Source organism: Sapajus apella, unplaced genomic scaffold (genome assembly GCF_009761245.1).
Source record: "Sapajus apella isolate SASKATOON/1434 unplaced genomic scaffold, GSC_monkey_1.0 scaffold260, whole genome shotgun sequence".
In the NCBI taxonomy this organism is placed as follows: domain Eukaryota; kingdom Metazoa; phylum Chordata; class Mammalia; order Primates; family Cebidae; genus Sapajus; species Sapajus apella.
The window spans coordinates 92652-164740 of NW_022437200.1; the positions used below are offsets into that span (position 1 = coordinate 92652).

Here is a 72089-nt window from a genome sequence, read left to right on the forward strand (position 1 = left end):
CAGCCTGGGTAACAGAGCAAGACTCTGTCTCAAAAACAAACACAAAAACAAAAACAAAAAACTAAAAACACATCACACACAGGAGCAAAGGCTCCAAGGAAGGGCGCTTAGTGACCCAGCAGAGTCAGAGAGAGGCAGCAACCCCAGGATGGGGCAGGTTCAGATATGTGATTCCTTGGAGCCTGGAGCCAGATACACCTGACCCTCTGTGAACAAAGATTATGCTTTGGGTTTTAAAGTTAGTATGTTAGAGTAATTTTGTTGTACTTGCAGATACATTTTACATGAAAATGTGCATTTTACTATATTTCTAATATTAAGGAACTCAGCACTTATACAGCTTGAGTTGGCTGTATCTTGCTGGATTAGTGAGGGAAATAGTGGGTTAATTATCAAGGTAAATAAACAACTTTGCATGAACACTTTCCTACTACAAATATTTTAACAAATGTGTTTTTTTTCTAATAAACATTTTTAATCCCAATGTTACAAGTCAACACTTTTTGAAACTATTATGACAAAAATTTTAATATTACAGGAAAATGAATATTCTTAGCAAACAGATGTACATAGAAACTCAACTTTCTGAAGGCAAGTCATAAAATAAGTATAGATTGAACTCAAATTTTATGGCAATTGGTATGCAAATATTCCCCAGTATTCTCCTAATCCATCTAACAAGATGTAGTGGCTAGCTTATTGCTTGTCTTTCAAAGCATCTGTGTCAACAGACTCCCATTTTTTTCCAGGTTCTTCATTAGCTGTTAGGCAAAGCCCATGGCTTCTACTTCAGTAATACTTCCTAGCCAAGGCTGAACATGGACTTATTTATTTCTGCTTCTACAACTGGGATCCGAATATTTTTGCCCACTAGTTGTGGGAGACACCAGAACCTACGGGAGCTCTCCGTGGTGCTGGCCATGACAATAGCTGTGGGCCAAGCTGCCCTTCCTCTAAGCCTTGATCTCATCTTGGATACCCTTCATGACTCTAAGGCCAGCACTGATAGTGACTCAGATTCTGGCTTAATCATCACGGCCTTGACCCCCATCCTGGCCTTTGCCCTGTCCTGAATGTTTCCTGTCCTTCCTTACTCTGAAGAGCACTGATTGCCACTGTGCTCCTCCTGGACCCGTTTAGCCAGTACCTCCCTTTCTGCTCACTCTTGTAGCTCCTCCCTGAAGGTTCACCAGAAGTTTCAGGGCTCCTCTATGGCAAGTTTCTTCCAAGGGCCATTTTCTTTCCTTCTTTTTCAGACCTTTCCATCTTTTCATATCGCATCAGCAAGTCGCTCCATTCTTCCATGTCCTAGGCCAGAGCCAAAGGCTGAGCTAATATTGTCCTGTGTCAGTTCTGAGTCCCATATCCGAGTCTCACCTCTCCAAATAAACTGGGTTTTTGGGAGAGGGCACCTCTCCTCCCTGCATCCTCTTGCTGTGGCTGGCACAGAGCTGGACACACTGGGGGCTCTGGCTGCACAGACTGATTGGATCATTGATAACTAATTGCTAATGGCTAATTCTAACCTGGTATGAGGGGCTGAGCAGAGGCTGCAGTCTTCTCCACCTCCTTCCACCTGCAGGAGTCTCTGTCTGTCTTGGGCATGGATATTGTGCTGTCCAAGTGTGTAAATTAAGCAATAATAGAGCTGCAGAAGCATAAGCCCTCAATGATGGGGAATGTGTTTGTCTGCTAAGAAGCAATTTCAGTGAAAATTAACTCCATTTCAACGGAAAGAGTGAGGCTTGGCATAAGCTGGCCAATCCCAGAGGACAATAAAATTACTTTGTCAAAGCTCTGCTTGCTTAAATTAACCAAGCGAGCACTCCAGGATCCTGGCTAGATACAGCAAGTAACTAGGTTTTAATGAACAAAAATAGCTTCTTGGATAAATGAGAAAAATAAACCACAGCCTACCTCTAGCACAAGCACACATGGTGGCTGTCTCAAGGACACTCCCCCAAGGTTATGTGTGGCCATAGCATAGCATCCTGTACAGTGTAGTACCATCTACACTGTTGGCATTGGCTGTGCATCCTTGGGACTTGTTCCTGATCAGTGATGTCCTATCTGTTCTATCTATGCTGGCTTTGCCCTTGAGGACTATGTTCTTGGCCATAGTGTCCTGGGCAGAGAATCCTCTTTGGTTTTAGCCTCATGACTATGGACTGGCCACCCACTAAGTCCACTAGTAAGATATGTGTGTGTGTGTGTGTGTGTGTGTGTGTGTGAGAGAGAGAGAGAGAGAGAGAGAGAGAGAGAGACAGATTGATTTATTAGTACTAGGATATATTATTTATATGTATATTATTAAAGGATCATTAACACTAGGAAATTTATTGTGAGGAATTGGCTTATGTGGCTGTGAGGACTGCTGGCAAATCTGGAATCCACAGGGCAGGCCCTCAGGAAGGGCCAGCTGGAAACTGCAGCAGGCACTGAAGCTGCTATCCACAGGTAGAATTTCCTCTTCCTCAGAGAAACTTTGGCTTTGTTCTCAAAGCTTTCCACTGATTCGATGAGGCCTATGCAGCTCATTCGGGATTATCTCCTGTACATAAAGTCAACAGATTGCAGACGTTAACCACATCTACAAAAGTCCTCCCAGCAGCACCGGGGCCTGTGTGTGACTGAATCACTGGGCATTTCATGTGAGAAAGGCTGCCACCACTGGTCCCCTTGTTACGAAGGTGGGTCTCGTTATTGTTCATCTGGATAAGGTAGAGTCTTCTGATGCTTGGTAAGGAGAATTTTGTCAGCCATGGATGGAGGAGGGACCTGGGGTTTTGATCAGCCCCTCTCCCTCCCTGACACACTCACTAAGCGTGGTCCATCTGTACATGACTTTAGGGATGTTTGGTGTCACTGTTGGCGAGCACCCTGGTCTCCAAGTTAAATTTTCTGTTAGTCTGAACTTTCCTTCCAGGTATATAATGTGGCTATGTCTTGCCCACACTTCTGGGGACAATTTAGAAAGAACGTGGACTATGTTCTTAGCACACCTCTGACACAGAGAGCCAAGCTTGCCTTCACAGCATGGCGACATTTGTATTTGTGGCTCTGATGCAGTGAATACTACAGCCACAGAGGAATCTGAGTCTGTCCACTGCCTGCAGTTCCCTCATCTCCTTCGTTCATTCATTTATTTGTTTATTCACTCATACAGTGAACACTGTCATGTGGTCAACACAAGCCAGGCCCTGCTCTAAGCCCCGGAGACCCAGCAGTGAACAGAGTACAGAAATGCCTGCTCTCAGGCTTCCATTCTCCTGGGGAGAGGGAGTTCATGAATGAATGAAATTTGCCTGGAGGTGAGAAATGCTGTGGAAAATCGTAAAGCAGCATTTGAAGGACAGAAGATACCTGGAGAATGATCCCCCCATTAAGCGGGGTGGTTAGAGTATGTCTCTCAAGAAGGGAAGATTTCAACAAGAAGGGGAAGAAGACAAGAACCAAGCCATGCTGTTATGAGGTAGGCTGGGAACATTCCAGCCAGAGTCCAAGGCTGGAGAATGTTTGGCACAGTTTAGGGACAGCGAGGCTGGGCCAGTTTAGATTGCATGAAGGAGAAAGAGAGGGACAGCTGGGGAAGAGGCGGTCAGAAAGGCAGAGCAGACAGGGTTTGACAGCCACTGTAAGCCTGGTTCTGCTCTGAAGGAGACAGGAGCTATAAGAGCGTGCAGACACTGGGATGTGTCCCCTTCAGACAGAGCTGCTTAGTTCCTGGTCGGGATTGTTGTCTGCCCAGAACCCCAGCCAAGCTGTCCCCAGGCATCACACTCTGCTGAAAGGAGCTGCCTCTACCAAGGCTCCCTGTCCCCTGGAAAGTGCAGGGCTGAAAGGCCCAGCCCCTTCCCCTCAATATGGGACATGTTCTAAGCCCACTCCAGCCCCAGAGCTTGGTGAGTCTCTCAGAGGCCTTCAGTGAAACCACACTGCAGCCAGCCTCCTCTGCCCAGTTCTCTGTCCTCCTGGGGAGGCTCCCCTACTCCCTGTGCTGCCTTCCATACCAGGGGCGCAGCACCCTGTGCTCTTAGGAATGCATTGATTTGGTCTTTAGTGTTTCCTGCACACCACTCCACCTGCACTCTGTTCAGCACACATCTCTGAGTGACAGTGTGTGATTACTCCTTTTCTTAGGGTGAGGACCAACAGTCATCTCCCTGCTATGGTGTATTTCTGGGTGTTCATGCTGGATTTCTGCACTCACAGAAGCAGACTCTTACTGGAAGGGAATTGGGATAACTCGCCCACAGAGATTCCATTTACAGGTGGTATTGAGAGCAGGAAATGGCTGTCTGTACCACAAGGACTTCCCACCTCCCCCACCTTCACTATGACCACAGCTTGCATGCTACCCACTTCTTGGTGGAGAAAGTGCAGCTGGCAATTAAAAAAAAAAAAAAAAAACAGGCAGGTTCTGATTAGAGACATGCCTCCAGCCCCACATAGCCACTCCTGTGAACTGTCCTGGCAGGCCTCCAATATGCTGCTCCCACAGAGAAGTCTATCCTGGAGTGCTTACAATATACAAACAACAGATCACATTAATAAGAAAAGATAAGCCATCAAATAGGAAAATGGCCAAAGGATATGAATTTCCTGGAGAGGCAGTAGATAGGCCACCTGCCATAAGAAAAGATGCACAACCTTACGAGTAATCAAATTAAATGCAAAATTAAATCAACCACAAGATATTTCTTAAATTTATTTATTTTACTTTAGGTGCATACTATATCTGGCATTTCTCCCAATGTTATCCCTCCCACCCTCCCCTCCCTCCCCACCCTCCGCTGTCTCTTTATTCACCTATGTAATTGGCAAAAAATAGTTTGATAATCTCATGTACTGTCAAGGTGAAAGGAAATTGTTTGTTTTTGTGCCCTGTGAAAATGCATGTGTCTCAGGGCCCAGCAACTTTACTTCTGGTTTTGGTTCCCCAGAGAACCCCTGGTGCCTAAGGAGGCACATCCAAGGATGTTGCAAGTGGACGCTGGAAATAAGGGTATTTCCATCAACTGGGTAACAGCTAACTAAGATGTTCTTAACATCTTGTGCTCATGCAATAGACTATTGTACAATTTAAAAATCAAACTTAAATCTACATCTACCCGTATCAACATGGAAGAATGTTTTTGAGGTCTGGAAGGACACCATCAACTTCATAAGAGTAATTGCTTTGGGGAATGCATGAGGGTAAGCGTTGGTCAAAGGGAATTTAGGGTTTATCTGGAATCTTTCGACTGTCTTAAAAGAACATCTTGATGTATTTCTTGTGTAATAAGAAGGTAACATTTGGAGTCTGTCTTGGGCATACGTTTTCCTCCCCCACTGTCTTGTCTCTTGACCTCAAGCAGGGAGCTTCTCTGCATTCAGCACCAGTTAAGGTACAGTCTTCTCATACCCACCATCTCCTATTTTTATGAGACACTCAGGGCTCTTCAGATCATGCCCATTTTTGCTCTGCCAGCCACCCCACAGACCAGAATGGAGCACATCTAAAAATACTTCAGACCATGCCACTAGCCATTGCTGGGGAACAAGCTGCCCTAAAACTTCATGACTTGAAACAATCACCAATTATTTTTGCCACACACACTGGGGATTTGGCTGGGAAATGCTTGTGGTTTGGGCCAGGTCTGTCTGAACTTGGCTGGCTCACTCTGTGTCTGTAGTCAGTGAGTGGGGGACCAGGCAGCTGGCTGGCCTGCAGTGGCCTCACTCCTATCAGCTGGAGCAGCAGGAGTAGCAGGCCCTGGATGGCTCGCTCTCTGGTGGGCTGGCCCAGGGTTGCCCAGGTGACAGGCACAGGCATCCAAGAGCAAGTGGAGTGAGTATAGCCTCTAGAAACCTAGCTCAGAGGTGGCACTCTATAGTTCCCATCACATTATGTTGGCCAAGTCTTGGCTCACAGGGTAGGAAAATAGACTCACTTCTTAATGGGAGGTGCTGCAAAGTCACAGGCAAAAGGCAAGGCTTCAGGCAGGAGTGAAGAGTAGTAATCATTTGTTTCAACCAACACTAAGAGGGCTATGCTCCTTGACCATGTTGTTGGTCCGCATCCCTCATGACCCCCCAGTGAGCACACACTCCATGCATTTATTAATCTAGACTACACCCTGTGACAGCTGCTGTGGCTTCCACCCCTGCAGTGTCCTGGGCTGGTAGGCCTAAAGGTGTTAAAAAACCACTTAAGAAAGACCCACCAGGACATTCTCTAGGGGAGCAAGAAAAATGTAAGATTTTTTTGCAGACCTCACACCAGGTTGTTGCAGCAGATGTCAGGAGCCTCCACCCTGCTCACCCTACCTCCCCATACACAAACCTTCTCAGGGGAAGAGAGAGAGCTCTCCAGAGTGATGGAGGGACTCTCCTTTAATGCCATGGCATATGACCACTACACTCCTTCGACCATCCGTGTGCACCCTGTCTCCTACTCTTGCTGTGCCTGGCTGCCCTCTATCCAGGAGCCAAGTGGGGAAGCTGCATGTGCTTTCCTAGCAGGCCTGGCACATCACCTTGGCCAGTTGCTGCTCCAGAAGGACCTCGACTGAATTGCAGCTAGCTAGGGGAACCCCCAACCAGCCCTGAAATTCATCCTGGTTCTCAGGGCCAGTCAGCAGAGAAGCCCATAATGCAGATCCAGGGAAGGCAGCCTCCAAAGGAGTCCATGCCCAGTTCCAGTCTTATTGCCCTGGGCAGCCCCTCCTTCCATACATTTCAATTGACTGTTCTCTGCCATTTACAGATCAATTTCTCCCCACTTGGCCCACTCAGTGCTGCCATGGAATTGACTAGGAGGGCTGAAAGCATAGCTTAGTGAGAAACACCAAATGCTACCCCTCAGCCTTCTTTTTAGAGCAAGTTCCTTCAGTCGCTCCATGGTTAAGATTTGACATTTTGAGTCAGATTTGAAAGGAACCAGCAGGGCCCTCTGGACTGGCCAGGGAGGATGCCCGGATCTAGAAGCCCTGCCTGCCCTTATCTCTGCCACCCATTCCTCATGTGTCCTGAGTTGACGCTTGCACATGGGAGGCACTTTGGGCCTTGCATGGACCTTCCTCTCATGGCCCAGGAAGCAATCTTGGGTGTAAAAGACTGGAGTCCTGTGCCAAAAACCAGGACTTGGGTTCAAATCCCAGCTCTACTGCTTATTAGCTGTGTGACCTGTAGCAACTGTCTTTACCTCTCTGGGCCTAAAAAAAAATTGGTGTGAGTAGAAAGTGCCCAATAAATATTTGTGACCTCTAGATATAACTGTAAAGTCTCCATCTGCCATGAATTTTCTTTAAACCAAGGTTCCATGGCTTCCAAAAGTTTGGGAATCCCTGGTGTAAACCCACAGTTTCTTTTTATAAGTTTTTGGCCTGCTTGCTGTTCAAAACATGAATTGCAGAAAGGAAAGGTGAAAAGAGAAATAGCCCAGAGGGAAAAAAAATCTGCAGTATTAGGGCAAACTGCTGGGTGACAGCTTTGAAATGAAGCCACAGGGCTGTTAATTGCATTCACTTTGCCCCGGGGCCTGTGCTCTTCTCTATTCTCTGGTTTGGGATCAATGTGAGGGATGGCGAATGGGATTAAGGAAGGCAGACTTTGATTAGGCCATCAGACAGGTAAAAAGGTATTGAGCTGACTCCAAGTGACTTGTCACTAGATACAATTAACTAGTACAATTCTGTATGTGTGTGTGCATGTGTGTTTATGCGTGTGTTCTTTGCCTCTCTCTGTCTCTCTCCTCTCTCCCTCTTTCCTTTGGCTTCTACTTTATACCATTTGATAAAGCACATGCATTTGCACAAAAAACTTACTAGGGACTACCTCTCAGAATCCAATGTTGAACATGTAACCAAATTTCCATAGTGGTGGACTTTGGGGCCTCTGTTCATTTCACACACGTTTATTGAAAATCTACTCTGTGCTGAGCAAATCTTACAGATGATAGAGACAGAGCAGTGAACAAAACAGATGGTGCTGCTGTCCTTATGGTGCTTATGTACCCTGAGACCCAAACAGGCAATTGACAAAGAGTAAACATCTCACATCAAGTAGTCATGAGCAATATGAAGAAAGTAATTAGGGCAAGAGGATGGAGAGTGAAAGGGAAACTATTCCAGTTAAGGTGGTCGTGGTAGCTCACCTACATTTCCCAAGTACCTACAGCATGTCTATCTCTGGATGGGAGCTCTGGGGAATTCTAGAGAAGAGACACGAACCCTACTCTACAGCTTTGTTGGGGAAGCAAAGCTTGTATACCCAAGAGTGAGAGAAGTCTGAGACAGAACACCTGGTCAGACTGTGTGGGTTAAATGTAAGACTACACACAGGAGAGGAAAGCCAACAGTGCATTTTTTAAGTTTGGAAATTGGAGGAAAGAGGGTAACACTGATGAAACAGAGCATCTGGAAAAAGGGAGCCCTTTTTTTCTCCTGTACAGAAGGTAAAGGAGAACTCAGATTTAAACATATTGAGCCAGAAGTGAAGGAGGTTAGCAATTGCTGACATAGCCCTAGCTATGGGTGAGCAGCTGCAATTCTGGCACAGACTTAGAGATTTACAAGCATCTTATTATATTAGGTTTGCTCAAGTTTGTGAGAAAACTGGGATTAAATCAAGCAATAATTATTGGCAAACAATCTAAGTTAATGAATGATGCACATAAGTGTGCCTGAGGGTTTCATTTCTTTAAATCTTGTTCTAAATGGTGATTTTGATACAGGCCAAGCCCTGCACCAGGCACTTCACATGCATAATCTCTTTTAATCCCTGTTACAAAGGCTGAAGTAGTGCTATTATTATCCTTATTTTGTAGAGAAAGAATTTGAGGTTTGGAGAGACAACATAACTTGCCAGTGTTCTTTTCCTTAATTAAGTAAGAACCCATTGAATACTTACAGACACAGTTAGTAAAACACAGGACCTAGATTCAGACCTAGCTCTGTCTGATTCTAAAAACATGGCTCTGATCTGTTTTTCATAAATAAGCATCATTTTAAAAAATACAGTAAACACTTTTGCTGAGCTAAACTCACATAATTCTGCTTTGTTTTGTAACAAGCAAGAATTATAGAAGAATGTCCTATAACTCAGGGTGAATGTGGCATGGTGGTCTATTGCCCCCAGCAGCAGGCCTGGTGCTGGTAAAGAAACTGCAGCTTCTGGATTTTTTACTTTTAAGATGCAAAGCTGAAGAGTGATAGCAGATATACCTCTGCTTTGCTTGAGATAGGCACCTTTCTGATAGGGTTTGTGACAAAGTGGCTTGCTCAGGAAGGAGGGCTAGAGAGGCTGGCCAAGCAGATATTTGGGTAAATACAATAAAATGAAACAGGATCCCAGAATCTCCTACCCCAATACCTAGTGAAACAAATTAAAATAGTAAAATCAAAAGGGAAAAATCTATTTAAAAAGTAAAAATTGATTAGCAGAAAATACAGAAACCATGTCATGAAATCACTTTTACCTGCCCATGCCCTTGTAGGTAGACTCACCAAGCCCAGTGCCACTGCAGATCTTGAAACAATCTTATAACTTGGCTCCAGTTCCTCTCCACTGTTGTCTGAAAGCACTGTCTTGTCAGCCCAAGGGCCAGAGGGAGACCTGCTTGTCTGTACCACCAGAGACAAGCCTGCAGACCTTAATCTCAGCTGTGGACTCTTAAACATTTTTATAACTCAGTTCCAGCCCGTCTCAGCCATGACCTGAGGCCAGTACTGCCTGCCTAGGGACCCATCAATTGACTCAGTGGAAGGCTTCCAAGGAACTTGAAGGAAGACACACCTATCCACATACTTAGTAACAGACCCACTATCTGTGGACCCTGAATCAGACTCCCATCCCAGCACCAGCCCCTACTTACCAAGGTCCTAAAGGCAATCCAGTCCACCCAGGGACCAGACAGGATCTATAATCCTTAAAACCCCTGGTAACAGGCTGCTGATTTTTTTGCCAGGACAAGGGTCCACTGGTTGCAGACTCCACTGCAGACCCAACAGCATCCACGTGACTCAGGTGAAATCCCACTTGGCAACAACCCTAGAAGCAGTCCCATGAGGTCAGGGACCCAGTGGGAGGTCTTCATCTGCCAAAACTAGCCTATAAAGACTAAAGAGGTGTTTCCTCTTTCAAATTCCTAGACACCAACACAAGGCTACACAGATGACAAAGAATTAAGCAAGTATGACACCACCAAAGAAACTAATAAAGCTTTAGTAGTTGGCCCCAAAGAAATGAACGTCTATAAACTGCCTGAAAAATAATTCAAAATAAACATCTTACAGAAGCTCAGTGAGAGGCAAGACAATACAGACAACTAAATGAAATAAGAAAAACAATGCATAAACAAAATGAGAAGTTTAATAAAGAAACAGGAACCATTAAAAAAAAACAAACAGAAATACTGGTGCTAAAGAATATAATGAAATAACTTAAAAATACAAGAGAGTTTCAACACCAGACTCAATCATGCAGAATAAATAATTAGTGAACCCAAAGACAGGTCATTTGAAAATAGCCAACAAGAGAAACAGAAAGAAAAATGAATAAAAAAGAGTGAAGCATAAGAGTCTTATGGGACACTATCAAGGGGATAAATATACAAATTATGGGAGTTTCAGAAGGAGAAGGGAGAGAGAAAGGGACAGAAATCTTATTTAAATAAATACTGGCTTTAAACGAAAAAAATTTCCAAATCTTGAGAGAGACATCCAGATCCATGAAGCTCAAAGGATCCCAACAAAAATCAACCCAAAGAAGAATATCCCAAGGTACATTCTAATCAAATTGTCAAAAGACAAAGAGAATCCCAAAAGAAGCATAAGAAAACAGACTAATCAATTACAAGGAAACCTGCATAAGGCTATCAGTGGACTCCTCAGCAGAAAACTTGGAAGCTAGCTGGGAATTAGATAATATCTTTAAAGTACTGAAGAAAAAAACCTGCCAACCAAGAACACTACACTCAGCAAAGCTTTCATTTCTGAAGAATAGAGTCCCTCTATCCTTTCAATGTTCATATCTAAAGGATAAAGTCCCTCAGTTTTTATTTGTTTGAGACAATTTGGTTTGCCCCAGATGAATAAAAGCTGAGGGACTTTATCTCCATGAGATCTGCCTTATAAGAAATACTATAGAAAATTATTTAAGTTGAAAAAAAGTCATGCTAAGTAACAACATAAAAACATATGAAAGTATAATACTTACTGGGAAAAATAAATATATAGTCAAATTCAGAATATTCTAATGCTATAATTATGACATATAAGTCACTTTTAATTCTAGTGTAAAAGCTAAAAACAAGACTATTTTAAAACCCATGATTTAGTAATTGGCTAATGGATACACAATATGAAAAAATGTAAAGTATGACATCTGTAGCATAAAACAAGGGGAGCAGTGAAGAGGTAAAATGTAGTGTTTATATGCAATTAAAATTGTTATAAGATCAAAGTAGATATTATAACTATATGATATTTTAGGTAAGCTTCCTGGAAACCACAATGAGAAGACCTGTAGTAGATACACGAAAAATAAAGAGAAAAGAATCAAAGCATATGGATAAAAAAAAAATCAACAGATCACAATGGAAGACAGCAAGAGAGAAAGGAGCAAAAGAACTACAAAACAGTTCAAACACAATAAACAGAACGGCAATAGTAAGTCTTTCCATATCAATAATTACTTTAAATGTAAATGAGTTTAATTTTCTAATCAAAAGACACCGTATGGCTAAATGAATTTTAAAAACAACAATTAATATCCAACAACATGCTGACCACAAGAGGCTCATTTTAGCTTTGAGGACACATAGAGACTGAAAGTGAAGGGATGGAAAAGATATTCCATGCCAACGATAACCAAAAGAAAGCAGAAGTGCCTCTACTAATACAAGACAAAATAGACCTTCAGTCAAAACCTGTCACAAGTGACAAAAAAGGTCACTATATAATGATAAGGCTGTCAATTCATGAAGAAGAAACAATAATTGTAAATATTTGTGCACTCCACATTGGAGAATCTAAATATATAAAGCAAATATTAATAGAGTTGAAGGGAGAAATGGACAATATAGAAATACTAGGGGACTTCAATACTTTACTTTCAACAATAAACAGATCATCCAGACAGAAAATTAATAAGAAAACAGTGGCCTTGAATAACATGTAAACTGACTGGACCTAACAGACATTTATAGAGCATTCCACACAATAGCAGTGAAATATATTTCCTTCTCAAGAACACATGGAACATTCTCTGGGATAAATCATATGCTGGGCCACAAAATTAAACAACACACTACTGAACAACCAATAAATTGGAGAAGAAATAAAAAGGGAACTCAAAAAGTATCTTGAGACAAATAAAAATGGAAACACAACATACCAAAACTTATGGTATGCAGCAAAAACATTTTTATGAAGCCATCTAGAGTAGTAAATGCCTATTTTTTTTAAAAAAAATCTCAAGTAAACACCCTAACTTTACACCTCTAGAAACTAGAAAAAGAAGAAAAACTAAAACCCAAAGTCAACAGCAGGAAGGAAATAAAGATTAGAGATGAAATAGAGACTATAATGACAATAGAAAAGATCAAAAAGACTAAGAGATGCTTTCTGGGAAAAATAAAGTTGAAAACATAGCTAGACTAACCAAAGAGAGAGAGAGAGAGAGAGAAATGAGTCAAATAAACAAAGTTTTAAATGAGAAAGGAGATATTACAACTGATGCCACAAAAATGCAAGGATGCTAAGAGACACCTATGAACAATTATGTACCAAGAAATTTGATAAAAGAAATTAATAAATTTCTAGAGACATGCAATCTACCAAGACTGAATCATGAAGAAATAGAAAAGCTGAACAGACCAACAACATGCAAGGAAATTGAATCAGTAATGTAAAACCTCCCAACAAAGAAAATTCCAGGACCAGATGGCTTTATAGGCAAATTCTACTAAGCATTTAAAAAAGAATTAATGCCAACCTTTCTCAAACTCTTCCAAAAAATTGAAAATAAGGGAATACTTCCAAAGCCATTTTTTGAGGCCACCAGTACCATCATACCAAAGCCAGCTAAGAACACAACAATAAAATAAAATTACGGTCCAATATCCCTGATGAACATAGATGCAAAAATCCTTAACAAAATACTCACAAACAGAATTCAGCAACACATTAAAAAGATCATTCATCATGATTAAGTGGGATTTATCTGTGGGATACAAGTATGGTTCAACTTATACAAATCAATAAATGTGACACACCACATTAACAGAAATCATATGAACGTCTCAATGAATGCATAAAAAGTGTTCAACAATGCCAGGCATGGTGGCTCATACCTGTAACCCCAGCACTTTGGGAGGCTGAGGCAGGTGGATCATCTTAGGTCAGGAGTTCAAGACCATCCTGGCTGATATAGTGAAACCCTGTCTCTACTAATAATACAAAAATTAGCTGGACATCATTTCGCACACCTGTAATCCCAGCTACTCAGGAGGCTGAGGCAGAGAATCACTTGAACCCAAGAGGCAGAAGTTGCAGTAAGCCATGATTGCTCCATTGCACTCCAGCCTAGGTGACAAGAGTGTTCAAAAAAATTTAACATTCTTTCATAATTTAAAAAAAAAAAAAAAAACTCTCAAAAAATTAGGTTTAGAAAGAATGTATCTCAACTTAATAAAGGCCATATATGACAAGCCCAAACTAATATCACATTCAAGGGTGAAAAGCTGAAAACTTTTCCTCTAAGAACAGGAACAATACAAGGATGCCCACCCCCTTGCCACTTCTGGTTTTTTTTCCCCATTTATTTATTTTATTGTATTTTAGGTTTTGGGGTACATGTGAAGAACATGCAAGATTGTTGCATAGGTACACACGTGGCAGTGTGGTTTGCTGCCTTCCTCCCCATCACCCACATCTGGCATCTCTCCCCTTGCTATCTCTCCCCAGCTCCCCACCCCCCACTGTCCCTCCCCTATTTCCCCCCAACTGACCCCAGTGTGTAGTGCTCCCCTTCCTGTGTCCATGTGTTCTTACTGTTCAACACCTGCCTATGAGTGAGAACATGCGGTGTTTGATCCTCTGCCCCTTTGTCAGCTTGCTGAGAATGATGGTTTCCAGGTTCATCCATGTCCCTACAAAGGACACAAACTCATCGTTTTTGATGGCTGCATAATATTCCATGGTGTATATGTGCCACATTTTCCCTATCCAGTCTATCGTCGATAGGCATTTGGGTTGGTTCCAGGTCTTTGCTATTGTAAACAGTGCTGCAATGAACATTCGTGTGCACGTGTCCTTATAATAGAACGATTTGTAATCCTTTGGATATATACCCAGTAATGGGATTGCTGGGTCAAATGGAATTTCTATTTCTAGGTCCTTGAGGAATCGCCACACTATCTTCCACAATGGTTGAACTAATTTACACTCCCACCAACAGTGCAAAAGTGTTCCTATTTCTCCACATCCTCTCCAGCATCTGTTGTCTCCAGATTTTTTAATGATCGCCATTCTAACTGGCGTGAGATGGTATCTCAATGTAGTTTTGATTTGCATTTCTCTGATGACCAGTGATGATGAGCATTTTTTCATATGTTTGTTGGCCTCATGTATATCTTCTTTTGAACAGTGTCTGTTCATATCCTTTGCCCACTTTTGAATGGGCTTGTTAGTTTTTTTCTTGTAAATCTGTTATTCCACATGGTACTGAAAGTCCTAACCAAAGCAATAAGGCAAGAAAAAGTGATAAAAGGCATCCAAATTGGAATCAAAAAAGTTAAATTGTCTGTTCCAGTTGCCATGATTTCAGATGGCATGATCTTATATGTAGAAAACCTTAAGACTCCACCGCAAAACTGTTAGAATAAATAAATTTAGAAAACTTGTAGAACACAAAATCGAAATACAAAAATCAGTTGTATTTCTATATATCAACAATAAATTGTCTAAAATATAAATTAATAAAGCAATCTGATTTACAATGACATCACAAATAATAAAATACTTAGGAATGAATTTAATCAAAAAAATTGAAAAATCTCTACACAGAAAAGTGTAATACATTGAGGAAATAAATTGAAGAAGACATGAATAAATGGAAAGATAGTTGGTCCATGCTTTGGAAAAGTTAATATTGTTAAAATGTTCAAATTACCCAAGCAATCTACAGATTCAATTCAATCCCTGCAAGGATCTCAGTGTCATTTTTCACAGAAAGGGAAAGAAAAATCTTAAAATCTGTATGGAACTACAAAGACCCCAAAGAGCCAAAACAATCTTGAGGGAATAAAAACAAAGCTGGAAGCATCACAGCACCTGATTTCAAAATATACTAAAAAGCTATAGTAATCAAAACAGCATGTTAGTGGCATAAAAAGAGATACAGATGCCAATGGAAAGAATAGAGATATCAGACATAACTTCATGCATTTGTGGTCAATTGATCTTTGACAAAGTTGCCAAGAACATAAAATAGAGAATGAACAGTTTCTTCAGTAAATAGTGCTGTGAAATCCATATGCAAAAGAATAAAATTAGACCCTCATCTCAAGCCACATACAAAAATCAACTTAAAATTCATTAAAAACTTAAATGTAAGACCTGAAAGTGTAAAACTACTAGAAGAAAACAGGGGGAAAGCTCCAAGATCCTGGTCTGGAAAATGATTTTTTTGGATATGGCCCCAATGGCACAGGAAACAAAAGTAAAATGGATCAAAGAAATTGCATTGAACTTAAAAGCTTCTGCACAGCAAAGGAAACAATCAACAGAGTGAAGAGACAAGCTATGGAATAGGAGAAAATATTTGCAAACCATATATCTGATAATGGGTTAATATCCAAAATACATAAGGGATTCAAATAACTCAATAGCAAGAAAACTAATAGCTTGATTTAAAAATGGCTGAAGGACCTGAATAGACATTTCTCAAAAGGGACATGCAAATGGTCAAGAGGTGTATGAAAAGTACTCAACATCACTAATCATCAGGAAAATGCAAATGACAACTACCATGAGATATCATCTCACAGCTGTTAGAATGGCTATTATAAAAAAGACAAAAGATAATAGGTGCTAGCGATGATATGGAAAAAAGGGAACCCTTGTACACTGTTGATGGAATGTAAATTAGTACAGCCATTATTGAAAATAGTTTACAGTTTTCTCAAAAAACTAAGACTAGAACTACCATTTGATCCAACAATCTCATTTCTAGGTATATAACCAAAGGAAGTGAAATCAGTATGTTGAAGAGATATCTACCCTCATTCATTGTAGCACTGTTCACAATAGCCAAGATATGAAATCAACCTAAGTATCCATCAACAGATGAATGGATAAAGAAAACATGGAAAATAGACACATGGTGCAATGCAGCCCTAAAAAGGAAGAAAATCCTGCCATTTGTGACAACATAGATGAACCTGGAGGACCTTGTGCTAAGTCAAATAAGTCAGTAACATAAAAACAAATACTACATGGCCCACTTACATGTGGAATCTAAAAAGTTGACCTTATAGAAGCAGAGAGAAACATGGTGATTGCTAGGGACTAGGGGATGAGGAGGATAGGGAGATATTTGTCAAAGAGACAGGATAAATAAGTTCTGGAGATCTATTTTACAGAATGGTATATAAGGTGCATTATTAGTTAATAATGTATGTACACTTGAAAATTACTGAAAGTAGATCCTGAATGCACTCAGCCCCCCACCAAAAAATAAGTATGTGAAGTGATCAATAAGTTAATTGGCTCAATTTAATCATTTCATAATGCATACTTATATCAAAACATCACATTGTACACTACATAGTCCCATAAAAAATAAAATCAGGTCTCAGGCCATCCTGAGCTTGTCCCCTGCCATTCAAGTCCATGGAGTCCTGAGCCTCCTTGGCAGCCTCTGATTTAGACGTGATCAGATTGAGGGGCCTCAGTGGTGTCTGGAACAAATGAGCTTGTGGCAGGACCAGGCCCTGTGTAACTGCACTGGATGAAGGTGAGTAGAGTGTGGCGGGGCTAAGGGGCTTCCAAGCCTTGCTGCATGCAGGAGAAGCTGGAGCCCAGCAGTCACTGGGGGGCACACTCAGCTGAGGAGTGACCCCCATCTCACATTTCATGGACTCTCAGGAGAGGGAATAGACCAAAGAAGTTTCCCACAGCCACTTTCAGGCCCTTAGCCTGCAGAAAGTAGGATAGAAGAAAACACCAGGATTTTCAGAAAAGAAGTGAAAAGAGGTGAGTTGCAGGAAGACAAGGAGAGTTGAGACAGAGAGGCTGGGTATTGGGTCGTCACCCTCTGTCTGCATGTCAGTTGGGCTAAATTTTTGGCTGCAAGCAGCCAAAAACCCAATTTAACGTGGCTTAGCAAAGAGACTTTATCACCCTCCCCAGTAGGATGACAGGAGAAGCCACAGGTCCCAGAGCCTGCCACCTTTCTCCTTTGTCTTTCTCAGCACGTTTCCTTCAAGCTGACATTTCTCATGATCCCAAGATGGCTGCCAAAATTCCAAGCATTACAGAGGCAACCTCAGGTCTCCATGGCTGGAATCAGGGCATCTGCTTCTTCCGAAGCCCACCTATAGGGAAATGAAATTATTATCATTGGCTTAGGCTAGTTAAGACCCACACCTCCCCAAAGCTCCATGGAGGACAGTGGAACCCAGACAGGGCTGGGGCTCTGGCCATACAATGGAAGCAATGGAAAGGGGTGGATATGAGTGAGTAACCAACAAGGTTCCCACTACCCTGGTTAGATCAGCTGTCCCAGTACCTTTGTCTAAGCACCCCAAAGAGTCCTGCCAAGCCTGGGCATAAGGAAAGACAAGCACAGCAGGGGTAGTTGGGAAAGAGTCTCTGTTTAGGAATATGACAGACACTTCTCCATAACTGTCAAGATTCAGACTGAGGGGTGTGCTGGGAAAGAGCTGGCCTGTGTGCTGAGATCACAGCAAGCACCCTGAGGCTCAGAGAAGATGGAGAAGTTCCTGAGTTGGGCCTGGGCTCACCCAACCCCAGCCCATGGCAGATGGATGTCCTGTCAATCAACTTTCTCATGGGTGCAGCTCAGCCATCCCAGAAACCACAGTCATGTCTTGACCCTCCAGCAGAGGTGTGTCCACACTCAGGGATATGGTGGCAAAGGAAGGGCTGAGTTAAGAAGCCTTGACAAGAGGCCTCGGGAGGCCGTTGGCACCTCAGGTGTGGTCCAGGATGCCCACTTCCCTCCTACCTGTGCAAGGTGGCAGTGTGCTGACCCACTGTCACCCACACCCTCCTGATTCTGCACAGCTGCCAAACACCTCTTCAGCTACCCCCTTCCCTCCCTTTCCTTCCTTCAGACTTTCTCAAATTATGCTTTCTCAAATATTCATTATGTCTTCATTTATACCTCAATTTTCTTTGATTTTTTGCATTTTTAAAATCTACATTAGTGTGTACCTAACGGGACACTTTATATCTCTTCACAAATGGAACTGAGCCTCATTTTCCATAATGCAACTACAAGAAAGCACAATGAAGTCACAATAAAGTTATTAAGCCCTAATTTGATACTGCAGCCTGGCAGGACTCTAAGCCCCAGGCCTACTCTCTGTTTGTTAGAGCAAAGAGATTAGCAAGTATTATAAAGGTGTTAAACATGCTGGCACCAAATCCAGACGTTCCCCTGGAAGTCATTAGGAGACGGGAAGGATAATTTGTAGGGAAGCAACTTATTCCGCCGCGGAGTCTGATCGCGGTGGGCGCTGGGCTCTGGCCCTTCAGTGCACCTGCTGAGCCGCCTCCCGTGGGAGGTGTCAAGGAGGGCACGTGTCCACCAGGCGGGTGAGGGAAGGGAGGAGCTGCGGGGAGGCCCATGCCGAAGGGGAGGTGACCTCTGGAGAGGAGCAGCCTGGAGCCCGCTGGAGGGGCACGGGAGCCGCGCTTGGGACGCCTGTCCTCGGCCTCCTCGCAGTGTAGCGGATCTGACGCCCTTGCGCGGAGTTCGCGAGGCTGAGGCACAGCGGGCGCGCGTGGCCGATACCTGAGACTGGAGGGGCATGGGAGGCACGGACACGCAGGTTCCGGAGGAGGCACAGAGGTGAGCTCCGATTTGGGAGCGACTCCCCGCCCTGGTCAGGGAAGGGGCGCGACTCAGGCCCAGGGCGGAGGCAGGAACTCAGGTGAGGGTCCAGGGAGGGAGGGGACGCCGTGAGCAGGCGCGGAGCAGCCAGCGCCTTCTTTCGGCCTCAGGACTATGCCCCACAGCGCCACAGAGCAGGCAGGCGGGGAGAGCGCCTCAGTCTTGGAGCACCGGCTACTCGGGCAAGGCGCATGGGAAACCCAGGCACAAAGAAGACTCCGCGTTCTCCATCCTCTGTCCACAGGCTTCCAGGCACGTGGGGGACTCTCTTCCCAGCGATTTCCGGTGAACCAGGGTACACCTCCCTCTGATGTTTTCACAAATAGTGTGAACACACACACACATATATATGCATATGCAGGCATACACATATGTATACACACTACAGACACATATGCACATGCACACACTACACAGACACGCATACATGCTAAACACATATATACACATAGTACACACACATGCCACACACCACACATAGGCACACATACAAATGCTACACACATACATACACTACATATGTATACACACATGTGCACACACTACACACATAGGTGCACACATGCTACATATATATGCATACAGCCTACACATGTATACACACATGTACACATACACTGTACACATACATACACACAGGCACACACATGCTAGACACAGACATATACATGCTACGTACACATCTATACACACACATACAGTATGCACATACACACGACACATAGACACACACTATACACACACGTATATGCACACATGCACACACAGGCACACATACATGTGCTACACACACATAGACACACACGTGCTACACACATCTATACACAGATACACTACACACATACACACTACACATAAACACCACACACACTATACACACATACACATTTATGCACACAGACTACACACACATAGGCAGATATACACACACTACACACACGCACACCTACACATGCTACACACATGCACATATATACACACATGCACATATATACACATGCGCACATAGGCACACATACATCCTCAGTCTCAATGTAAAGTTCTTATTTCTGTGGGTCACAAATAGGTGGAAAAACATTGCTCCAAGCCATGCTCACTAGAATCACGTGAAATGTTGAAAAGAGCATTGATTTTGGAGTCAAACAGACCTCGATTCTAGACTGGCCCTAACACCTACCAGCTCTAGGATCTAAAAGAGCAGGGGACCTCTCTCTCACCTCATCAGTGATATAGGGTAGAAATCCACCCTTCCTCAACCCTAGTTAATGTAAAGTGACAATGAAATGGCAGATCAGCCAAAGTGATTTCTAAATGGTTAAGTCCTGTGCAAACGCATGATATTAAGATTGTTAATATTAGGCCCCAGCCAAGAACCCGTCTTAAGCCATGGTCCAGAAAATCAAATCTTGTTCTTCAATTGCATCTACTTAGCCAGCTGTTCAGTTCCCATATGCTCGTTTCTCTTCCAAAGCCTTAGCCGCCAATTGGAATACAAGATAAAAAACACCATCTGTGCCCCCAGTCCTTCAGTTCCCTGCCCAGGACGTCTCCAGGCCGGGAGATGATTTCCCAGTTTCTTCTGGCATTGCTGTTTTCCCCTGGCTGGCTGAGCTAGCGCAGGGCTAAGAGCCTGGGCAGCCTGTCTGCCTTGCTGTGGACTATTCTCCACTGCCCACCAGACAGCGGGCAGCCTCTCCGCCTTGCTGTGGACGGTGAATCCCAGCCCTGGCCCCGGTGTGGCTGGCTACAGGGCTGCCACACATGGACCCTTCGACACTGGGGCTCTTTTGCAGTGTTCACCATATCAGTCCTGTCCCAGCCTAAGGAGAAATGTGCCTCTCACACTGGAGACTACATTAAGGGAGCAAACCATAGGAGGGAGAGCAGCAATGACCTCTGCTGGAGGTCTTCCCAGGAGCCTCTAGTTACAGGGTGCAAGATGTAATAGATTGATGCGAACATGGTCCCAATTCTGCATCCCTCCCTATGCCCTTGCAGGATGGCTGTGTAGTTCTTCCCATCGAGATGTGGGGTCCATTCTCCTGCCCATTCAGTCTGGCCTGGCCTGTGAATTGCTTTATCAGTAGAAAGGGGTAGAAGTGAAAGTGACACTGTACCAGTTCACCTGCAATGTGAACAAGTTCAGGTAAACCAACTGGTGAACCCAGAAGAGAGCTTGTAGGCTATCTTAGACTAGCCTCCACCCAGCAAACCCTCAAACGGGTGACAGACCCCAGCCTAAATTAACAGAGCTGTCTTGCCGAACTTCACTGGCTCCAGATGCATGAACGAGCCCACCTGAGATGATCAGAATTGCCCAGCCAAACCATAGACTTGTCATAATGTTTGTGGTTTCAAGCCCCACTGGGTTATGAGGTAACTGTTACACAACAACAGTTAAGTGATACATAAGAGCATGGCCCCCTTCCATAGAGGCACCAGGTGGGAATGTAGGGACTCTGTTAGGTTATTCCAAGGATATCCTCCCACCACAATCAGCCTTTGGACAGAGCCTGAGAACCCGGAGGATGAGGTGAGAATCTAGCCCCATATCCTGAAGCCAGGTGGCAGGAAATGAAGGGGAAAGTGTATATACCATGACAGCAAATAGGTTGACACTAATCACCAGACATTCCTATCCCTGCTCAGAACCCCCTGGCCCCTGTCACCTACCCCAGCTTCTCTCTGTCCTAGGTCCCCTACCACTCACTCCTCCCCAGTCTGCTAAAGAAGTCTCAGCCAGCTTCTTGCTGAATTATGCTGAGCGATTTCTCTCTCCCTCTCCAAGCCAACCAGGTCAAGTCCTGGGTTTGCTTTTACACAGAGGCTCGCCTTGGTATCCTGCTAGCCTAGTGGTTCCCAAAGGATGGTGCAGTTACCACTGGGGATGCAGACAATGATTGTAGGTGGTACAGGGTCAAACATTTTAAATGCTAATTCTTTTATTTTGATTGTAACATTATTCCAGTATAGCCATCCCTTGGTATGTATAGGGATTGGCCCTGAGGAGACCAAAATCTGTGGATGCTCAAGTCCCTAATATGAAATAGTGATGCATTTATATATATACATACATCCTCTTTACATACCTACGTACACCCTCTTGTATACTTTAAATCATCTCTGGATTACTTATAATGCCTAATATAATGTAATGTGATTTAAATAGTCATCATGGTGTATTATTTGTATTATTTTATTGTATGTTTTTATTGAATTTAAATATATATATATCTTTGATCTTCGGTTGGGTGAATCCATGATGCACAGCCCTTGGACATGGTGTACCAACTGCATATTTATCCTTTACCCTTCAAGCTACTATAACAAACAACAGAAATTTATCTCACACCTGGGAAGTTCAAGGCCAAGGTGCTGGCAGATTCAGTGTCTGCTGAGGGCCCACTCTCTGGTTCTCAGATGGCGCCTTCTTACCGTGTCCCTGTACCATGGGAGAGGGGAAACGGGGTGTCTCTGGGGCCTCTTGTATACAGGCACTAATGCAACCACAGGGGCTCCACCCTCACAACCTTGTCACCTCCCAAAGGCACTACCTCCTCACACTATCACATGGGGGATTCCGTTTCAACACTTATTTTGAGGGGACACAAACATTCATCTATAGAAATTATAGGTAGCCCTAGCAATCTTTGATGTATAGTTCCCATTTAAAATAAATGTGTTTAAACACAACTGGATACTCAATTGGGAATTTCCATAAAAATGTCCAAATCCAACAGATGCCACACCTGAAGGTGCAATTGCCCAATTGCCCCCAAATTTCCTTCACCTATTGTCTTTTGATTAGAGATCTAATCAAGGATTTTGTACTGCATTAGACTGATTTTTTTTAGTCTCCCTTAATCTAGAACAGTTCTCCTCATTTTCCATTGTCATTCATGACATCAAGGCTTTGAGAAGTCCAGGTCTTATGGACAGCCCCTAGATTTGGCCAACTGTGTGCTCATCCTTAGACCCAGGTTAGACACTCAAGCAGGAGCTTTCCATAGGTGGCAGGGGTTCCTCCTACTGTTTTGCCTCGGGAGTCCTATTACTGGGGATGCTAAGTGTTATCACTTTGTGAATGTGGTGTCCCTTAGACTCCATCATACAAAGATGCTTTTCCCCAGTTTTTAAATTGACAACTAGACTTCAGGGTAATGCTTTAAGACTCTGCGACTACCAAAGCAGGAGGATCGCTTCAGACCAGGAGTTCAAGACCAGCCTGGGCAACACAATGAGACCCTGTCTCTGAATGGTCTCAATATTACTGCAGTCTTATATTAAACCTAATGTGGCCAGGTGCAGTGGCTCACACCTGTAATCCCAGCACTTTGGGAGACTGAGGCGGGTGGATCACCTGAGGTCAGGAGTTTAAGACCAGCTTGGCCAACATGGCAAAACCCCATCTCTACTAAAAATACAAAAATTAGCCAGGCATGGTGGTGGGCACCTGTAATCCTGGCTACTAGGGAGGCTGAGGCAGGAGAATGGCTTGAACCTGGGAGGCAGTGAGCTGAGATCATGCCATTACACTCCATCCTGACAGAGCGAGACTCTGTCTCAAAAGAAAGAAAAAGAAAGAAGGAAAAGAAAAATCTAATGTGCTCCTTAAGGTTAGTAACCACTCCATGTTGTGGCTGGTCTATCCCAGCAATGAACTTTTCAGTTCTTAAAACTCTCATTCTGCGAAGGTAAGTGCAAAGAATCTATTAAGATGTTAACACTGGCAGCTTGGGCAACATGGCAAGACCTCATCTCTACAAAAATTAGCCAGGCATGGTGGTGCATGCCTGTAGTCACAGCTACTCAGGAGACTTGAGCCCAGGAGTTCAAGAGTGCAGTGAGCTATCATAGTGCCACTATACTCCAGCCTGAGCAATAGAGTGAGACCCCTCTCTCTCTAAAAAAAATTTAAAAAAAAAGTTTTTAAGATAATCTATAGACTTGCTACAGCAAATATTTAGGGCATAAATATGTCTTACAACTTTCTAGAAGCTCGTGTGAAAGAGAAATGATATCAGTTACACAATCCGACCTTGAGACTGGCTGCCAACAATGAATGTGGGGTGGGCATCACTATGAAAGGACAGGTCTCCTTCTCTCACCCATGGGGACCTCAGAACTCAATACTGAGTTCTGCTTAAATGTAACTGACCAAAAATGGATATTAACCTCTGCTCCAGCCTGAATTCCCACTAACATGGCAATAAGAGGATGTTAAAAGGAGGAGTAGCCTACACTTATAAGGACAAAGAGAACAGAAGAGGAGAAAATAGCAACAAATGTTAGAGTCAAGAAGGGAGAAGGGTGAGGGATAGCTGAATTCGCTGATTTTAGAAAGCTGGCTCCTGAGGTGACTGTGGGAAGCCTAATAAACAGCAGCTCAGAAAGTCCTGAGAACAGAAAGCATGAGGTGCCTCTGCAGCAAGGGTGAAGGCAGTAATAGAAACCAAGAGTGGACTGAAAACATTTTCATAAGTAGGCAGATACCCAGAGCCTCTCCATCAGACTGCACAACCTCATTCCAGCAGAAGACTAATTTCTAGAAACCACAATAGTGGTCTCTGAACTGGGCACAGTTAAAATCAGAAGAAACAGGGGAAATGCATGAACTTGACATACTCAGTGCTGAACACTCCAGCCCTGTTCCTCACCAGCAGCCAGAACACTGGTACCTAGGCTTCTCTTTTCAGGCCTCAGATACTCAGCGGAATCCAAACGATCAGGAAGAAATATCTGAGGGCCTCCCAATAAAACAGCCAAAGCAGATCATCCTACAATGAAGTTCACAATTGACAAGCCACCATTTCCCATGACACACACACACACACACACAGTACGTACGCACGCATGCATGCACACACACGAAACTTTCCACCAGTGTTTTAGTGCCATACTTTTAAATATGAGCAATCAAAGGGATTGTCAGATATCTGAGTAAACCTTTGATATGACAGACAGAGGCAGAGACAAACACAAATTTAAAAAGAGCAACTTAAAGGAAACAAAGTTTACTTGCGGGGGAAGAAAACTTCAAAATCATTATGAATACAAGCAGAGAGCTAAGAAGTGATATTCTGACCGTGAAACAAGAACAGAGTATTATTAAACAAATGGAACATAAGAAAAGCTGTTGGAAACTTAAAATATGATAGTAGAAATGGAAAATGTAAAAGAAGAGTTTGGATGATACAGTTGAAGAAAGCCATAAGATGGAGCAGAGAAATAGAAAAAGGAGAGCAAGGATTAGAAAGTTAGAGGACCAGTTTAGGAAGTCCAACATTTGGGTAATAGGAGTTCCGAAAAAAGAGAGAACACAGAAAAGAGAGGAGAGGAAATTACCAAGGGGAAAAAAAATCCATCAAAGTGTCCCAGAACAGTTCTGGAGATGCTAGGTCAGAAGGACCAGCAAAATGGAGGGGTGTGGACCTACATCAAGATACGCGTGTGAAACTTCAGGGTACTGAGGACAAAGAGATGGCTCAAAAGACTTCCAGGGAGAGAGAATAAAATAAAACAAAACAAATTTTACAACTGTGCAAAGTCAAAGATGGCACTGGCACCAGCTTTGCAATAGCAGCCTGGAAGCTGGAAGACAACAAAGCAACGTCTTCAACGTCCCTGGGAAACTCGTTTCTAACTAGATTTCTATATCCAGCCAAGTAAGAGTGAGAGGAGAATAAAAATACAGTCACACACGCAATGCCTCAAAAAACAAGGAACGACCAAGGGGGAGGGAGATGTGGAACCCAGGAAATGGGTGCTTTAGCCTGAGGAAAGGGAAAGTTGTCCAGGATGGGTCAAAGAAGTGCTGTCCATGAGGAACAGAGCAGGGGCAGAAGGCTCTGGGAAAGGCTCTTTAGAAGATGGCATAGGTAGGCTGGGCATGGTGGCTCATGCCTGTAATCCTAGCAGTGTGGGAGGCCAAGGTGGGCAGACCACTTCAGGCCAGGAGTTCGAGGCCAGCCTGGCCAACATGGCAAGACCCCATCTCTACAACAAAAATACAAAAGTTAGTCAGGCATGGTGGCCTGCACCTGATATCCTAGCTACTCAGTAGGCTGAGACACGAAAGTCCCTTGAGCCCAGCAGTGGGAGGTTGCAATGAGCGGAGATCTTGCCATCGCACTCCAGCCTGGGCAACAGAGGGAGACTCTGTCTCGGGAAAAAAAAAAAAAAAAAAAAGGTGGCAAAAGTAGAGTCACTGATGCTTTGAAGACAGTGCAGGAGACTGGCTCAATTAGAGGCTGTTTGAACAGGAATTCATAACAAAAGAATAGAAAATTAATAAAACAGATTATTAACAGGATAAATTATAGAAAATTAGAAACTCTAGGAAATACCAAAGTTGTGCAATAAAGGAAAATAACTGTAGATTGCTGCATGGTTTAGCACCAAAAAATATATAAACTCTAAATATGAATCATAACCAAATTGCAAATTTATCATACTGCAAGAACTGTGATAGGATGAACGTCTACGTCACAGGGGGAGGGGACAAGTTTTGCAAGAGTGCTAAACGCTCATTTCCCCAGTGAGAAGTCAACACACATTGCTTGAAATGAACTATAAAATCAACAAATAACAATATAAGCATGTTCTGCAGAAGTGAGGTGATAAATCCAAAAAGGATCCGCTGAAAAAGTTGACAGTGTTTTTCTTCAGGACCTAGGTAATGAGGAGCAATGGAAGGAGGAATACTATTTTTCATGGCAAGCCTTGCAAAAATTTTCTGTGACTCTGTAAACTAAGTACACTTATCACTTTGATTTACACAATTATGAGTAAATTTTTAAAAATAAGTCAATGTCCAGCCAAATTGTTGTTCATGTGTGTGAGACCAACAGAAAGATCATCTCAGATATCCATGAGTTCATAGATTACAACCTTCTGGAAAAATCAGTAGAAAAAAATATTCAACCTAATTAAAATTCAGGGATGGGAAAGATAAGTTAGAAAAAAAAAAGATTATCAGTATTGAGGCTTATTTTCTGAAAAAGAAGATGCATACTAATAAAATAAATGAACAAATAAAAAATGAAAATTGCATCTAAAGTCCTAGATTATACCTACAAAATGCTGTGGAAAAGGGGGAGAAAGTTTTTACACAAAGAGGAATCAATAGTTACCACTTTATTCTTGATATTCATTTTTACAACATAGGTCCACTTAAAAATAAAAGTAAACAAGCAAAATTAAGTATAAGTCTACTTCCCAGTCACGAGAGGGAAATCAAAGGCAGTGAAATTAAAAGAGCAAAAAGAGATAGAGCAAAGAAATGAAGTGAGAAAGCAGAAAACACCAGAAGTGAGACCAAATAGTTATGGCATTTAAATAAATAGGCTAAACTTCCTCATTAAAAAGCATAAGGGTTTTTTGAAAAATCCAAAACCACTGCTGTTTTTAAGCAAAAACTCCTGAAACAAAACGGCAAGGAAAGTTTCAGAGTGAACAGATGATAGTGCAGTTCAGTTAGACCAAAGAGACATCGTGGAATAAAAAATAAAAGTCAACTCGTCGGGGTGTGGGGAGAGTGGAGGGAGGCTGTGCTCTGAGGAGGGAGCAGGAGCTGAGAGCCTTGGGCTCCTGTTACACTTTTTGCTGGTAAGGGACAAAACCATCTGTGAGGCGGAGACCATCACTGTGCCCACTTTAGAGACGAGGAAATAGAAGCACAGAGAGAGGCTAAGGCTGGAACCAGGCAGTGACAGGACTGGGAAAGGAGACTGGGTCTGGCCAACCCCAAAGCTGTACTTCTTTCATCCTGCCAGGAGTGTGGCGCTCATTACAGAGGAAATTCCTAACAAAAGCAGCCTCATTTGTCAGGGGTCGGGGGTTCCCTGCTCAGGCCTCTCGCAAATGGCATCCCTCTGGAGAGGTGGACAACCCTAGGCAGTAGGGGTCTCCTGCGGGCCATGTGTGCGGAGTCCAAGTCTGCCCTACCTACCTCTGGGCAGAGGTCTTGGCAGTGGCCTCCCTCCTGGACATGGGGCTCCCCTCCCCCAACAGTGGGTGCCCTCTCTCCCAGCCCACACCTCTGGGCCCTGCTCAGCCTCTTCACGCCCTAGCCAGGATTGTCAGCCTTTCTACTGGTGCAGCACCCCCGCCCATCCCCGAGGCTGCTGGGCAGGCTGGGGCAGGTCCCATAGAGGGTGGCCTCAGAACCTCTATAGATCAAGAGGATGTCCTCTGCTCCTATTGCCTGCCCCGCCCAGGCACGGAAGTGCTTGGGCCTTCCACCTCTGAGCCACAGAAAGACCCACGGGGGAGTCCACAGGGAAGGCCTTAGAGAAGCTCAGCCACCCCACTTGTTCCTTTGGAGAAAGCAGGGGGCTCCAAGGAGAGGCAGCGCCAGGCCTGGGTGCAGGGTGAAGGGTCCTGACACTGACTGTCTCTCTGCCCGGGGCTTTCCTGTCAAATACCAAGGGCTCCTGCTGGCCACGCATCTGTGCAGGTGTGTTCGTGCAGGGTTGCAGTGGCTCCGTGCCCTCCCTGAGCCATAGTCGTGTTGTCCCTGGAAATATCTCCTGTCAGGATTCTCACGTGGCACTTTTTCCCACCTGGGTTTTCAGCGCAAAAGAGAAGGAGTCCACAGGGCCCTGCAGGCCCCAGCTTCTGTGGACTCATCTGCCCAGGGGCGTGATCAGCAGTGAGCTCCCCATAGTGAGGCTCTGCAAACCCACACTCCCAGAGCTCCTCCAGCAAACACTGGATGCCTGCTCAGAAGTGCAGGGAACACAGGTGATACCAGATCAGAACCCCACGCCCCTTCTGGCTGCTCCTCCCCATCTCCCCTCCATGAAAGGCCTGTCTGGTCCCCGTGACCCCTCTAGCCTCACCACCTACTTCTCTCCTTGCTGTTTCCTGAAGGAGCCAGGAATGCCCTGCCTCCGTACCTGCTGTTCCCATCTCGAGTGGGTGCTGTCACCCACACACCCACAGGTCGTCCCCCACCTCCTCTGCATCATTCACTGCTGCCTTTGCGGTGAGGCCACCCTGACCACCTTATTTAAAGTTGCAATCCCACTTCCTATTTCCCCTTTCCCATGTGCAGATGGCTGGATGGATGTGTTGTCCCTGCCCAGGCTGAGTGGCTGGCTCCGTGACCCCTAAGGCCTTTGCCCGCCCCCTCCCCAGCACACGCATGATCTCCACCCGATCTACTCCCAGTCTCAGCTTCTCTGTGATTACCTGGACTTTTCCTCCTCACTGCCACCCCCGTAAAGGCCAGAGTTGCTATCAGGGTCACAGTGCTGAGCAGCAGAGAGGGTCTTGCCTAGGAAGCCAGGCTACCTCCTCTCCCGCCCTCCCTGGAGAGCCCACCCACTCTCGGGGTGGCTGAGCCAGAGAGGCTGAGACACAAATACTTAAGGAAGCTGCAGAGAAGGAGTATTAGCCTCAACAAAACTTTGAGTCTTGGCAGCTAAATTCAAATCAAATGTGATTTTGATACCAATTCAAACAGCCTAGGCAGAAGAGCTAAGGGATTTTCTTCTTGAAAGCATGAAAGGAATGGAGAAGACGTCTGAATTCTAACAGCTGAGAATTACTGAGATGAGGAGAGATTTGGGGAATCAGAAAAAGTCTAGTTGGAGCAGCCTCCCTTCCCGGATGGCAAAGGGAGTGCCAATCACGGCTGCCATGGCAACAGGTAGGCGCCAAATGCCAGCGCAGAGAGGAGCTGAGTGTGCCTTCCCACAAAAATGCCGCGGTTATTGTTCTAGCAGGAAGGATGGAAGTCATGTCCACGCATCACCTCACATCCCGAGTCACCCCCCAATGCCTGAAAGTGCTCTCCATGACCAGAAGTATTGGAAAGAACTGACACACAGCTCACTCAACACACACACATACACACCCCACACATACACACACCCATTTCCCTTCTTCTCCAATTCCTAAAATTTAGTGGCTTAAAACAACAATCATCAATTTATTATCCTCGTTCTTTTGTGGGTCAGGAATGCAGGAGGGGCTTGGCCAGGTGGTGAGGTGGGGGGCCTCTACTGCTGTTGTGGCTGATGGCTGGAGCAGGTGGCTGCCAGGTGTCACCCTTCACACAAGCTCGGGGCCTGCCGAGGTGTGTGCTGACACAGACACAAGTGCCTGTCTGAGGCAGAAGCTGCATGTGGCTTCTTCAGACCTGGTCCCGCACCATGTAGTGTCACTCTGCTACCTGCTACAGGTTATTTGAGGGAGTGGCAAGAGGAGGGAAATTAGACCCCTCACTTGACCAGGCAGTGGCAAAATTCTGAAAGGACAGTGAAAGAGGAGATGCCGTTTGGCTACCCTGCCCTCATCCTCGGAGAGGAGCATGGCACTGGGAAGGCGGTGAGGGAACACAGTGCCAGAAGGAAGAGAAAGCAACTTGTCAGCACTTTCTGGTTTGATAGCGAGGTCGAGAGCATTACAGGGGGAAACAAGAAAAACACATGGAATGGAGTTTTAAGAGATCTAAGAACCCTCCCCACAACCTAGAAAACAAATCTGAAAGCCTGGAGGCAGTATGAGTGCTCACCAAGGTAGGAGGGTGCTGTGTGGGGGGGAGATGCCTGAGTACAGTAGCACTACCCAGGAGAAGATTCTGTCGTAAGAGAAATGTCCCACATCTGCCTTGTTGGATACAGAAGCCACGAGCCACATGTTGTTCTGAGCCCTTGAAATGTGCCTAATGCAACTGAAGAATTGAATTTTAACTTTTATTTCATTGTAATTAACTTACATTTAAACTTGGCCATGTTTGGCCAATAGCTATCATATCCAACAGTGTGGGTCTGGAATTAAGTATCTCAGTCAACAAACCAAAACCCAAAACTGTGGCTGAAAGGAGAGAAAAGTATAGAGAGCGGCCCACCTGAAGCCTACCTCCCCACTGGTAAGACAGGTCTCGGGTTTGCCCCTACGCACCTCTCACGAGAAAGAAGAGAGATGTTCAACACTAAGGGCTGATTCAAGGTGGCAGTCTCATAGGGCAAACAATAACTTATTGCAACATTCTCCTGGAAGAGTTTGTCAATGCAATTAAATAAGTGGCCAGGCGCAGTGGCTCCCACCTGTAATCCCAGCACTTTGGGAAGCCCAAGGATCACTTGAGCCCAGGAGTTTGAGACCAATCTAGGCAACAAAGTGAGATTCTGTGTTTAGGAAAAATCTTTTAAAATCAGCCAAGCATGGTGGTATACCCCTGTGATCCCAGCAACATCGGAGGCTGGGTTGAAGGATTGCTTAAACTTAGGAGTTCAAGGCTTCAGTGAGCCATGATCGCACCACTGCACTCCAGCCTGGGCAACAGAGCAAGACTGTCTCAAAAAAAAAATGCATACAAATTGGAAAGGAGGAGACAAATTTATCATTGAAAATAATAGTATGGTATCACTGGGTAAAGATTTTTAAAATACTGGAAACAAGCCAATTTATTAATATAGTTAGCTATAAAATTAGCATATCAAAATCAGTATCTTTCTTTTATGTAAAACAAAAGCAGCTAAAAATATAATAAAAGAAAAGAGCTCATTCTCAATAGCAACTGAAAATATAAAATGCCTAAGGAGAAAAAACTTAAGAGATGTGAAGGCCTTACCTGCAAAAACTATAAAGCTTGACTAAGACATAAAATAAGATAGAATAATTGAAAAGTTGTATCTTCTTATTGAATAGAAAGACTTAAAGTTGTAAAGATGTCAATCCTCTCTAAATCAAAATTCTAATTGAATTTTTTGACCCAAAAAAACTCAATTGAACTTGACAAAGTATTCAAAATATGAACAGATACATCAATGGAGGAGAATAGAGCATCCAGAAATAGGCCCATGAATATGTGAGTGTTTAAACTCTGATAAAAATGGCATGAAAATTGAAGAAATGATGGATTGTTTAATAAATGGTATTGGGCTAGATGTGTAAGCATTTGGAAAAAAATAAAGCTGAATCTCTACTTTCTTATACTAAAAAGAAAAAAATCCAAAAGTATCAAAATTCAAATGTCAAAAATGAATCTAAAAATGTAATAGAAGAAAACGTGGGTGAATTTTTTTATCCTGGTGTGAGAAAAAGTCTTTCTAAGCATGACAAAAAGCCCAGAAACCAGAATGGAAAAGACTGATTGATTTGACTATGGAAAAGTATAAGACTTCACTTCAGCAAAATACCCATTTAAAAACATAATGGACACACTGGGAAAAATTAGTTGCTATCCAGAAGCTAGACAAAAATCAAATTTCCCTAAAATACAAATTACTTTCATAAGTCATAAGGAAAAATTACAACACAATAGAAAAATGGGTGAAGTAGATGGGCAAGTAATTTATCAAAGAAGAAAATCAAATGCTCGCCTCCAAAAACAGACATATGGAAAGAAACTCAGTTTCACTACTAATAAGAGAAATACAAATTAAATTAGAATATATTATATCATCACCTCTATTGGAAACAATGGAAAAGACTAGATACCCATTGCTGGTAAGGAGCTCAGGGAAGGTGGGTATACAAAAAAAGACAGCTTTTCTGGAGGGTCGATGGTGACAACTAATATAATTGTAATTTTCAAAACTTTTTATCTGGAGATTCAAATTCTAGGAATTTATCTTACATCCATACTTACTCAAAGATGCATGGGCAAAACTGCAGCTTTGCTTGTTATCATAGAATTTGCAAAACAAAACAACAAACATCAAATGTCTAGAGGGAATTGGATTCTCCACTAGAGCAAGCGCATCCCTGGTATGAAATAACATGTGGCCAATATGCATTGGCTTGGGAAAATGCACAACACACACTGATAAGAGAGAAAAGGTTGGAAGCAACATGGCCCAGGGTTGGAGTTGTTCAGTACAGCACCCTGCCACCTGCAAGGACCACTCCAGCCTCCCCTTGCTCTGTTCTCTTCCTTTTTCTATTTTGTGCAGGTCACATTTACCTCCTGACGACCTGCAGAGCACCCAGCTCTGAGCACCTCAGGTGCCAACTGCCCAGCCTGTGTGTGGCCCGCTTTGCCTCTAGCCCTGCATGTGGCCAACTTTTTTTAGTAGCACCTCCTCCAGGCTACCTTCCCTGACCACAGCTCCTCACCCATCCCTCCCTCTCTCCCACAACACCCTGAATATTTTCTTGATACAAGGCAAGCAATATTGGGACTTAGTTGGGAAGGGTACTTGGCTTCACCCAGGAAAGAACTCAAGGGCAAGTCAGTGATGTTAGACAGCAACTTTTATTAAAGCAGCAGTGCACAGTGGCAGCAGAGGTACTGCTTCTTGTGGAGTGGAGCAGGGCCACCTCATAGGCAGTATGCCCAGAACAGCAGCTCAGAGGCAGCCCTGAGTCATGTTTATATCCACTTTTAATTACATGCAAATTAAGGGGTGGATTATGCAGACATTTCCAGAAAAGGGGTAATAACTTCTGGGTTATTGGGTAGTTGCTATGGAAAGGGACAGTAACTTCCAGGTGTTGCCATGGAAACAGTAAACTGACATGTCACACTGGTGGGCATGTCTTATGGATGGCTTTTCCCACCCTGTCCCTGTTTCAGCTAGTCCTCATTTTGTCCTGGCACCTAGGTCCCACCTCCAGAATCAAGTCCCATCTCCTACTTAGCATATGTCACTATTTAAACTTTCGATTATTTGCTTGTTTGGTTGTTCACAGTCACCTTCTCCCTAATGCAGTCTCCACGAGGGCTGGAACCATACCTGGCTTATCATCTCCAAAGATCACCCTCATGCTTAGAATTAGAACAGCGCAAGCAAGTAGGGCTGGCTCCCTGTCTGCCCTCACCCTCCCCCGCTACTGCCACCCTCCCCATCCCTGGCTTCACTCCAATCATGCTGGCTATATTAGTCTGTTCTCATCCTGCTATGAAGAAATACCTGAGATTGGGTAATTTACAAAAAAAAAAAAAAAAGACTTAATTGATTCACAGTTCCAAGGACTCAGGAAACTTACAGTCATGGTGGGAGGCACTTCTTCTCAGGGTGGCAGCAGACAGAATGAGAGCTGAGCAAAGGAGGAAGCCCCTTATAAAACCAGCAGATCTCATGAGAATTTCTTTCATGAGAACAGCATGGGGGAAACCACTCCCATGATTCAATTATCTCTACCTGGTCCTGCCCTTGACACATGGGTATTACTATAATTCAAGGTGAGATTTGGGTGGGATACAGAGCCAAACCATATCATTCTGCCCATGGTTCCTCCCAAATCTCATGTCCTCACATTTCAAAACAAAATCATGCCCTTCCAACAGTCCTCCAAAGTCTTAACTCATTCTAGCATTAACTCAAAAGTGTAAGTCCAAAGTCACACCTGAGACAAGGCAAGTCTGTTCCTCCTATGAGCCTGTAAAATCAAAAGCAAGTTACTGACTTCTTATATACAATGGAGGTACAGGCATTGGGTAAATTCGCCCATTCCAAATTGGCTAAAACAAAGGGGCTATAGGCCCTATGCACATCTGAAATCCAATAGGGCAGTCATTAAACCTTAAAGTCCCAAAATTATCTCCTTTGACTCCTTGTCTCACATCCAGGTGACATTGATGCAAGATGTAGGCTCCCATGGCCTGGGGCAGCTATGCCCCTGCGGCTTTGCAGTGTACAGCCCCCAGCCTGGCTGCTTTCACAGGCTGTACACTGGTGAGTGTCTGTGGATTTTCCATGTTAATGTTGCGAGCTGTTGGTGGATCTACCATTCTGGAGGCTGGAAGACAGTGGCCCTCTTCTTACAGCTCCACTAGGCAGTGCCCCAGGGGGGACTCCGTGTGGTGAATCCAACCCCACATTTTCCTTCTGCACTGACCTAGCAGAGGTTTTCCCATGATGGTTATGTCCTTGCAGCAAACTTCTGCCTGGACATCCAGGCATTTCCATACATTCTCTGAAATCTAGGAAGAGGTTCCCCAACTTCAATTCTTGACTTCTGTGCACCTACAGGCCCAACATCATGTATAAGCTGTCAAGGCTTGGGGCTTGCACACTCTTGCACCCTTGTCATAGCCCAAGCTGTATCTTGGCCCCTTTTAGCCATGGATAGAGCTGAAGCAGCTGGGATACAGGGCACCCACCATGTCCTGAGGCTGCAAAGAGCAGGGTGTCCCTGTGCTCAGCCAATGAAACCATTTTTCCCTCCTAAGCCTCCAGGCCTGTGAGGCCAGGGGCTGCTGTGAAGCTCTCTGACATGCCCTGGAGACATTTCCCCCATTGTCTTGGTGATTAACATTTGGCTCCTTGTTACTTATGCAAATGTCTGCAGCCAGCTTGAATTTCTGCCCAGAAAATTGACTTTTCTTTTCTGTGGCATCATCAGGCTACAAATTTTCCAAAGTTTTATGCTCTGCTTCCTCTTGAATCTTTACTGCTTAGAAATTTCTTCCACCAGATACCCTAAATCATTTCTCTCAAGTTCAAAGTTCCACAGATCTCTAGTACTGGTGCAAAATGTCACCAGTCTCTTTGCTTAAGCAAAGCAAGAGTCACCTTTATTCCAGTTCCCAACAAATTCCTCATCTCCATCTGAGACCACCTCAGCCTAGACTTCATCATCCATATCATTAGCATTTTGGTCAAAGCCATTCAACAAGTCTCTAAGAAGTTCTAAACTTTCCCACATCTTCCTGTCTTCTTCTGAGCCCTCCAATTTGTTCCAACCTCTGCATGTTACCCAGTTCCAAAGTCGCTTCCATGTTTTTGGGTATCCTTCTAGCACCACCCCACTCTCTGTGGTACCAATTTACTATATTAGTCTGTTCTCATGCTGCTATGAAGAAATACCTGAGACTGGGTAATTTATAAAGAAAAGAGGTTTAATTAACTCACAGAGGTTTAATTCTCCACAGTTCCACATGGCTGGGGAGACCTCAGGAAACTTAGAATCATGGTGAAAGTCACCTCTTCTCAGGGTGGCAGGAGAGAGAATGAGAGCTGACCCAAGGGTGAAGATCCTTATAAAATCATCAGATCTTGTAAGAACTCACTATCATAAGAACAGTATGGGGGAAACTGCCCCCATGATCTGATTACCTCCACCTGGTCCTGCCCTTGACACGTGGTAATTATTCAAGGTGAGATTTGGGTGGAGACACAGAGCCAAACAATATCACTGGCTTTCTTCTTCCTCAACCACACAGAGACCCTTTTTCTGTGCCATCCACCTGAGTACCAGCCACCTCCTGAAAACATTTACATGCCTCTTTCCTCACTCTGCCTGAGGCATATCTAAAATAGCAGCTGTTGCCTCCATGCCCTGGCTTGCCTGTCTCCCCACACTCCTCACACTTTTTCTTTCCCCTGCAGGTTTGACCTCTGTTCATCTGCTGGCACTGAGCACCATGAGGGGGACCTTGGTTCTGTTGCTGTTATGTCCTGTGCCTTGAACAGTGTTAGGCACAAACCCACTCATTTGGGCCTCACAACCAGTTTAAATTCAGCTTCATTTTTTTTCCCCCAAACAGTGACGTAATTGTTCTAATAGCTTTTTTGTAAAATCCACCTTCCCCCTTTGGTTGGAAATGCCACTTCCATCCATATTGAATCCATATGGGTCTGGGCCTACGTGTGGCTTCCTGTTCTGTCCTACCAGTGTGCCTTTCTCTGCTGCGCTGTCTCCATTCTTCTTCTCTACTATCCCTTACTGACAACCAGTACTCACTGAGCCCTACCCTGTGCCAGGTACTGGCTCAGATGACACAGCAAAGAATGGGACAGATGTGTGCCAGCTCTCCAGGAACTTGCATTGGTCCCTAAAATACAGAGGGTGCCCTGGACACCCTGGGACAAGGGTGGAGGTGATGGATAAAGATGAGATGCACGTGGAGAACAACCTGGAGCCACAGCAGCCTCTGAGAGGGAAGTAGCTACTCCACATTGTCAGAGGCCTCCTAACAGGAGTGTGGAGCACAGTCAGGAGTGGAGGCACTGCGGGCAGATGCAGTGAGAGGGTGTGCGGGGAAAGAGCCTCAGTGAGAACTGAGTGGTGACACTGGCTAGAAGGTGGGAGTAGGAGGATTGAGAGACATCTGGAAGTAGAATTGCTGAGACTTCATGATTATGTCTGTTAAAGAAGTAGGCTAGGTGTGGTGGCTCATGCCTGTAATGCCAGCACTTTGGGAGGCCGAGGTCGGCAGAACACCTGAGGTCACGAGTTCGAGACCAGCCTGGCCAACATGGTGAAACCCCATCTCTACTAAGAATACAAAATGAAAGGGGTGTAGTCACACGTGACTGTAGTCCCAGCTACTCGGGAGGTTGAGGCAGGAGAATCACTTGAACCCAGGAAGCGGATGTTACAGTGATTTGAGATCACCCCACTTCTCTCCAATCTGGGTGACAGAAACTGTGTCTCAAAATAAAAAAAAAAAAAAGAAGAAGGGGAGGATGGAATCCACACACTGAGGTGGAAGCCTAGGACCCTGCCTGAGGAACTGGATGGGCGGGAGCCGTTCCCAGGGACAGCCAGAGGGGCACATGTGTGGGAAGCCTGCGAGGCTTGTACGACACAGCAGGCACTTAGAAAAGGCGTCTGGTGCCCAGCAGTGAAAGCCTGGCTGGAGGTGGGTGCTTGGGAGTTCATGGCCCCTGCATGGATGGGAAGCAGCCACCTAAGGGCAGTGTGCAGAATGAGAAGAGAATGATGGGGGGATCTGAGGCAGAGCCCTGCAGACACCCCAGCACTCCAGGGGCTGGCAGCAGTGTTGCCCCATCAAAGAGGCAAATAAGGACCAGGTGGGTTGATGTCATTCAAGCCAAAAGTATGGGAGTGGCCATAAGGGGAAAAGCTGCATGTCTGAGATGCAGGAGCTGCACTGTGGAGGGAGTCTGAGTTTGTGTAGACATTGGAGCTGCTGCGTCAGGCCTGGACTGCGTGCATAGGCAGTAGAGAGAACTCAACTATTATGTCACCCCATGTTATTTCGGGTTTCACTGAAGCTTCTGAGAGGTCAGCTAAAACAAGAACTTAAGAGCCACTCATGTTAGTAGCATATAGTTGCTGGTGGCCCTAAGATGGGAGAATTTTCAGGGGTGAGGTGAGACAGCCCCTAATGCAGGATGAAATGGGTTGAAGAATGAGAAATAGAGGCAGCGAGTGTAAAAGCTCTTTCTAGAAGTTTGTCGTGATGGCAGCAAGGTTTGAGAGTTCTTTAGCTCCCTCTCCCATAGCCTCCAACATCCCACAGCAGTCTCCCTAAGTAAACATATAAGCTGAATAAAAAGCAAGTGTCATATGTCCCCACTGCTTCCTGCCACCCTTAAGCTCCTCCAAGGAGATTTTTTGAAGATACCCCAGCTGTGACGGGCACAGAGGAGGAAACCCAACGTGGTAGGAGGTGGAGAGGGGGGTGTTCAGTGTGGGGGTGGTCGTTCCAGAGCCCTACCTGAGCTTGGGCTGGGGTGACAGAGTGCAGAGTTGAGGTGCTGAGCCCCAGAGCCATCTGTGGCCCCCTAGGGGGTGTCCCTCAGCTTTTCCCCGACTGCTGCATTCAGTGCATGGGGGCACAGTTGTGTGGCAGTCCCCAGTGACTCTGCAGAGGCTATGCCTGGCCTGGCCTGTTCCCAACCTCGGGATTCTCCCCATAACCCAAGCTCCATGCCTGCCCCACGATCCCCACCGTATCAGCCTGACCATCCAGTTCATGCAGCAAGAAGACACCCATCAGCTCTTTCTCTGGGCTGGGTCATGCTCCAGACTGGAGACCAAGAGAGCAGCCAGACACTATGAGGGCCCTCAGGGCTACAGTCTCATCCACCAACACAGCACAGAAAATGCCAGTCAGAGCCGTGCAAGGAGTCCTGCCAGCATGGAGTGGCCTGGAGCTTCAGCAGGCAGCTGGAGGGCTTCCAGGCTGTGGTGGCCTTCAAGCTGTCCCTTGGCTAATGGGAGTTGAATGAATTCAGATCTGGGTGTGTTAACATCTGTTTTTGAGAGGACTTGAGGGTCTTCTCCCAGGTCCATTCATCCTTCCCTTGGTTAGGAAAACAACACACTTAATTTTCTTCTGGGGCCCACCCTGATCATCCACTCTCAGGCCACATGGCCCCTTGAGAGCTGGGGTCATCTGGACTTCTGGGAAGAATGCAGTGGTGTGAGGGTGTGGGCACTGGAGCTGCTGTAGAACGGGGACTTCTGGGGGGTAAGGGAGCCAAGGAGGTCCCGGGCTCTTGGGACTGTTGCTTGATGGTCAGATCCAGTCTCAGTGGAGGCACCCACTAGCTTCCTGAGTGCCTGGGCTGCCCTCCTCTGCCACTGACGGTGATTTGCACAGGGTTTCTGTCACTTGTGTTATAAAGAGGACTGGTAGCATGAGCCACTCAAGGTGGTGGTGTGGGCTGGCTATGCACAGTGCCTGGACCACAGGGGTGTTTGGGGCGGCTTTGTGGAGAGGGTGACGTTTGAGTCAAGGCTCGAAGCTGGTTCAAACACAGGAAGAGCCTCATGGAGTTTCTGCAAATACCTTCTCAACTATCAGTTTCTACTAAGACAAAAATCATTTCATTCATTGACTTTATTAAGAAAAGATCATGTAATTTTTTTTAAAAAAGGACAGTCTGGGTGCATTAGCTCATCGCTGTAATCCCAGCACTTTGGAAGGCCAAGGCTAGCAGATCACTGGGGCTCAGGAGTTCGAGACCAGTCTGGGAAACATGGTGAAAACCCATCTCTACTAAAAATAAAAAATTCACAGAGTGTGGTGGTGCATGCCTGTGGTCCAGCTACTTAGGAGGCTGAGATGGGAGGATCACTTGAGCCCAGGAGTCTGATGTTGCAGTAAGCCCTGCCTGTGCCACCACGCTCCAGCCTGGGCAATAGAGTGGCACCCTGTGTCTAAAAATAAAAAAAAATTTAAAAATTTTTAAGAAGGACAATAAAAGACCTAAATATTCGATCTGGCACATCCTAATGTTGTAGGATGTTCAGTAAGAGGGGAATTAATGCTAAGAAAACAGTAGGACAATGGTGAAAGCCACAGTTAAACTGAGAAGTGAAGACACTAACAATTCCCAGTGCCCACTCCACACCAGGAAAGCCCAGCCCTGGGGACCCAAGACACAGGGACAAATTAGACCTGGAATCTTTTTCTGATTGGTAAAATCTCAGAGGCAGCCCGCCAAGATCACACCATCCTTGCAAGGACTGAGAATATGGCTGAAAGCCCTGGACAAGGTGAGCTCCCTGCTGCCTCTGTGTTCTCATCATTGCTTCTCACCCAGAGAAAGAGCCTTCCGAGTTCCACACCTTAGAGACTGGTATGCTGGAGGCTGCATCACATCACCTGGGCCTCTCCAGGGCTTCCTCACCAGCTCTCTGCAGTGCTGGGGCCAGAGAGGCCTTGCCCCAAATGTATATGTCATTGCTCCAGGGAGAGCCCATGTCCCATGGCTGCCCCACATAGGCATGGCCCTGCGACATCCCAGACTCAGAACAGCTCTGAGATTCCTACAAGGGTAATGGAGGCTGTCACTGCACCTGCACTGCAGCTCAGTGTGCCCCTCTGCCCCTTCCTGCTTCCTCCCTCCCTGCCACAGGACCGGCCCCCGAACAACCTGCCTACTGAGCTCTGTCTCAAGGTCCCCTTCCTAGAGACTCAGGTGGGCAAGTGCCTTGCCCAAGTCATTCTTGAGGGTGTGGCAAATGCAGGGCTCTCCAACTCTAAGTTTGTGGAGGGACCATCAGAAGAGCTCCTCCCAGTCTGCCTGCCTTGTCCCCTGACCACTGATGGACCAGCATCATCCTTCCTACTGCTCCAGCCAATCATGTCCCAGCTCAGGATGTGAGGAAACCCTGGGACACAGCAGACAGTGCCTGCTCGGCTGTCAGGCATGTCAGGGTGGCTCTCCCACCCAGCCCCAGAAGGTGCAAGCAGATTTCTCACCGTCTGCCACTGCTCATTGTTGAAGGAAAACTCCACATCCCAAACATTTGTTTGGAGGAAATTAGATCATCACCTTCCCACTAATGAAGCCAGGCTGTGCACACAGAGGGAAGGGAAATGGCAGGTTGTCTGTCTCTTGGGGCTGCAGCCCAGAAGCTGGCACTCCAGGTGTCTCCGAACCTCCACTCACGTGTGGCGAGAGCAACCCACTACGCCAGGCTAGCTTGAAACTTCTGCAGGTGACATTTGCCTGGGTGCATGGGGATCTGGGCCCTGAGCCGGAGACTGCCACTGCTTTCCAGGACCACAGATGGCCCCTGCTGCCTTCAGAAGGCAACACATACCTGTCCTCCCCAGGTTGAGGAGCTGCCTCTGCCTCTCCCCATGCGGGTCCCACTGTGCCATGGACGCCTCTGATGGGGAAGAAGGCACAAGTTCTTGGATGGAACAGCCTCCCTCCTCAGCTTTCAGTCTGGAGTCTCTCCAGGCACAAGGTCCTTTTAAACAACTTTTTAATTGAGATATAAGTCACATAAGATAAACTTCACCATTTAAAAACTACTTCTGTGGTTCCTGGGATATTCACTATGTTGCACCAGCACCACCACTATCTAATTCCAGAACATTTTAATCATGCCCCAAGAAATCCATTCCCTTAACACCATGCCCCATTTCTGCCTTCCCTCAGCCCCTGGGAGTCACTCACCTGTTTTCTGTCTCCATGGATTTGCTTCTTCGGGATGTTTCATATAAATGGAATCACAGGCTATGTGGTCTTTTGTGACTGGACTCTTCCACTTAGCACAATGTCTCCAAGGTTCTGCACTTGGAACAGCAAGTCCTTCATTCCTTTTTATGGCTGAATAATATTTCATTGTATGGATATGCCATATTTGGATGGGTTGCACTTTTGGCTACTATGAATAATGTTGCTATGAATATTCATATACAAGTTTTTGTGTGAACATACGTTTTTTTACCCAGGAGTAGAATTGCTGGGTCACATAGTAGTTCTATGTTTAACTTTTTGAGGGACTGCCAAACTATTTTCCACAGTGGCTGCATCATTGTACATTTCCATCAGCAATACACCAGCATTCTAATTTCTTTACATCCTCAAAAACACTTGTTATTTTCCCTTTTTAAAAACTTGTAGCCATCCTAGCAGGTGTGAAATTGTTATCTTATTGTGGGTTTGATTTCCATTTCCCTAATGACGAGTGATATTCAGAGGATCTTTTCATGTCTTACTGACCATTTGTATATCTTCTTTGGAGAAATGTCTACTCAGATCCTTTGTCTGTTTTTTTTAACTGTGTTCTTCATCCTTTTATTTTTGAGCCATGGTAGGTCTTTAAGTGTTCTGAATACTAGACTCCTATCAGATTTGAACATATTTCTCCCATTCTGTGAGTTGTCTTTTCACTTTTTTGATAGTGTCCTTTGACACACTAGTTTTGCAATCTACTTTATCTACTTTTTCTTTCATTGCTTGTGCTTTGGGGATAATATCTAAGAAATTGTTGCCTAATTCAAGGTCACACACTTTTTCCCCTATCTTTCCTTCTAACAGTTTTCAGTTTTAACTCTTATAGTTTTAGGTCTTTCATCCATTTTGAGTTAATCTTCTGTATATGGTGTGAGGTAGCGGCCCAAATTTATTTGTGTTTGTAGATAGTTTCCTCAGCACTGTTGTTCAAACGACAATTCTTTCTGCATTGAATACTCTTTTGGCACCCTTGCCAAAAACCAGTTGAACATAAATGACCATAAATTACTGCTAGACTCTCAATTCTATCAATTGGTCTATATATCCGTTCTTAAGTAGTACCACACTGTAGCTTTGTAATAAGTTTTGAAATTGGGATGTGTAGTCCTCCAAACTTGTTCTTTTCCAAGATTGTTCTGGTCATTCTGTGTCCTTTGTAATTCCATAATGTACATGGATTTTAACAAGGGCCACAAACTCAAATACATGCTGGACTAAACAGATTTTGTAAGTTAGCAAAGCCAGCAGTTTCAAAATAGTACGTTGGGTCATGTTCTTTTGACATGCACAATTTGCTTGCATCTTAAACACAGGAAAGTTCTTCTCCTTCAACCAGAAGCATGCTTTCTCCACTTTCTTCTTGCAACATGCCAGGATATCTTCTCCCCTGGTCACCCGTGCATTCAAAAATGGCTATGAGTACAGTCCTAGTTCTAACCATGAAACATAGAGCAGTCTGCTGGGGGAGCTTCCAGGAAAGAATCACATGATAAGAGAAAGGCAGAGGAACTCCCAGCTCTGTGCTAGGGCTGGGCCTAGTGTGAGGCAAGAGACATGCCCAGGGTTCCAGATTTAAAGAGGTGTTCACCATCAGGGCCATGCACTATGACCATTGCCTCCTTTGGTGCGCCACCCTGGGTCCCTGGCTGGCCCCACACTGGCCTCGCCCTGCTCTGTCTGCAACTGCTCTTCTTCTCGCTCTGAACAATGGTTGTGATGCCCAGAGCTGGGCAGCCATCCAGGAACTCGAGGCAACGAGACTGAGGGCAAACATCACCGTGCTGCTGAAGGTGGGGTGGAGAGGTGGGAAGGTCTGGCCCTTGATGACATTACCAGGACTGCCTTTTCAAGCTTTCCTGTTCTATGGGGTAATCACATGTTTATTAGAATAACTCCCAAAGGCCTTGAAAGTTGAGTTTCCTGTAACTTTCTTCCAAAAGCATTTCTAACATATCAATTTATGGCAAATACTATGGGTTTTCCATGTAAAGCTGTAAAACAACATGTTTAAGTTTTAAAAGTAAGTTGAAGACTTCATCAAACTTAAATACCCTTGCTCTTTGAAAGACATGTTAACAAGTTGGGTGTGGTGGCTTACACCTGTAATCTCAATTCTTTGGGAAGCTAAGGCAGGCAGATCACTTATGTCCATTTGTTCAAGATCAGCCTGGGCAACATGGCAAAATCTCATCTCTACAAAAAATACAAAAATTAGCCAGGTGTGGTGGTGCCCACCTGTGGTCTCAGCTACTCAGGAGGCTGAGGTGGGAGGGTCTCTAGAGCCCGGGAGGCTGAGGCTGCAGTGAGCTAAGATTGCGTCACTGCACTCCAGCCTGGACAACAGAGCAAGACCCTGTTTCAAAAAAAATAAAAATAAAACAGAAAGAAAAAAGACACTGTTAAGAGAATGTAAAAGCACCCAAGAACTGGGGAAAAAATATTTGTCAAACATATATCTGACCAAAGGCTGATGTCTAGAAGACAAGGTGAACTCTTACAACTCCATGAGAAAAAGACGAACCACCCAATAAAAATGGACAAAAGAGTTAAAGAAATGCATCACCCAAGAAGAGATACAGGAAATGAGCCTCCAAAAAGATGCTCGACATCATTAGTGTCCTTAGTCATTAAGGAGATGCAAATTAAAACCACAGTGAGTTACCGCTTCACACCTACTCAATCTGCTAAAATGTAAAACCTCATAGCTGAGTGCTGATGGATACAGAATGGCTGGGACTCTCACACACTGCTGGTGGGAAGGAAAAGCACAAAGCCTGGCTGGAAGATAGTTGGGCCATGTCTTATAAAGCTATGCATACATTTCCAATACAATCCTGCAATTCTATGCGAGGTGAGGTAAATGAACACATGTGGCCAAAGACCTGTGTACAAATATTAATAGCAGCTTTATTCATAACGAGCCCACACCAGAAACAACCCAAGTGTCCACTGGCTGGTGAATGGACTAAGGGATAGCGACACATTGGTACAATAAAATAGCACTCAGTCATAAAAGGAAACAAATATTAATACATAAAGGACTATGGGGGAACTCAAAAACATGCTCAGTGACAGACACCAAACTCGAAAGTCCACATCTATTCCACTCATAAGAAACTCTGGCAAAAGTAATCCTATGGGAGGGATGTCAGCTCAGTGTCTGCAGGGAGTGGGTTTGGAGAGGAGGAAGTGATTGATGGCAAAGGGAGATCCCAGAGGTTTTGGGGTGACGGCACTGTCTGTACCTTGCTTGTGGTGGTGGATACATGACTGTACGCATTTGTCACAACTAAGAAGGGAGAATTCTACTGCCTGGAAATATTCCAAAATAAAAGCCAGGCTATGGGTTTGTTGAATTACTCCATGTAAACACAGCATATAGAAACAAGAATGTTGAACAATAGAATGAATACATTGTGATTTTGGTTTTAGCTTGATTTAAAAAAAGAAAAGGTGTAGCTTTGTGCAGTGGCAATATCATAGCCAATGAGGTTTATCCGAGGCGTGATTATTGCTAATTGAAAACTTTTCCCAATACCCCACCATGATGACTTGAAATATAGTTGGCATTGGCAATTTTTGAGTCTCTATGGAGACTGAATAAAAAAATAAAAAATAATTAAAAAAAAAGAAAAGGTGTGCCGTGCACAGTGGCTCACACCTGTAATCTCAGCACTTTGGGAGGCCGAGGCAGGCAGATCACCTGAGGTCAGGAGTTTGAGATCAACCTGACCAACATAGCGAAACCCTGTCCTTACTAAAAATACAAAATTAGCCAGGCTTGGTGTTGCATGCTTGTAATCCCAGCTACTCGAGAGACTGAGGCAGGAGAATCACTTGAAGCTGGGAGGAAGAGGTTGGTTGCAGTGAGCCGAGATTGTGCCATTGCACTCCAGCCTGGGTGACAGAGAAAGACTCCACTTCAAAAAAAAAACAACTAGGGGTGGCATTATCTTGCTAAGTGAAAGGAGTGAGACATGAAATCCACACACTGTATGACCCCATTCACATGAAGTTCAGGGAAAGGCAGAGCCGTGGGGAACCCTGGGAACAGGAATCAGATCAGGTGGCCCGGGGCCTTGGGTGGCAGATGGGTCTGACTACGGAGAGGCACCAGAGAAGCATGGGAGCAGTGCACCAGTCTGGGTCTCGGTGGTGGTGGTGGTCACGTGACTGTGTGCATTTGTTAAAACTCACTGAACCTCATGCTTCAAAGGGGTAAATTCCACTGTATGTAAATTATATCTCCAATTATGTAAATTATATACACCTGACTGTTTCAAAAAGTAAGCTGAGTGAAAGGAAATTATTAGATAAATAATCATACAGGTGGTGCGCAGATATGGCAAAAATTGTGGAGGTGGTAGAAGAATTAACACATTTTGGGAAACAGTCCCAATTATCTCTCTAAAAAAGGAAAAAAGTAACTGAAGAAGGTGAATGGGTATATCTATTTTCTCCCATCTGATCCATATAATTTCACATTTTGAGGATTTGTCCTGGAATAGTTTAATTGAAGTATCAACAAGAAAACTCTCTTAAGATGAAAGATAGCTTCCCAGGTTAATGCCTCAGGATCACCCCCACCCCTTGCCCAGCCCAGCCCTGCCATTGTCATCCCTGTTATCAGGGCTGGCAGGAGACCAGAACTCATGCCAGTGGAAAAATAGAGGAGCATTTCACTAAGGACCATTTACACAGAGCGATCAGGGCTCAGGGAAATGGTGATGGTGAAGCACCTGGGGCCAGCGACAGCAGGAAGCTCTTGCCATGCCAAGACCTGCAAGGTGAGAAGAGAAGACGTATCCCAGAACCCAGAGAAAGAACTTCTACAGGAGCAGGTCACCCAAGAAGAGCTGTGGCCACTGCAGAGGAACTGAGAGCCCACATCCTGCAGGGAGGGGTACATGGATAATCCCCCCAACCTCACCCTCCGCCTGCCCTTAGGCTTCTGGCTGGTGTCTCCAAAGCTATGGAAGCTGGAAGCCCAGAGCCTGCAGATGTCATCCTCCCCAAGGACAGGCTTCCAGGGCCCTGAGCAGAGGAAAAAGGCAGTGGACCTGCAGGGTCATGTGGAGGGGCCTGGCGCACACCCTGGGAGGCTGTGTTAAATGCTCAGTGTGGTGAGGCCAGCAGAGAAAGCCGACTGCCATTGGAAAGAGGGCTGGTTACTCACAGATCTTGAGGAACAGGAGCGAGTGCACCACGCAGGGCCCCACAGAGAAGCAGCAGGTCGGTAGGAGACGGAGGGAGAGAGGACTTGGGCAGGAGTCTCCATTACAGAATATGCAAGAAGAGACCGTGAGGTGGGTGAGCAGGTGTCAGGTAAATTAATTTGAATAATTTGGGAGCTCTGAGGCACAGGGCTGTCCCTGGGTGTCTGATCCTGACCCTAGGGTCTAGGGCAGGGGGACAGTGTCACCCCACTGTCACACACAGGACAGTGTCACACCACTGTCCTGAGTGTGAGAGGCGCTGGCTGGATGTGGGTTCTGGACTGGGTGGTTTGCATATAAAAGGCATACTGGCAGGGAGACATCTATCTCTAGGAACTGGAATGGATAGTCCCTCTAGAGTCAGCAAAGCCCAAAACATCAGAATACAAAAACTAAAGAGCACTTCTCTAAAACTCAGGCTCCTAACTAGTACTGGGAAGCCCATGAGAAGGGAAGGCCAATAGCCAAAATAAGTCACTAAGGGTGTCAGTCAGTCCTAATTCGATTATCATGCACTGGGGCGCAGGTCCAGGCTACTAGAGAGCCCCAGGAGGTGCTCATTCCCTTTCTTTCTCTCCACCTTTCCAAGGCCTTCCCACATGCCAAGGCCCACGGCACCTCTTCACTGCAGCTCTCCTGACACCGGGCCCCACACTGTCCTCCCATCATGCCCCTCTGCAGGTGCAGCCTCCGCAGAGAGCTTAGCCCCTGTCTGCGTCCTTATCCCAGTCTTGTCTCCATTTCTGGCTCCCTCCTACCCAATGCTGGAAGCTGCAGGACCATGTTTCCCACAGATTGTGAGAAACACAGCTCGGAAGCCCTGGGCAGCATCGGCTGGCACTTGGAGTTGCTTGGACCTGGGCTTGACAAAAGGGGAGAAACATCTACCTTGAGGAGAGACTACCGAGTCACACACAGGCTCCAGGACACAGCAATGACACTGTCCCCACCACCTAGCCCCACCCTCACCAGGCATCTCTTTGAAAGATGTAGGACAACTACTGGGGACAGATGGGGTCAAAGCAAATGGGGACACAGGGACAGAGGACAGGATTCAGGCTGACTGGGGAGGACGAGGGGCAGGTGCGTGAAGGGAGAAGCCCTGCGCTCCTGGGGGGTTCATGTTGAACGGAGCTGGCTCCCTGCAGTCTGGTCCCGCAGAATCAATGGCTGGGCAAGGCTGGAAATCACCAGGGTGGTGACAGCCTTGTTCCTCAACTCAGTTCTTCACAGGCGACTGGGGGTGGGGAAGATGATATAGGTGCTCAACATCCCTGCAAGGGGCCTTCGCTCCATTCCAGGTCCTTCCTAATCTTCCCAGGTGGGCCTCACACCCACCTCTACACCTGTCGGCTATCCACGCATGCAGCCCTCCAAACCCACCCTCACACAATGCACCCAGTAGTCACCCACACAACCTGCCAGACCCTGCTCAGGCCTCGTCTGCTTCTTTGATCCCCCGACTTCCTGCATTTGCCCCAATGATTGCACTTTCATTTCTGTATCATAGCTGCCGAATTCCTCAATTTCCTCATCTGCAAAATGGGAACAATAATAGTCCCTATGTCAAAGATTTACCATGCAAGTTAAATGGATAAGGGCTCATAGGCAGTTTAGAAAAGGACACAAGAAAACAAGTCCATTAATAATTCCTACTCATTATATAGCTAATAAGTAACCATTATTGTTGCACAAACCCACATCCTACTCACAGAAGACTCTGGTGTACAAGTGAGTAAATGCTGGTGAAACAACCATGGCCATGCCAGAGGCAGATGGCTCAAGTCCAGTCCAAGCTCACAGGGTTCTCTTGGACAGCAGAGGATGGTGCGTGGACGGCTAGGCCACTGTGGCACTGTACTGGGTGCTGTGCAGGGATCATCTCTGTTAATCCCCATGATGACCAAATTAGGGCTGGGCAGAGGAGAGCAAGGATGCTTTTGCAAAACTGCCTGGGAAAACCGGAATGTGTGACTGGTCTGAGAATGGCCAGAGCTTGGCCTCTTCTGCCCACCTCTTGTCCCCAGCCCTGGCCCCCACCTCTGGCTAAAAGGCCAGCAGTAGGTCCAATGCACCCCCCACCTCCATGTGTGGCCACAAAACCTCATCTCACATCCAGCTGTGACACTCCAGGCTTAGGGGTTCTGAAATTGCGCTCAGAGCTGAGCAGGGGTAGTCAGCTGTGGGCCATGCCAGTCCCAGGTGCCAGGCAAAGTGGCTTCCAGGCCCTCTAATCACCCCACTCCCAGAATCTGGCCATTAACTCCCTCCAGGCACAGGAGGGGGAACTGCCACTCTCCCTGCCTGGCTTTTAGTCCAACACAATTAGGAGCCATTATTTCTGTCGTGTTGATTCTTGAAAAATCATTTTAAATTGTCGCCCTTTTTTATGCTTTGGAAAAGGAAAGCACCAAAGAAGATGAAAACAGAAAAGCATACCCACACCCCCTGCCTGGCTCCCGATACCCCCTTCAGTCCCCCCATTTCTCCTGACCTGTTCCCTTGGCAACCGTCAACTCACTGCTGCAATATTCAAAGGGAATCTCACAACTGCACATCAAATGAGACGCAGGGGGTATTTTCAGTTGCCTGAGAGCCGGTGGATGGACAGACAGAGAGACACACACACACACCCTCGGGGAAAACAGAGACACAGAGAGGCAGAGATGAGAGAGACAGAGAGAGAAGAGCAAAAAGACCCAGCACAAAGAGACAAAGACCCCCAGGGAGATAGCGACGTGAAAACCCACAGATGCCAGAGTGGATGGGCAGAATGAAACACAGGCAGAGCAAGAAAGAGATGGACATGCAGAGTGACAGACAGACAGACACGGATGCAGGAAGACACCAACCCAGAGAGACAGAAAAGACAGACACACGGCGCAGTGGAGAGGAGACAGATGGGGCTGGGCAGAGGGAATGGACGGAGGGAGAAGAGGGGCACGGGCAGGAGGGGACGGACTGAGGGTGGCAGAGAGGAGGGAGGAGGAGGCCGCGGGAGTTACAGTACCTGGCCTGGTCACTGCAGGCTCTCAGGGCCCCTCAAGGCCAGCCTGCCTGTCCTTCTCCTCTTTCCCTGCCCCAGTAGGCTTCTCCCCTGACCAGACACCTCACCCCAGCCAGAGCACCCTGCTGATTCCTGCACAGGCTCTGTCTCTCTTGCCTTTGCCGTACTCCTCCATAGCCGACCTGAGGTGAGGTCGTTGTGATGAGGATGTCTCTCTGGATGGCCACTCTGCTCCTTCCCAGACCTCTTACTCCTTCCTAAAAGTGAGAAGGACTTTGCTAAAGATGACAGTGGTGGAATTCCAGCCACCCTAGCAGACAATAGGGAAGAGAGGCTCCCCTCAAAGCACATGGAGGAGGATCAGGAGGGCCCTGGGGTTCCAGCTTAGGGCTGAGGATCAGGACAGGGCATGGGCACTTGTAGCTGCCCCCCACTCAGTGGCAGCCATGCAGAGGGTGGAGGGAGGGGCCTGGTGAGCAGGTCGGCCTTGGGGCCTCCTCTCTGGCCCTTGGCTTTGTGCCTGGGCCCCCACCCCACCCAGGCCCAAAACTCTTGGGCTCTTAGCATCTGGCATTAGGCTAGAGGCTGGGAGAAGGGGCCACAGGAGTAAAAACACTTAGATCAGAAGTCAGGGGTCAGAGGACATGAGCAAAGCTCAGGTCCCCCTCAGAGGTAGCATGCCAAGCAAACTTAGATCACAGCACCTGCTCTGCCACTGACCACTACGGAGAGTCACGTAGCCACTCTGGGCCTCAGCTTTCCCATATATAAAAAGGGCAAATAGGCCCTGCCCAGTGTAATTGCTGGAGTGAGGCTCTGAGAATGCATGTGTGCAGTGGGTGAGGAGCGAGGCTCTGACGGTGCATGTATGTGTGCAGGGAGTGATAGCTCTAAGGACAAACAGTGACCGTGATGACAGCGAGAACAGCAATCATAACTTCTTGGCAGACCAAGGGCTGGACGTCTGGCCAGGGTCAGAACCTCAAAGTCTTCAGGCCAGCAGCAGGAAGAAGCAATGTGAGACTCCAGCGGGATGGGGCTGCAGAGCTTGAGCCCCCCACCCCCGACCTCAGGTACATTGGGGGCCCAGGCAGGCAAACTCTGCCAAGTTTTCAAAAGGAGCTGGAAATAAGAATTTTTAATGCTGAATTTTTGAGTTTTAAATATTATTAACCAATTCCTTTTTCAAAGCATGTTGCAGGCCAAATAAAACATCCCAGGGCTAGATTGGCATGTCGGCCAGTTTGGAGCCTCACCTCCTCTCACAGTGAACCGTCGGCTCAGGGCTCCATCCACCCGCAGGGAGCACCCTTGCTAGGGCTTCAGGGGCCCAGCGACTCAAAAAGGTTGTGCAGGAGCAACCAGGTCCAAAACTGCCTGTCCCTCGGGAGCAGGTGCTGCACACCGGGCCCCATTCCCCAGGCACCCTGGCTCCTAGAGGATTCTGGACCTCAGCCAGGCAGTAAAAGAGCCTCGGTTCTGCTGCAGCTCCTTCCCCACCACACCTACCCCTGGTGCTGCCCCTGCTGCCCGGCACCTTGGACATACAGAGGCACAGAGAGAGGGCCAGTGCTCGGGGCTCAGGACAGGGCACCATGAAGGTGGGGGGTGGGTCAAATACCATGGTTCGCAAACGATCCTGGGCAGGTGACAGGGATTGTGACTGCCACCCTGAGGAGCTTGGTTAAAATGCAGCTTCCTTGGGCACAGCCCTGCAGTCTGAGTCCATGGGGCCTGGGAGCGTGCATTTTAGGAAGAACCCTGGGAGACTCTGATAGGTGTGCTGCAGACCCACTGGAAGACAGGGAGGAGGAGGATGTTGGTGTCCTGACCCTCTGGCCCAGCCCCCAGGGCCCCCAGGACTTGCTGTCTCCCCATCTAACGCCCGGGCTCCTGCCATGCTGCCCCCATGCCACTGAATCTAAGGGAAACACAGACTCCCCCCTTGTTGCTTTGTGACTCTCAGGAGGAAGCCATGTGGCATCTCCACCCACAGATCCTTCCGGCTAGTGCCTGACCCTCCTGGCCCTTTAACAACCAGGCCTGCAGCAAGCAGTGGGGGCTTCTCCTGTCCCACCCTTGAGAGCAATTTGGAGGTGTTTGTCTCAGGTTCCAGTCTTCAGCCGTGGCTCTGCCCTCTTATTCTGCAAAGGTGAGCCCCCAGTCTGGCTGTGCATCCCTGGTCCCTAGAAGCTTTGGAAAACTAGGACTCCCTGGTTTCTGCTTGAGAGAGAGGCAGCTGGCTCCAGTGCCTAGCTCCAGGAATGCCTCCTCCGGAACCGCCCCAGTGCATGAGGCTGCAGAGTCCTCAGGGGGCCCTCCACATGCCCTGTGCCCCTACACTGGCCCCAATCAGTCAAAGAACTCAGCCCCCCTGGCAGCACTTCTAGGGCACACCCAGGTCGGGACAATCTGAGTCCTCCCCAGGGATTTTTCTTGCAGAAACCCCATGGAGAGAGGGATCACTCCTTCTGGGGTGGGGGCTGCTCCTCAGTGCACTTCAGAGCTGGAAGACCAGGGAAGTGGGCAGCCCTGAAGGCATCGGGGTTCTTGGCCAGCCGCCAGTATGCCCCAGCCTCCTCACAGTTCCAGGAGAAGCCCCTGTGCCCTCATAGTCAATTCCCTTCTTGCCTAAGCTAGTTGGCGTTATGTCACTTGCAACCAAATATATCACCCCAAACCTACTGACTCAGAAGTTCTGTATTTTTAACAAGTTCCCCAGGTGATTCTCGGCCGAACTGCGCTTGAGAAGCACTGATGTACAGCACTGCCAATTAGGCTGCTGGTGTTCTCAGGACTCGGGCCGTCTTCACGCTGGAATCCGTCAGTTCTGATTCATATCAGCCCTCCCCCTCCCCCTAGCATCTGCACATCAAACCCTGTGCTATAATCCCTGTGCAGCCGTCAGGAAGGAGAGGGGTCTGAACATCGGGGCCCAATCCCTGAGCAGCTGGAAGCATGAAGCCCCTGGAAGGAAAGCCCCAGAACCCTCTGGAGAGAATAAAAGGCTTGCTATGTGGAGGAAGGGGCTCTATCCCAAAGGCTTGATTGGAGGAGAGCAAAGGGAGGAATCCAGGACTAGTTCTATTTACCTGTTTAGCAAATACTTCCTGAGATTTTACTAACTGTATCCCAGACACTGTGCCAGGCATGGGGGACCCCTGTGAGCAGGTGGGGGCTCCCTGCTCACTAGGCCCCAACTTAGTCGTGGGGAAATACGAAATAACCCGGCCAGTGCTACATGAACATATGACTACAGATCCTGCAGGAAAGAAGCAGGCACACACAGGGTCCGGGCACACACACACTCATCTCCCAATATCTATTCTCTCCTCCTTTTCAGCTGGGTCCAGCCATCATGCACACTGCCCAGCCTCTTCTGCAGCTGGATGTGGCCACAAGACAGTTCCTGCCAAAGGAATTTGGGCAGAAGTAAATATGTGACTTCTGTCTTAGTCTATCCAGGCTGCTATAAGAAAATGACTTAGACTGGGTAATTTACAAACAATAGAAATTTATTGCTAGCAGTTCTAAAGCCTGGGAAGTTCAAGATCAGGCACCAATTTGATGTCTGATGAGGGCCTGTTCCTCATGGATGGAGCCTGCTACATGTCCCTATATGGTGGAAAGGATGGACACGCTCCCTCAGGCCTCTTTTATAAGGGCACTAATTCCATTTGTGAGGGTCCCACTCTCATAACTTAAAACACCACACCTCTTCACACTATTACACTGAGAATTAGGTTCCAATATATGAATTTTGGAGGGACATAAACAGACCATACTTCCTCAGAAGTATTTTACGGTTGGAGAGGTGAGCCTCTCCTTCCTTTTCCTCCCTCCTTCCCATTGGAAGGGAGATGTGATGGCTGGAGCTGGAGCAGCCTTCTGGGTCTATGAGAGGTACATCACATGTTGAGAGTCATGGAGCAAGGGAGGAGCCTGGGTTCCTTAGGCTGACAGAGGTGCCTCAGGAGTCTGGCACTGCTGACTTCCAGACTTCGCTTACAAAAGAAAGAAAGGAACCTTTCTCTAGCTCTGTCATAGCTGTCCTGACACAATGCTGCTCTGGGAAATTATAACGGGATTCATTTCAACAGGGAAAAGACCTCTTTGAGGAAATCTCTTTGACTTGGGTACTAAAAGACAGACAGAAGTTGGCCAAGGAGCTAGAAGGGGGAGATGCTCTTAAATGGGGAGAAAAAGTCCAAAAGGAGGCTGCTGGGGCTGGAGTAGAGAGAAGGAGCTTCAAGGGGGAGCCACACGCAGCCTGTGGGCCAAGTCGGGGGCTAGGGGCACCGGGAAACCCCAAGAGCATCTTAAAGCAGGCAAGCAACAGAAACTGATTTTTGTGGCCAGGCACAGTGGCTCACGTCTATAATCCCAGCACTTTGGGAGGCCAAGGTGGGTGGATCACCTGAGGTCAGGGGTTCGAGACCAGCCCGGCCAAAATGGTGAAACCCCACTTCTACTAAAAATACAAAAAATTAGCTGGGCGTGGTGATGCATGCCTGTAATCCCAGCTACTCGAGAGGCTGAGGCAGGAGAATCGCTTGAACCTAGAAGGCGGAGGTTGCAGTCAGCCAAGACGGCAGCACTGCACTCCAGCCTGGACAACACAGCGAGACTCCGTCTCAAAAAAAAAAAAAAAAAAAAAAAAAAAAGCTGATTTTTATTAAAAAAAATCCCTACCCCTCAAACGGGGACCCATTCCAGCTCCTCTAAGCCTGGTAAGCACCTGCTATCCTCATTAGAAGCCACCATTACTTGCCTTTTACAGATAAAGAATCAGAGAGGTTAAGTGGCATGTTCAGAGTAACTCAGCTTGCATGAGTCGCAACAGGGGCCTGAGCCCAGCCTCACCTGACTCTCACACCCTGAGCTTGCCCTGCACTTTGCTCCAGACCACTCCCATCCCAAGCCCTTACCCCCCTGGTGACCAGCTTCTGGTGTCCAGCCAGACCCACCTGAAGAAGAGGCAAGCTCACCCTGGCTCCAAGCACTGGAAGTTTCCAGACTGCTCAGGGGCCTTGGAGAGCACTGATCTCCCAAACACACAGCACACAGATGGAGGACTGAGGCCCTGGACAAGCAGGGTCTCCCAAGGCCGCAGGATGCAGACCAGAAATGAGGTGCAGGACTCGGAGCTTCTCAGGGCAGGCTCGCAGGGGCTGGGGGGCTAGTCTGAAAAACTGCTCCAAGTTCAAACCCAGCAGGCCAGCCCTGGCTTCCCACAGACAAACCTTCACATCCGCTGTCCCTTCTTCCCTGTCCCCGGTCATCCCAGAATCCACTGATCTGGGCCAAAGAATCTGGGCCCAACTCACAAGTACAAAAGGTGCCACTGCAGGCCAGAGAGCGAGAGGGGCTGAACCTTCTCCCTCCCTCTTGCTGGACTAACAGGGCTCATTAGCATTAATTATCAAGTGCTTGGGATCCAGAGCCTCTAAGGGGGAGCACAGAGTGCAGCTGCTTAGGCTCTCCTTGCCCAAGCTCCACACAGCATGGAAAGGACATGGGCAGAAGAGGCAGAAAGTGGCTCAACCTCACCCCCGCGCCTTCCAGAAGACGGTGAACTTCCCTGAGACTCCTTTCCTCAGACCCACATGGTTGAGATGAAAGGACTTTGCAAATTAGAAAATGTTATGCTACTATGGAGACTGGTTATAATCAGGTACAAAAGAGTTGTTGCCTTCATGGTGTTTTAAATGTCGATAGTTTTCTTAGTTCCCCAAGTATCTTATTCGGCCAGAATTCACACAATTATGGAGTCATCCCTCCAGTGACAGGACTGCCCACCTCAGATCCCTTCTGGGAAATGCAAAACCCTGCTAGGAACAACACAACATTGTCTAGTCATTTATACTTTAGTATAAATGAATTGGTACCCATCTTTTCTCAGAGGAGAGCCTCAAGCAGGAAAGGGAATTTTATTAGGGAAAGATTGATGGGAAGGGATGATTACGGAGCCAGGGACAGAGACTTGCTAGAGGGGTCCCTTCCAGAAGTTGGGATCAGCCTGGAAACAACTGAGACCACAGGGCTTGTAAGTCCTGGGTGTAAAGGAGGACTCGGGGGCATCGGGGGAAGGAGTTGGCTGCCTCCTGGGGCCCTGGCTTTTCTTTACCTTTAATCCCTCTCTCCTATGGGCACAGCCTGCAAACATGTTCCAGACTCTCCCACCCAGAAAAGTCCCTCTTTCAGTCCCCTGCACATCTCAGCAGAGAGGATGTGGGCTTTGGAGTCAGATGATCCTGAGATCCATGCTTTATTCTACCACTTGTCCCCAAAATGGCTTCAAAGAACCACTGTTTTACTAATCTTTGTACCTCCAGACCCAAGCCCAGAGCCTGGCACCAAACACACACACACACACACACACACACACACACACACACACAAATAGGCGCCAAAAACATTGTTGAGATAGATTCTCTGAGCTTCGGTGTTCTCACCTGCAAAATGTTACCCAAAAAAAGCAGAGCAAAAATATTTGTTTATATTAAAGTATGAATGGCTGATAAGATTTTGTGGAGATTTTAAGGAGGAGTATCCCTAGACTCAAAGGGACAACAAAGTAAGCCCTTCCTCACAGGGCAGTGGTAAGGACTAAATGCAATTATTAATTCATTCATTTAATAAATCTACAGCAAGCAACTATGTGTGCCACACACTGTTCTAGGCGCTGGGGTTAAATCAGTGAACAATGAAAAATTTCTGCCCTCATGGAGCTGACATTTAATGTAGAGGACAGGCAATAAACTAACACATAAATAATAACTAATATATAACATAAAGTCAAATAATGTTCAATTCACTGAAGAAGATTAAAGTGGAGTGAGGGATGGCATGTGACGGTGGAACTCTGGTTTAGATGGGATGGTCTAGGAAGATCGTTGTCAGGAGGTGACATTTGAACAGAGACCTAAATGAATGCACCATGCAAATATCTTGGGAAAAAGAGGACTTAGGAGAATAACCCTATTACCTTGGGTTGAGCAAAGATGGCTTGGATGATACACAGAAAACCTTCAGCCATAAAGAATATAATTGGCAAGTCGGACTACATTGCAGACTTTATCCATCAGAAGGCACCATCAGGAGACTGAAAATGCAAGCCACGGTGTGGGAGAGGATATTCAGAACATGTACATCTGTCAAAGGACTCATACCCAGAATAGAAACATTTCCCACAAAGCAACAAAAAAAGATACAACTCAATAGAAAAATGAGCAGGACTTGGACCTTCATGAAATGGGATAGCCCAACAGCCAGTAAATGCAGGAGAAGGTGCCTGACTTCAATGATCATCAGAGGAATGAAAATTAAAACACCAATGAGCTACTGCTGCACATCTTCAGAATGGTTATAATGAAAATGACAGAGAAAGGCCATGTGCTGGAAATCCTGGAACACTCTTAGGCTGCTGGTGGGGGAGTACATTGGTACAATCTCTGTGGAAGAGAGATTTGCAGCATCTATTAAAGCTAACATATGCCCACCCTGTGACCTTTTTGAAAGGCATACGTACATTCATTAAAAGAAGGGTATGAAAAGTTCATAGCAGCATTATTTGTGAAAAACAAAAACAAGAAGCTACCCAAATGCCCAGTAATGAGGAGGTGGATGTGAAGTGTGGGGCATTGGGACAAGCTGGAAACCACAAAGGCAAACTGGCACCATGTTGGTCTCTCGGCCGCCAGCCCCAGCCTCTGACTTTATTGATGGAGTGAGCTGGCCCAGGAGTTGGAGAAACTGAAAAACACTGGCTGGGCCAGACATGGTGGCTCACGCCTGTAATCCCAGCACTTTGGGAGGCCAAGGCAGGTGGATCACAAGGTCAGGAATTCAAAAGCAGCCTGGTCAAGATGGTGAAACCCTGTCTCTACTAAAAGTACAAAAATTAGCCGGACGTGGTGGCATGTGCCTGTAATCCCAGCTACTCAGGAAGCTGAGACAGAGAATTGCTTGAACCTGAGGGGAAGGTGAGCCAAGATTGTGCTACTGCACTCTAGCCTGGGCAACACAGTGAGATTCTGTCTCAGAGAAAAAAAAAAAAAAAAAAAAGAAAGAAAGAAAAGAAAAAGAAACACTGGATGATGACACATCTAATGCAGAGGGAGAAGGATTTAAAATCAAAAGTGTAGATAGCCACCTCTGCTTTCCAAGTTGTGTGGCACAGTACCAAACAGCAGAGAAATTGGGATTTTTGTGTGCTGTCCCTTTGATGGAGAAAATTGTAAAAGGAGGAGATGGCCCTGGTTGGCACAACACGAATGTGAGGGGTTTCTGGCCATGCAAAAGTAGAGCTGTGCTGAGAACAGAGGGTAGTGAAATCGGTCCGCCTGAGTAGAGGAATAAAGTTGGGGGAGCCAAGAGCTGGGGGTCCCCGAAAACAGAGACCTGGCCATTCCTTGGGGGAGAGAGAGTGTGTGAGTATGTGGGGCCCTTCCTAAGGAGGCCAAAGGAGCCTTGAGGACAGGGCATGTCTTTTGTTTACCTTGGGGCTATCTGCTGGGAGATACTGTGACATAGCCCTCCTCAATCTCAAATCTTCAGACAGTTTTGCAAGACACCCACCTGCCTGGTGTAAGGAAAAGAGAATGTGTCATACATTAGGAGCAACTGAAGGCAGAACAGAAACAGCCCATATGGTTCAGAAAGACAATCCAAAAATGGAACCACCTCAGTTTCAACAGAAGCTCAGAGCTAAGAGGGAAGTGGGAAAATGTACACCTCCTCCAAAATACCCAGGAACCTGGAAGAGAACTGGACCTCTCCAAGGACAAGACATCTCAGCTGACATCCAGATACACTCATGCAACCTAAATGAGTTGAGTATACAGATAGAGGAAACTTTTCTAACTTCATTTCATAAAGCTTAACAAAACATACACACTAAACTAATTTTTACTTATAAAAAGATGCAAAACTTCTGAATAAAGTATTAGCAGACTGAATCCAGCAGTAGTAACAGAATAATATGCTAATACAATGCAGGAATATAGGAATGCAAGGCCGGTTTAATATTAGCACAGCTGTTAGTGTGTTGGTGTCATTCAAATTAACAGTCTAAAAAGGAGGGCTTGGACTATGTTCATGGCTGCTAAAAAGGGATTTGATAAAATCAAACATCCATTACTGATTTTTTTAAAAAAGCTTTCAGTAAAATGAAAGTAAAAAAGAAAGTTTCTTACCTTTGATAGAATATTTAACAGAAATCAAATAGGAAACATCAGATTTCATTATGAAAGACACAGGCTATCACTGGCATGATTTCTTCCAGGAAGACTTCATATTCTCCAGGGTGGAGCTGCATCCAGTTTCCCCACTATATACTTTCACTTTCCCATCCTTGTTTCTCCTCAAAACTTCCAGATAGACTTTGTCTATCTTTTTCACATCTGTATTTCCAGGACCTAGAGCAACTTCTGCCACACAGCTAATGTTAAATCAATGGTGAGTGAGTGAATAAATAGAAACAAATCAAATATGCCCACTATTACCATTCTACTCAACATTATCTTAAGGATTATAGATGAGGCAAAAAAGAGGAAAAATATACGAAGGATAAATATTGGAAAGAAAAGAATAAAACTACAAATCTTTGCAACTAATGTAAACATCTATCTGGAAAATTCAAGAAAAGACTTCAGAAAGATATTCAGATATAATATTCATATGCAAATACAACACTATTTTCGAAGATCTTACGTAAGTCATGATAATACTGGTCACAAGGGTACCCACCTGAAAATGGTTAAAAGCACGAAAGTTTGGGGTTTTGTGTTTGGGTTTGGTGGGTGGTCGGTCAGCTGCTTAACAAAACAGGCTGTGGATGTTTCCATCTTAAGCACAGCTAGCTTGAGGGCTTCCAATGATATCAAAACAGCTTTTAATTTTTCTGTTTGGTTTTAATCTCTGCCTATGTCTGGCTCCATTTTTCAGACAGAAATTTTACAAGCATCAGAGGAAACAGCCACTAGCAGCCCCTGACATACAATCTCAACAGAAACAGGGCTTCTCCCTCACCACACTTAAAGAATATTTTCAGAAAGGATTGTTGGTCTGCCTTGGGTCACATTCCAACTGCCCCAAGCAAAGAGGATATCATTTGTAGTCCAATCAGGACCATGTGGCTATCCTGGTGACTCCATGTGAGAGAGAGAGAGAGAGAGAGAGAGAGAGAGAGAGAGAGAGAGAGAGTGTGTGTGTGTGTGTGTGTGTGTGTGTGTGTGTGTGTGTGTGTACGCATGCGCACCCATGCGCGTGTGGCCAGTAGGGGGAGGGTGGTCCTTAATTAGTAGGTTTAACAGGACCACATGGAATGGGGCAAGAGTCCCCTCAAGACAGGAGATGCTATTACCACTGGAAAAGGAAGGTGGTAGGCATTCTGAAAGCACACAACATAGCAGCAGCAGCCGACTACAATCCACCCCTTGGCTGCTCAGAAGAGAAACACACACTCTCGCCATGCATAAAATCTCAAAACCCTTCCTTGCTTAAATTATGCTTTCTTCCCACATAGATCCAAAATACGTTCCCCTCCCAGAAGGGAGACAACCCAAATCACATCGAGATAACGTCAGCAGCTCCTAGTCCCGGATCTCTGAGTGATGCACCTTCCTCTAACATGTTCTCGCTATGACCCTTTGTCTGACAAGCTGTACCTTAGTCATGGATCTGAACCCTTCCATACACCCTATATAGAACGTCCACAAGTGCACTTAGAAAATGTAAGCTTGTACAGCACTTTTCTCTCATTCTCTCCACCTCTTCAGTGCTGCACCGGGAGAGTTCCTCATTCCACAGACATGTTCACTAAGCCACCTTCAGAAGTGGCTACTCGTTGTTCAGCCTGCCACTGAACCCTGACTTCAGTGGCTTTATTCCTGAGAACTGTAACTGGCTCTTTTCCATACAGTTACTGTCTTATCCCTGTCCCTCTGAAGACATTAATTCTACTTCTTTTCTCTTTGTGCTGCTAGCTACATCTCCCTGGGTGTCAGTTCCCTAGTTGTTAAATGCTGTATTTCAGTTTGGTGATTTGGGATGGATGCTCATGTTTATAGATGAAATTCTGGTTTCCCCAGTTGCCTCTGTTTACTGTGGCAGAGGGGGCAGGGCAGGGGGTCCCCCCTGGAAACCCCCATTTATTTCAGATCCCCCATCACTAGAGGATTCCTTAACGGCCACATCACTGCTCCAGTCTGGAGGTAGACCTCCTCCTGCCTCCCTCTTGACAGGTGCCAGGGAAGGGAGCCTGTCAATTACCCAGACTCTGGCTCTGCACCCAGACACCTGAGCAACTGTCCCCAAGCCTTCTGCTCCTTGTCTGTGAGCCTTGCCTTTAGGACACCATGGGCAGCTCCTGCCTGGGATTCTTCAGCCAGCCAGTCCCTCTGTGTTGGAACTCTCTGGCACTCCTCAGCATCTCTGCCTTGTTTACGGCATTTCTTTGGTCATTGTTTTCTAGAGCTATTCTGGATTCATGGGAGGGGGAGAGGATGAGGCAAAGAGATAGATACTTTCTGTCATTTCCAGGGATCTGGAGCAGGAGGAGGAGGTGGGGGAGGGGTGTATGCTTAATCTGCCATCTGTATCTTTTCCTTTTTTATCCCCATATAAAAGTATATTACAACAGCTGATAATAAAGGATATGCATAGGATAAAATTAAAATAGAAATAGAAGATCAGAACTGACGAAAGGAAGAGGGGCAAATATTTCAATTATGAGGGTTACAGATTGCAGCCATAAACTTCCCAGTGGCCAGAGTAAAGAGTGGAACTAGACTGTGAGCTCCCAGAGGTCAAAGACAGTGTCCTGGCCACCTCAGTGTTCTCAGTCCTGGACTGATCCCAATCCAAGCAGTTTTTCAATAAACGTTTGGTGAATGAACACATGTAACCACTTGATTCTTCATCAAGCGATCCCACCCTTGTTAACTGGTAAGAAGAAGGCATCAGATTTCATCAGTGGTGATATTGTTTTTCCTGCCAGTAAATCAAAAGCCATTTATTATATGTAACATCATGGATACTGCCTTTGACTGCTGCTGAGAAGAGGCAGGAAATATTGTTGTGACCAGTTTTCAAATGATCTTTGATGAAACCGGAGAGCAGAACAGCCAGACCCCAGGGAGGCTGCTCTCGACCTCTGCTGTCCAGTGGCCCCTCCTCAGGGTTGCCCTGCCCAGTTTGCTCTTGCCAGGGGAGTGGAGCAGGAGGTGATGACCCCCACCACATTCTCCCTCCTCGAAGTGCTCAGCTCTGAACAGGGACAGCTCTTTCTGTACTGTTCATGACCTGAGGCACTCGACCTCTTTCAGCTGAGCCGGGTCTCAACGAAGCTGCTTATATCTGCTCCCTGGTGCTTGGGCCGGAAGATAAAGGCCCTGAGTTCCTGGGCACTCCATGGACTCTCATAAGTCACTGCTTCACTCCTGATTTCATTCTCTCTCAGGAAGGTTGTGCAGCCCCTCCTTGGAGCCAGGCCTTGTGCAGGCATGAGACACAGGGAGCCCATTGAGACCCCGCCCCTCAAGAGCCACGGTGTGATGGAGAATGTCACTTGTATCAAAGGCTCCACTTTCTCCCCTGTAGAACAGGGATGACGGTTTCTGTGTCCTGGAACCATCAGGTGGTGGTAATTTGCACATGTCTGCTCTCAGCTTCCCAAGGCTCTGGGAGGTCAGGGATTATATATACACCCAGCCCTCCTCCCCCAGAGCTGCCTCACTGCCTGCCTGGGGCCATTCAGATAAGGCAGTGCATTGGGAGAGTGGATTCCAGCATCCTAGGGGAAGACTCCAGTAAGTTTCGCTTTATACGCTAAACACTCTATATTACCTGTAGTTAAGTTGTCTCTTTGAAGATTCAGTAGTGGCGTCCTGTCCTCCCTTCGTGAGGCATGTGGAGAAGAGCAGAGGGATGCTAATGGGCTGCTGCTCCTTCAAGGCCAAGGGTCCCTTTCCTGGCCCTGCTACTAGAGGCTGTCCGGCTGTGCAGGAGGCAGCCTTGAGCAGGGGAAGCCTCCAGGGCAATCCTGAAGTGCATCTCCGTTCAGCCTCTTGCTACCTCTGGACTTGTCTTCATCTCAGTTTTCCCATCTGTAAAATGGGCAATAATATTCTCTTGCCTTAAGTATGCAGAAGTATGAATATGGCTCCCCCAACAAAGCACTCACCTGTGGGAGGAGGTGTTCCCCTGAAGTGGGCGTGTCTCCTCGCTGATCCTCTTAGCCCTCCTTTTCACAAAGAAGCAGCCAGGGAGCACAGCACGTTGGCAGCTGTGACCCAGACCCACACAAGGTTAAAATGGCACAGTCCCCTAGTGACACATCCTGGTGGCCCTGTAGCAATAGTTTTGCAAGAAGCTGTGCACTTGCGTTACGTGGGGAACTTGTAGAAAAAGGCTAATTTTACAAAGTAGATGGTATACACATAACATAGATTTTCTAGTGTTTCAAAATTGAAGCATTAGGGGAAAATGCTTAGGCAAAGATTTATTAAAACACTTGCAGAGACATACGAGTGGAAACAGTAGAAACCACTCAAATGTCCATCATCTGCCAAAGGGGTGAGTGCAACATGGCACATCCACGGGTGAAACGTTACTCAGCCCTCAAAGAAGCAAGGAATGAAGTACTGTGGCGTGGTGCTGGGAGCCCTGAAGACCCTATGGCTGGTGAAGGAAGCCAGACTTGGGGCTGCACTGCCTTCAAGACAAATTCCATCTATACAAAAGGTCCAGAATAGTGCATCCCTGCAGATAGGAAGTAGGTTGGTGGTTGCCAGGCCATGGGGATAGGCCATGGGCATGGCTGTGGTTTCTTTTTGGGAGTGACATGTTCTGCAATTGGATACTGGTGACGACTGCAAACAAACAAACAAATAAACAAAAAAACCCACTGAATTGTTTATTTTTAAAAGGTGAATTTTAAGGAATGTGAATTCCGTATCAATTAAGTGTTATTTAAAACGTTTGTGTCCTCAAATTATTAAAAGTTTCACATAAAGGCAAAGAAGCTGACTTCATCTCTGACAGAAAACATCTCAGAATGGCATTCTCCGTTATGGAAACAGATCACTAGGACTATTTAATTGTTTAAATCTCCAGCAGCATATCTAAACATTTGTCACTGTGTAACAAAAAGATGTCCCTGGCCAAGCCCTGCTCAAGGCTATCAAGAGTCCCTCACCTAGCACTGTCCATACCCTGGGTGGCATCCATCCCCCACCAGTGTCATCCACCCAGCAGTGTCATCCCCCCACCAATGTCACTCACCTGCCAGTGGCATCCCCCCAGCAGTGTCACCACCTCCTGGTGTCACCCACCCACCAGTATCACCCACCCAGCAGTCTCACCCACCTGCCAGTGTCACCCACCTGCCAGTATCACCCACCCAGCAGTCTCACCCACCTGCCAGCGTCACCCACCCGCCAGTATCATCCACCCAGCAGCGTCACCCACCCAGCAGCGTCACCCACCCGCCAGTATCACCCACCTGGCTGGCACTTGCATTGTGGTTGGTTTTGGACAGCTGCTTGGGCTTCCCCTGCTCAAGATTGCTGCCCCTTAAGTGCCAAGGCCCTGAGGACCTGGGAGTGTCCCATTTTGCATCACCGTTTTTCCTCCCTGGAATCTCCTGGGCTGTCTGCTGGCCCTCTTGTCTCCGGGCCTAGGTCCCCAGATGGTTCTGTGTCCTGCTCACCCCACCCCGGGGTCCAGCAGTAATACCCACTGTATCCATTCCCTGGTGTTCTGTACCCCATCCACCCGCCTTGTCTGCCACTCCACAGTCATGTTGTCTTCCAGAACACGCTACAAAGACAGCCATCTCTCCAGATACCCCAACTTTTTCCCCGGCTTCTACCATCCCTGCTCCCCAGCTCTGCCTAGAATACACTAGCAGGGCATAGAGTGTTCTCAGGACACAGGTCTGTCTCACTCAAATCCTTCTCCTCTTCCTGTGGTAAGCTGCAAATAAAAAAGGTCACAAATGTCTTTACTTCCCTATGCTTACCCCCTCACAAGGTGACTCTCCTCCCATCAGGAGAGTAGGGGCTCCTTCCTTCCAGTCCCACCCCCTCCCCGCCTAGGCCTGGCCAAATAGATGCTGGCAAATAATACAAGAAGAGACTGGAAAAGAGCCTGGCTGTCCAGCCCTCGGAGACTGCCTGGGAAGAAGCCTGGGCTGGGTTCCTTCAAGATAGGAGAGAGGCACCCTCCACCGGACCTCTCGGTGGCTGCCCAGGCATGTGAGCGAGGCTGCCGCAAGGATCCAGCCCCAGCTGGGCCCACTGAGACCAGAACTGCCTGGACAACCCACAGAACAGTGAGAAATTAGTCAGTCGTGCTGCCTCCAGCCCTGGGTTTTGGGAAGACTTGCTGTGTGGTAAAAGCTAACCAACGCACCCCTTCCTGCTTCTCCAGCCCTGGAGACTTTTCCTCTGAGAGGGAGAAGCTCTCACTGGCTCCACACCTGCTCCTTCATGTTTATGCAAAGCTTTGAGACCCTCAGAGCATTTGATAGAGGCACACCAGGCTCTTGCAAATTAAAAACATTGACTCCTGAAACGGAAAAACTAAGAATCTAACTCTTGTTCATGGGCAGTCACTTTCCTCCGTAAGGCGACTGGATGCCTCACGGTCAAGTTTTAATAGGGGAAGAGCTACTGGTCAAAGGGGAATTAGGATGGACAAAAAAATAATTTTTAACACACCAAAATACAATCTCATCACATACTTATTGAGTGCCTGATAGACTCTGGACGCCTGGCAGGTGCCAAGGACACAGTGATAGCAAGGAGACCCAGGCCCTGCTCTCCTGGGCTCTCTGGCCTGGGATCCAGCTAGCCCTCGGGTCACCGCATGAATGGTGACTCATCCATCCATTCACTCTTTCACTCACATGACAAGTATTTCCTGAGTCCCTGCAGTGCGCCAGGAACTCTGAGAGTCACAGGGCATACCACCATGAGAGAACCAAGATGTGCGAGCCTCTGGGGACAGGGGACAGGGCAGCTTCATCCCATCTGGGTCCAGGGAGGGCTTCCTGAGCCAGCGAAGATGACGTGCAAACCCAAAGCATGTGATGCTCTTAATTGGGCAAAGACTTGGTGTTAGGGAGCAGGGGAGTTGAGGAGAACATTCTAGAAGTGCTAAGGCCCAGCAGTGGCTGGGAGTGCCTTGGAGAAGACCAGAGTGTCTGGGGAACACAGATGTGGGGGAGCCCTGGTGGGAGGGTGGAGGGATGGGCAGGGCCAGCTTGAAGGGCGTCCTCAGACCCTGAGTGAGGATTCTGAAGGCTTTTGTGGGGACGGCACCAGGTGTGCATTATCCCCGTCAGACGACTTGCACCTGCTCCGCCTGGTCCCAGGTACCAGAGACACCTTGTCAGCAGGTGCAGGGGCCCCAGCAGCAGCCACATCTCCGAAGCCTCACCTCCCACCCCCACGGCTCACCCCCAGCCCAGGCATTCTGAACACAGCACCTGCAGAGAGGCTCCCACAGCTCTGTACCCCCAGCTTAGCCCACCCTTCTGGTCCTTTCCTTGTTAAAAGGCTCACCCTAAAGAGGCAGCTCAGACTCCACCTACTCCAGGAAGGCTTCTCTGATGCTGTGTACCCCCAAGTTGGATGTGGCTGATGGTCTATGCTGACAGAGGTGCCTCTATGTCCCTCGATTCTATTCCTAGCTCACTGTGATGGTCCCACAAAGCAGTGGCACCCCCAGGTCAGGGGCTCTGCACTCACCTGGGATGCTCGGCCCTGCATGGGTCACAGTGGCAGCTCCAGAACAGCTAAGTAGGATGAGGGCTAAATCCAGGCAGGCCAGGTGTCACTACGCTGAGCTGCATTGGCACTGTGTTTTCCTTACACAGATGACCTGAGCAGGGGCTCTGAGGAGCAGGTGATCTCAAGTGCCCAGATCCTCTGTGCGGTTGCAGAGTCGGGGGCCAGCAAGTGCAGGATTGGCTCTGGAGAAGCACAGGCTGAATCTGGCACGGAGTAAGTGTTCTGGGAATGTGTAATGCTGCTGTGGGGACTTGGGCTGCCTTGGGTGTGGCTGTGTAGGTGGGTCCAGAAAGGTAGGGCATGGTGGCTGTAGGGAGTTTGCGCAGTCACTGAAAATCCAGGTGCTGAAAGATACAGCCATCTCCAGGCAAGCACAGGCTGAAGGGCACAGGAACTCGGACTATCTTGGAGGTTGAGGGTATTCCTCAGAGGTGCTTGTGCTGTGCGCAGGCCAGGGACAAAGGAGGAAGTCCAGCCCAGGGTTCATCCATGCCAGACCTCAGAGTCAGGCTCCCGGGGAGCTGGGCTGACCCTGGCAGGAAACACAGGGGTCAGAGCGCCACATCCTGGGGTCCCACACCTTCACCGTTTCATCTGTAATAGATATGGTAGGACGCACCAGCCAGCGGTGAGGAGGAGCCATGGAAGCTGCGGAAAGCTCCCAGCACAGGACCCTGGGCTCCACAGCGTAGGTGTCCTTTCCTGCAGAACAGGGACTCAGACATGGACAACCAAAAGTTATCAGAATTGGGGTGCTTTCTAGGGACTAGATCCCATTCAGCCAGCCAAACAGTAACTAAGGACCGCTATGCGACCAGCGCTTTGTCTACTTAGAGGTGAAGAACTTACCTCTGTGGGGGATGCAGGGATGTGCCTCAGGCTTGCTTCACAGAAGGATGCACTGCCCAGCTGCCAGGGGCTGTCAGAAGACATGCTTAGCATCACCCCCAGCTGCAGACACACACCACCCCCTGCCATCCTCCCCAAAACCCATGTCCTGTGACTAAGCCACACAGGCCTAGCCACACCCCTGCTCAGGACAGCTCTTGTCCACTCCAGCCCTGGTCTTGGGGGGAGTCCTGGCTGTCCTTGTGCCCTCAGTGAAGCTCGGCGTCCCCTGCGCCTGCTCCTCCCTCCCTACCCCAGGCCTGGGCCAGATCCTCCCTTGAGCCCCTGCAGCTGGTCCCTGGCACTGAAGCCAGGCTTCCATGGGGCTGACAACCGGCAGGTGAGGTAACAAAACACCAAGTGGTGGCGGGCAGGGGGGAAGCTTTTCAGGCTCTGCCGCAGGAGCTGTGCAGGCCCTGTCCCTCAAAGACTCACATGAAGCCCCGGAGGCTGCGGAGGAGACAGCCCTCCTGTAACACCCAGGAAACAGTATCCTGAGCCATGGGGACAGCAAAGGCTGAAGCCGAATGCAGGAGGGGCTGGAGAGTGGAGGGCGGGCTAAGCACTGCCTCGGGAACAAAATGGCTGAGTACCTGGAGAGCACCTGGATGGTTACCCCTAGGTCACTGTGGAGCTGATCTGCCTGCCTCCTCCCTCCCGTGTCTGGGGCTGGCCGAGGCATGCTGGGGCTGGAGCAGGGGCTGGGGCTGTGGCTGGGGCTGTGTCTGGGGCTGCGGCTGGGGCTGGGGCTGGCAGGCCACGGTTCCCACCCCGCAGGCACCAGAGATGAGTTGGTAAGAAAAGGGCACCCTCTGGCTGCACTGATTCTGCTGAGGGCGCAGAGGCTCATCTCCCTGGGGGCAGCCCCGGGTGCAGCTGCTCTAAAATTACCCACTCAGCCATTTCACAGGCAGAAATCCTCCGCTTCAGGCATTTGCATCCAAAGCGGTCCGAAGCCTACTTCCCACCGTGGCACGGTTTAATCTGCTGGCACTGGGGCTGTGGGGATGGGACAATTAATTAAAGATCCCAGGGAGCAGCCAGCTCTCATTAAGTCCTGCATCAGGTGGGAGGGGTGCTGGGGGAGAACACTCTTGCCGTGACTGCACTTTTGCCCCAGCCAAGCATTTTCTCATCTATTATCTCCATCTATCCTGGCTGCGGCTCTGAGAAGAGGGGATTATTATCTCCATTTTGCAAGTGCAGAAGTGGAGACTCGGGTTAAGTTGTGTGTCAGGGTCTCCCAGCTCCAAAACAGTGGGGCTGAGATCCACACCGGCCACACTCAGGTTCTCTTGGGATCTCCCTGGAGGTAGGAAGAGCAACGCTGGAGTGATTCTCAGGAGACCACGCAGGCTCCGCTCCCCAGGGCTGCAGAGGATGGGTCCCAGAGGGAGTTAGGGAGGACAAATTGGGTTCCTAGAAGGCACCTTTGACCCTCAGATGCTATGGGGGTGTAAACTTTCTTCACTGAGGCAGAACTTGCGATTTCCTCCAACATGGGGAAGGGACAGAGAATTCCCTGGGCATGGCTGGGCTGACTCTGTGCTGGCCACTCCTGGGGACACAGAATGGGCCTTCCTCCCTCCTGACCTGTACAGAGGAGCTGTTCAAAGACGACCATGACAAGATCTCCTATGCCACCTGCTCTTCTTACGAATGACTGGGATTGGTGGGGTTTGTAGTTGTTTAAACCAACAGATATGGCAGAAGTGATGCTCTGTGACTTCCAAGTCTGGATCATAAAAGGTGCCATGTTGTCTGCTCCCTGGAGGACAAGCCCTTGAAGCCCTGAGCCACCATACTGTCAGCCCAGCTGCCTGAAGCCACCATGCTGAGAGGAAGCCCAACTAGCCCAGGCTCAGAGACACACAGAGGGGCCCTAAGACCATGCAGAGACACAGCCAGCCCAGCTGCCCCCACCTCTGCATCTGGCGGCAACCACACAGGAGATGCTGAGCCAGCCCAGCTTAGCACTACTCACAGAGACAACAACGTGACTGCTGTTGTCTTAAGGCACTGTTTTCTTGGTGCTTCATCACCCACAAGAGTCACTGGGAACAGCATCTATTGGAAATAGATGCTCAGTGCCACAAAGAAAAATCAGGACTGAGACAAATGATCTTTTAGCAACACAATTTTTACTTCCTGGTCTGCAGGAAGGGTGCTCCTGGTAGCCATCGTGCCACAAGAGTGCAATGAACAAAAGAAAACACGCAAATTTATTTCTTACAGATTTGGGGTTCTTATTGCTGTGTCTGATCTCCATTGGCTGGAGACAGACCTCACAATCTAAACTAAAACCCGATTGGCTAACAACTTAAAACTTTTCTACACAGGTAAATGCAATGGAGAGCTGGGACATGCCTGTGAGCGTGTCCAGCACAGATATCTTGGTTAAAGTACAAGGACATAGAATGTACTATATGCCTGTAAGCACGGCATGTCTAACAGCTACATAGGACAGGGCTTAACAAAGTTGTTAGCACACTTACAGTTTATTCTTTAACAAGAAAGGAAACTTTAAAAAGGAACTTTTCTACTTCCCACAGCATCTCTGAGGGAGACGGACAGACAGACCAGGGAAGTGTGGTTGCAGAGTGATATAGAAGCTGATGCCCTGCAAGACAGAAGGAGGCTGGGGAGATAGAAGTGGGGTCTGAAAGAGGGGGTGCTCCTGCCAGGGCCCACAGGGGAAGTTCCAGAGTCAGACAGGGCCTAACTGGCCGATACGCTAGTGGCTGGCATCCCAGGGTGAATTTGGAACAGAGGTGTATATTCAGTCACCAGAGGCCTTAAAAGCAGGCCTAGGAGCTGGCCTGTGGCCACGCAGCAGAGACATCCACAGACGCTCCAGCCTGGAGTGAAGTCAGGCCAAGCTTTAGAAAGCCAATGCTGACCACTGTGGAAGGGACAGAGAGGAAGAACTGAAGGTAGCAGGGAAGATTTTTTCCAAAACCCCTACTGGAAGCAGAGTCTTCAGGGAGCTGCAGGAGCTCTTGGCATCTCCGGCCCTGTGCTGGTGTGAATGTGCTTCAGGCTGTGACAGAAAAAGCTGGAGAATGCAAGGACCACAATAGGTGGAGTGGCCTTAAAGTGGAGCCTCCATATGTCCATACCACCCCCGGTGATAACCGAGGGGTACCTTCCATGTGATAACCAGGGTCTCTATCCTGCCTCACCCCTCGCTGTTCTGGAAAGGCCCCTAATATCAAAGCCTAGGAGGGAGGACACTGAGGAGGGGCCAGAAAGCAAGGCATGTTCCAGGGACCAAGTCCATAATGCCCATCTGAGGGCCCCACCCACCAATGCTCTGATGCCCACAACAACCTGGGAAGCAGGTGCCACCCCTGGGTGCATTGAGGAGGAGCAGAGCACTGAGGATGGATCCAGTGAGTGGGACAGAGGTTGAGTAATTGCCATGGAGACAATGGCAGGTGGCTGTGTGGCAACAGAATCTGTCTGTCACCCTCCATGCTGGGGGCCAGATGGGGCCCACCACGGTGCTGTCAGAGGCAGGCACCTGATCCAGGCCTGGCCAAACGGTGTTTGACTTTAGGATATTGACCTAAACTGGGTCAATAAGAATCCACTCTGGGAGTTTGGTGAGAACTCTTGGGAAGCAGACATGTTCTTTTTGCCGGGATAACCAATCTTGTGAAATGAAAACAAAGAGTTGATAATGACCATTTTTGCCACCTCTACAGGAGGTTTTTCCTGAGCACTGCAGAGGAAAGCAGAGCAGAGACAAGGAGAAAAAAGAGAGGGCCGATGACATCATCGAAGCACCTGCATCCAGCCACACCTGAAGTCCACCTCAGACTGTTTAGTTCTATGAGCCAGTGAATTTATTTTCTTGCTTAAACTAGTCTGTGTGTGTTTCTATGGCTTGCAAACAAAGGAAGAAAAGAGCAATTACACCTGTAATGAGATGGTAAATCTTTTCATCCCCAGAATTCCTCTTGGGGACAGCACTGTCTCTATTTGCAGGAAATATTTTTAAGAGCACTGGTGCTTGAAGGTAAGAGTCCAAGGGACCTGGTTGTGAGAAAAATACAAGAAAAAGGAGAGATGTTTTCCCGACTTCACCAAGGCAGAGGCAGGGGGAAGTGGGTCTTGGTATGAATTCCCTGGGGCCTGACTCTACCCTACACTTGGGAGCAAATGCTCCTGTCTGTCACTGGAGACAGATGCACTAAGGCAGAGAGGACAGTCAATGCTTCAAGATGGCGGGATGACAGCACTGAGTGGTGAAGCAGGTGGAGAAGGACATCCTCTGCCACGCTCCTCACAGTGCAGAAGCTGAAGCATGGGTCCAGCATTTCCCAGGCTCCCTCACAGCCCTGGTTCTGAGTGGGATTTCAGCTCCAGCCACTCACATGCACTGGCTGAGATTCAAAACACAGAAGACAGCAAGAGGCCC

General features: G+C 47.1%; 1 long non-coding RNA gene and 1 other non-coding gene across 2 annotated transcripts; one reads left to right on the plus strand and one right to left on the minus strand.

Moving 5' to 3' along the window:
• Positions 1-16782: 16782 nt before the first annotated feature.
• On the minus strand, positions 16783-49520 carry LOC116545345. Its single transcript, XR_004266281.1, has 3 exons — positions 49467-49520; positions 17437-17581; positions 16783-17183 (listed from the first exon to the last, which is right to left on the minus strand). It is a non-coding gene; the product is annotated as an uncharacterized LOC116545345 (long non-coding RNA).
• LOC116545349 lies at positions 45214-45352 on the plus strand. Its single transcript, XR_004266282.1, has one exon. It is a non-coding gene; the product is annotated as a U4 spliceosomal RNA (small nuclear RNA).
• Positions 49521-72089: the final 22569 nt, after the last annotated feature.